Source organism: Cinclus cinclus, chromosome 6 (assembly GCF_963662255.1).
Source record: "Cinclus cinclus chromosome 6, bCinCin1.1, whole genome shotgun sequence".
NCBI classification, from domain to species: Eukaryota; Metazoa; Chordata; class Aves; order Passeriformes; family Cinclidae; genus Cinclus; species Cinclus cinclus.
This window is the reverse complement of record NC_085051.1, coordinates 10,144,309-10,215,184: the sequence shown is the minus strand read 5'-3', so window position 1 is coordinate 10,215,184 and position 70,876 is coordinate 10,144,309. Positions and strand designations below refer to the sequence as shown.

The following is a 70,876-nucleotide window of genomic DNA, read 5'->3' as shown; positions in this document are numbered from 1 at the left end:
CTGACTTTAAAGCAAGGAAGCAAGATAATCAGTGTTGATCCCCGAATCTGCAGGAGGGCGCTTACCCCTGACTCCTCATTGCTCCGTGACCAGATGTGAAGTGAGACTGCTCCGCCACCGGAATCCGCTGACACGTCAATAAACTTGGGAGAGAAAGACGGCAGGAGAAAGCGGGAGAAGAAAAAGGGGTGGAGGCAAGTCTGACATGTTTGTACAGTGCCTGATTCACCTAAGCTGCCGAGTTTGATTTCAGGGTGTGGTAGCAGATGGGACACAGGAGCGCTCAGCATGGAGAAGCTTCAGATTCCCGCTCCACGGAAAACGACAGATGCCAACAGCAGAGCCTCTTGGGACCATCTCTCCTTCTCATCATCTCCTCTCTTAGTCCCTAGAGGGGATGAGAGAGAAAGAGCTCAGAGTCACACCTGGGCACCCCAATGTGCCGGGTCTCAGGCAAGAACCTTGGGGAGATCGTCTCCCATTCCCCTCTGCCCTTTTTCACACCCCACTTCACTGTGACTTATTAAAGCTCCATTTGTCAGCTCTTCTCTCTCGGCTCCACAGCCTCGGGGCCGGGAGCTGCTGAAGCTTCTAACAAACCTGACATCTCCGCCTGTGTCCCTGTGTCGCCTGGCTGCAGATTTCAGGACCTGCCAGTCCCTTGTCATTCCAGGAAGGAAAGCTTTGATTGCTTACTTTATGGCTCGCTGTAGAAGAATTCACCCCATTTATTTGCATTGCAGATGAGCAGCACATGACCTGGCGCTTTTACTTTTCCCCTGTCCTCGCCATGAGTCAGTGCTGCCAGGTCTGGAGTCTGGGATCACCCTGTAATCCAGTTGCACTGCCTGTGCCTCAGGGTTTACCGACTCCTGGAAACAGACTTTCCACAAGCAGCAGGACACCAGCTCCAGCAGTGCCAGCTTAGTGACTGGGCCTTCATCAGAGGACACTTTGGGGATTACAGCCTGGAGCAGTCAAGAGTTCATGGCAGCAAACCCATCAGCTACCCTTGTTCCATTGCAAACAAAGAGGATTCTTGGCCTCTCCAAACCACTGACAATGCTGGCTTAACCCTCAGATATTTTTAGGTACAAAGAACATAGATATAAACCATAAAACCCACCCTCGTGACTTTTTAGGGACTTTTTTATAATATTTGTTTTGTTGAGCCATCCTTAAATAAATGAGTGACATGCTACAAATAATCATTAGGTGGTCATTATTATTGCTGAGAGTGGCTTGTCCCAAAGAGATAGGCCAGCCCAGTGACCTTTTAGCTACGTTCCCCCCATTCCCATTTTCCTCTCTACCTATTTATTCCAACTAAAAGAGCTGCAGTATCTTTGTACAACCAGCAGAGTATCAGCTGCAGTGGGAATTCATGAGCGCCACAGCACTAACATGGAGAAGGAACCAAAATTCATGGAAGAACCAAGGTTCATAGAGAGAACCATTTGGAGCTGATGGTCTGGGGTTCATTTCCCAACCTGCTAGCTAAGTTGCGGAAGCTTCCTGAACATGCAGTCACCACTTCTACATTACATTGCAGGTCTCTGCCTGCCACAGTCACCCAGGTTTCCTGCCTGTTCCCTCCCCAGGGTATAGGAAATAGAGCTAGCCAGGTTCCTTTCTGTCTGAGGCAGGCCCCATACACAGATGTAATCAAAAGAAGGAAAGTTCCCTTTAATAGTAAAAAATCATAGTAAACAACAAAGGGGGACAGCATTCTTTCTCAAAGCACTGGAACTCACAGGGCAGAGCAGTGTGGTGGAGGATCAGGGATGAGGAAGCAGAGTGTAAACCTGGTAGGTGTGGATGGCAAACCATCCCTGTCATCTGTGCACCTGGGCTTTGCTGCTGTGCCAGGCAGTAAGGAGTCATCTGCACAACCATGGCGTGGGGAGTGTCACACACAAATGGCTTCTACCGTCTGCAAGGCGTCATCCAGCCTTGGAGCTGGCTCCATATTTGCATGAGTATTGTATTTCCTGGGTTACATGCTAGCACAGTCTTCTAGAACAAGACTTGAGGTCATTATAAATGGCAGAGCCTGATTTTCATCATCAAGGCACAAGCTCAGATGAAATCAAGGCAGTTAGGAGCCAGAGTGAACTTCTGCTGCCTACAATCTTAATGAAAAATTAGGACGCTTTCCAGTCTTTATATTCACAAGTTTGGTCCCAGTAGTCCTGCACACTTTGAAGAAAAAAATTCCCAGTAAAAGCAACACATCTCTAATTTTCCCCTTCAGCAACTATCCCTTCATTACACATTTTACTGTTCCTTGCCTGCCCACTGCTCCCTTCTTACTTAGAGAATTGCACAAGACAATATAAATAATTATACTGGCACATTTATATAAACATGCATACATGCCCCACTCCTCCTACGGCTGCTGTGTGCTGCTCACTCAGGTCCTGTCGGTCTCTGGAACAGCCATTCTCAGCAGCAACAAGTGCTGCAGGGTACGTTGACTAAACGTCTGCATTGCAGCCTGCCTGATTTATCTTCCCAGAAAAGGTCATTCCATATTCCATGTCCCCTCCCCAGACACAAAGCAAAGCAAATTTCAGATCCAAAGTGCTGATCTCACTTCGTTCCTCACCCTGCCCAGCCACATTACTTGTACTAGGACAGCTCCAGGATCTCACATCCCGCACTGCTGCTGCAATAGGTTCCATTTAATCACTATTGGAGGATTTTGTGATAAAAACCCCACTATTAAATGTTTTCCTATTCCAATAGGCAAGACTGGCGACTTTAAACTTAAAAAATAAAAGGTCAGAGACACCCAGGCCAACAGTACCATATACAATATCTGTCTTCTACCTCAGCCAGGAGAAACATACCTGCCCACCCTGTCTGAAGCTTGTGGGAACAGGGCAAATTGCTAAGGGAAATGGATCTGTATTCAACAGTACTTCTAGGAAAAGCCTAATGCCAAGGCACAGGAAATCTGATACATTCTGGAAATCCCAGTAAGAACTACAGCAATTCCACCTATATAGCCAGGTTGTGACTCAGGACCAGACTTTCCATCAAAACTTCTCTGTGCTCAGAGATCAGATAGGAAGCAGAAATGCTCTTCCACACAGAATCCCTTCCTTCTCTTTCATGGTTCTGTACATCTACAGAAGCTGGCCAGGGAAGTGAAAGAATACACCTAAGGATTGGGCCAAAGGGGTCACTAGGAGAAAAGGTGTGTTGCAAATTCACACATCAGCACTAACCAGTGGGAGGAAGCACAAGATAGGAATCAAGTCTGGGAGTCTCATAATCAACACATGATATGAAGCCAGGACTGGAGATAAGGAGGGAGCAATCCAGAGGCAGTCTCACTTTAAATAAGTGCTTACAGTTTAGCCACCTTTTTTGAAGGGTATATCCCATTCAGAGGTGGGCAGAACATTCCAGGAGAGCATTACCTGGATAGCCAGCTCCAGTGATCAGGTTATCCTCCTGTTTGCTATGCATTGCTGTCATTATCCCGGGTACCATCCTGAGATACCAGCAGGACAAAGCCCTGCTTGCACTCCAGATGCATGAACTCACCCAGTGTTTTTATCCAAGGTTTACAGTCTAAACCGAGAGAGGGTGGGTTTTTTTTCCCTGATTCAAAACAAAACACAAGTGTGTGAGAGCTGAAGAACTGAAAGTTCATTGAGCAAGTCTATTACCTCTGCCAGAGTTCTGGGCACTGTTGAAGATCTGGACACATCCCCAAACTCCTATCTGGCAAGGCCATAGGGAGTTCAGAGTCCCTCTTTACCCTATGCAAAATAATGCAGACTGGGGCCCAGAGAAGAAGGGAATTTGTCCTGCTTCAGGCTCACATTGGATTTGGCCAGGTCCTCCTGGGCCAAGCAACTCCTGTGGTGGAGCAAAGCACAGCCAGCAAGGAAACAACACAAGGACTTGCAAATTTTGCCAAACTGAGAATGCCAGAGGCAAGAAGCATAGGATCATTAAGGTTGGAACAGACCTCTAAGATCATCAAGGCCAACCTTTGACCCATCACAACCTTGTTAACCGGACCAGAGCAGTGAGTGCCACATAGAGTCCTTCCTTCAACACCTCCAAGGATGGTGACTCCACCACTGCCCTGGTGCAGTGCCCCTCAATTGTTTCAGCAAAGAAAGCAGGCTAAGCTTAGAGAGAGTAAGAAAACATCAGACTCTTTGAAAATTTTAACTCCCACTCTGATGAGAAATTAAAGCTCAAGAAGGTCACGTGAGCACAGCACATGCTATTTTTCTACTGGTTAAATTCCTGTGGTTTGGTAGACGTTCGCTGCAGATAATATCAATACTGCTTGGAGCACAGCCACCTCACACTTCTTCCAGATCTTTTATTTGCAAAAATTCACAGACTTATTTGTTTATAACAGAAGTAATGTCATGGTCCACCACACAAGCCTGGGCCACTCTCTACAAAAGGTGCGTCTTCTGCTTCCCACAAAAGTCATGATGATCAGTCCTGCAATGGCAGCTTCACAGCAGAAAGCCAACATTGCCTACAGATTCCCAGGTCACCTTGGGGAAGGCATTCTGCACGCTGGTAAAATGACTGTGACAATACTCAACTCCCCCAGAACAGAGGCGGCTTAATCTGTTGTTTTTCCAAGCATGCTGCTATCCTTAAGGATGCTATAGAAATGCAGATTGAAATCCCTCGGTGGCACCAGAGGAATACAGACCGCAGCCTCTGTTCTGAATAACTAGGTCAGTCAGCTATCGCTGAAGTATTAGCCAGAATCCAGCGAATTCCTAGTGGCTAAAATAACGGCTGTAAGAAGTCTAACACCATTTGCTGTCATTAGTCACTCTACCTCTGGGTACATTCAAACCCAACTCTCAAGAGCTTAGAATAATTTGAGGGTTGGAGCCTATACTTGTCAAAATCCAGGCACGTGCCTCCGTGCAGCACAGGTTTCCCATCCCACTTGCAGCCTTGTGGAGGCAGGGAACAACTGTACTCGCAGCCTTACCCTGAAAGCACTCATCCCAGGAAAATCAGGAAGATGCACTGCTAATCCCGTGTCAGGGAACGGGCGCCGCCTCCCAGCAGCAGCTTCCTACGGCAAGTACAGGAAAGGGCTTTGACCTATGGTGGTGAGTGGGTGACGTTTTTGGGGAGGGAAGGCTGATAGAGGAAGAGCAGCTATTCCTCTTCGTGGAAGAGGGGAAGGGCTAACAATTGCAATGGGAACAAGTATCCAAAATTTATTTCAACCCTTCTAGCTGCTGAGGCTGGATCAAGCCTCTCCCTGGAAATAGGAGGCAGCTGAAGTGTTAAACCTGGTTTGGATTTTTTGTTGTTGTTGTTGGGTTGGTTTTGTTTGGGTTTTTTTACTATTATTTAATTTATTTTCAAGCTCTGGTTGTTTCAGGAGCCTGGCCTACAGCACAGCCACACAAAGTCATGCCACAGCACAGCAGCCACAACCTGCAATGCAGGAACTGGACCTTCTTGTTCTGCCACTCAGAGCAGCATGTCACAATACTATACCCTCAGTTTTCCTTATCTCCACAAGCAGTGAATGCTCTGGAGTCCACAGGAGAGGCTGCAAAGGATTAAATCATTATAATCCCCACTTAGAGATTTATTGATATTGCAGAGAAAAATGGTAGCTGGGACATCCTTATCTTGCATTCTAACTGCTATAACAGAGGAACAAGTTAATTCCTACCTCCCCTAAGAGTGAGTTTTGGTCTTTCCTGATAACAGTTACAGAAGTCTCTTACTTTCTTTGTCCTCAGCAATCTCCTCCAGCCTTCATTTAGGCTAGAATTTTAAATAGCCTGAATACTGCTCAAAACAGAAGGAGGTGCTGGTTGTTCTGAGGTACCAGTTTCAGCACAGCACAGACTAGTGGGCAAACAGTAAAGTTCCAACTACCACTTGTCTCCATTAAAAATGAGTTTCCAAACTACCCACAATATCTGTGCAACTACTAAGGCTGTCAGATTCCACAATAAGGAACTGAAGCATCCTCACAGGCAATGCACGTTAGAGAGGACTGGAACACGCTGGCTGTCTCTGGTACTGTAGCAACATTTTTCTACCACAGCTCTACCTTATGATTAAGGGAGGCCAGACTGAGCACAGCCTACCGGAGCACATGGACCTGCTGGTACTTGGCAGAGAGAATGCCTGTCCTTTGGAAGGAGTCTAGATCCTCCTGGCTGCTAAAAGACGGAAGCCATGGTGGAACAACTCAACCAGAATCCTCTTCAACATGACACCAGAAACTAGTCTCCACTGATATATACATATGTATGTGTATACATATATCAAGACTAAAGAAAATCTCCATCATCACCATCATCCTTAAAAAGAAAAGAATGAAACAAGACATAGCCATTTAATCTGCAAATAAGATGTAATGTTTCCTAATCTGCACATTTAGAGATTCTGATGCTAGCATTGTAAAAATAACTGAAAAAGTTCAATTAATCTTCTACTTAATCACCATTCCTCCATCTACTAATTCAAAAAACCCTTTTCTTGTTCATGTACTCGGTTGCCAAATAAATTATGTAAATAAATGAATTTTTAAAAATACATTCCAATACAAAAGATGTTAACTTTTCCACATTTGACCTTCAGGATTAAAAAAAAAAGTCTTCTTAACACTTAAAATGACCATTTTCTTATTTAGTTCTTCAGAATTTTAATGAAAACTGAAAACCTGGGTAACAGTTGTGCCCAAAGATGTCCTACAGAAATACTTGAGTGTTTATCTGGAAAATTCCTTCATTTTCTTCTTTCCACAGGTGGCAGGTCCCAGACCACTGAAGGTGAGCCCAGATCACAGGTTAGGAGTAGCCAGAAAATTCAGGTGAGTCCAAGTTCTAAGAGACTCTTTTAAAAACATGTCTTTAATAAAATAAAAGGTATTCCTTAAATAAATTATTGGCTTAGCTTTATGTCACCCAGGCTGCTGTTTTGAGATGCTTTGGGAGAACATATTTAGGACTTGGAAGAGAACACAAAAGCCCAAAGAGCTTTGCAAATTTCTGGTTTGGGAGCAAGCAGAATTAGTATTTTCTTCCCTTTAATACCAAGCAGTATTCTGTAAGGAAGAGGCAGAAATTGTGAAGTTTTCTCAGCAGCAGTCAGAGACAGGAGCATTCTGCCTGCTGACATCATCTCATCCACAAGATTCTAAACTATTTGTGCAATTAGTTAATACATTTAGGTTTCTAATGAAACAAGTTTTTCCTTTTAGGGCCCAGTTATTCCCTTCCAGCACTAGTTTTGCAGTCTGACTTTCCCCCTTTCTTGCACACGCAGGAGCTCTGATGGCTGCAGATTGTGAATGTCCCCAAAGTGGGCAGCTTGCTGCAGCATGACCAGCTCAGAAACAACTTGCCCAGAGAGACTTCTTCCCAAAGTCAGCTGTAACATCTGTTCTTCGGATGCAATCTAAAATCCCTTGAAACCAGAGCTTTTTTACTGACTTCCACAAGTGCTAGAAAGATCCTCATTCTAAGCTGGATGTTACAGGAAAGAAGTTAATTTCTAGCATTATTGTATGCAATGATGTACTCTCTTGGCCAGGACCCAAAGTACTCATTATGAAGTGTAACACCCTGCTTAATTCTTCCAGAAGCCAATCATAAGGCTACTATGAATTTTAATGAACACTGAATCAAGACCCAGATGGTTTTTTAAGCCAAATTGTCCTGTTCTTGGTTATTTTAAGATCTGTGTAGTGCCTTCTGGCTACTGCATGTTAACTCCTGTGTTCCTGGCCAGGATTAAGGACAGACTTACACCCTTCTTCTTCCCCTCTAAGCACAGCTCTCCCCAGCTGTGCTGTGAAGACCCTCAGCTCCTTCTGTGCCTTGAAAAGTCACAGATTTAGAAGACTCAAAGGTTGACACAGGCGAGGTAAAAAGGCTCCCACAACACTTGGCAGGGAAGAAAGTAAAAAATGTCAAAACCAGAAAATTGTCAAAATCAGAAGGCCATCAATAAGGTAACACTGACCCTGCAGACAGTCCTATTTGACTGATTCTCAGGGACAAACAACTGAACTCAGAGCCATCAAGTTGACATTATGGGTTTATGGAGTCACTAGTTCTGCTGAAGTTGCCAAGCACATTTGCTTTCTAGTTTGCAGTGCCATGTTTCATTTTAACAATTACACCATCTTGTCCATACACTCTCTCTATGCCACATCAGCAGGCCACCTGCCCCTGGCCAGGGGATGCTGCTGCAGTGCCTCAGCTGGGTCTACACCAAAAATGACACAGCTCAAAGCCAGTTTGGCTACACAGATTCTTCACAGCAAGTTACAAATTTCCTTCCAAATCTACCACAAGCCACTCTGTCCTTTGACTAAACTTGGGGGATCTGGAGGTGAGCTGTGGGTTGGTTGGTTGTTTTCAAAGATGGGATAAGATGGGGCGGAAAGAAAGAACACAAAAGGAACAAGATTCTACTACCTGCTTTCCCCGTCCCCAAGTATCCAGGATCTTCTCTCACTGCAAACACAGTTGCAGAGGCAGTCCAACATCCCAGTGCCTCTGTTCTTCATTAAATCCCCTTTATATACTCATAGAATCACAGAAATCACAGAATAGTTTGAGTTGGAAGAGACATTAAAGATCATCCAGTTCCAACCCCCTTCCACAGGCAGGAAACCTTCCAATAGACCAGGTTCCTCCAAGTCCCATCCAGCCTCACATGTATGGGTTTTTCTTTTTGTATTCTGGGATTATTTCCACCCCTCCAACCCCCACCCCCACCCCAACCTTGTCTGGTAAACAGATGGATGTCACAGAAATGAAAAGCATGAAATGGAAGGAGTAACCAAAACTGAAATGCAGCATTATGCAAGGCAGCTATGGAGGACAAACTACGTTATGTCACTGGCTGTTACTCAGTCAAGAGTGCTTAATGAGTTCACTTGTATTTAACCACCTCCCCAGAATGGGCATCACAGCTTAAGGAATGCAGATAGAAGTCTAAGATGATAGAAAATGAGGAGTGGGAGGGAAATGAGGAAGCCAAAGCTGGTTTAATGTCCTTTCTTGTCTTCAGATGCATGACACGTGGCACAGATGTCCTAAGCCTGGGTCAAAAATATTTATTTTTAATTCATTGAAAACACGCTGATTGAGTGGCAGGAGTGCAAATGACACAGAACTCGCCACCATTTGCTAAAGCAGAGAAGAAGCTCGGTCTCTGTGCTGGGATTGCCAGGTCCAGCAAGAACACTGAGCTCAGGAACTCAGCTCTGCCTTTGGAAGCGGCCCGAGGAGAATGTGCTTTAATCAGCACCGGTCCCTTTTCACTTGAACCCCATTTGAACTTCTTAGCAGTGAAAAATCATTCTGCCCTGTTCCTATTCCTCTGAGCAATTGCACACAGGCCCCTCTTATTACTACATTAGTGTAATTTTGTCTCTGACATTCCCCCCCAAGAGGAATTACTCATGTCCTGCTATTATTTATTTTACTGCTAAGAGCCTGGGTTTTAGGAGTAGTTTTAATTAAATACCAATCCTCCTCCTCCTCAATTAGGATCACCTTTATCTAGGTTGCTGTGCTTTGCATTCTCCAGCAGCAACACTTTTTTTCCTCTTATTTATCTCTCTTTCCATAGTTCTCTCTGGAACTCAAGAAAACCCCCCTCTACCACCAAATAGTGTCAGCCAAAATACAAGGTTTTACCAGATGTAAAGAACCATCCCTTGGAAGATAACCTGATGTTTAACTCTGGTTACGCAGAATTCCAGTTTAAAACGATGCCAAGTGGCACTGCCAAAAGCAGCAGCAGCTTCAACAGCTCCCCCCCCAAAGCCACAGGCTGCTGTGCTGGCCTGTCCACCAGTCCACTTGTCCACAGCATGTGGCTACTACCATTCCTTTCCAGTCTCCCCGCTCCTCTGGGGCTTTGCTTGCACTTCCCTTGCTCCCCCCTACCCTCTCTCATGTTGTGGTTTTCTTTGGGAGTTTGAAGTGCAGCATGACCATCCCCTGGGTAAACACCTCTCCAAAGTTCTTTGCTGTCCCTGGATAATGAATCAGATCACAATGTATTCCAGAGCTGGGTACACAGGATTCTTGGAAGCTGCCCTAGATTAATGATTTAAGAGTTATTCATTCATGCTCCCCAAGTGACAGAGGCAGAACTGATGACTCCTGACTGTGAAGTTGGCAGAAATATCCTCAACTGATTTCTACAGAGTGGAATCAAGCTGCAGCAACTACATCCAAGTGCATGAGCTTATCCAGTACCTGGCAGTGCCAGCTGCGGAGACAGCACAATGTTACACAACCACTGCTGGCACCAAGGCCCTCCTGGCCACCAGTCCCTGTCTCAACACTGGGCACAGGTGCCCTTCCCCAGCAAACTACCCCAGCCACTCTGCAGCCTGCCCAGAGCACAGTTTCCCTCCAGGCACTGCTCAGTTCCCACCTTCCCTATGGGAAAGAAGAGGCAACAAAGTATTTTGATTTCACTTTTCACACACTTGACAAGGTTTTTTTCCAAAAGTTTACCGACTACTAAAAGTGACTTCCCTAACTGACTACAGTTACTTCCCTAACCAGGAGATGGTTTTGTTTTATGAGCACATATTATTCCTTTTCCAAGAGTAAAATAGAGCTGTATTCAACTATTAGCACTACTAGTATGCAGTGAAAGTGCAGATGCTCTGCCCTGCACTTCCAGGCTCAGCAAGTGCCTTCCCTCTACAGCTCCAGCAGCTCTGCCAAATCCGTGCTCTGCTGTACTCCCATCAAGGACTGTAATTTATACCCCACAATCTAAGCACACATTTCTCAGGCTGGACGGTTCCCAGCTAGGAATAGTTTCAGTATAAGGAAGGCATGCTGATGTAACATTTTTTAGGTGCTACCAGGTTTTTTTCAGAGCCATCTCTGTACATTCAAGGTATTTTTCCTACCTTTAACAGGCTTTTCCTCCAGCTAGGAACAAGCTCTCTACTTTCTGGCCTCTCAACCAATAGTTTTCAACAGCAATCAACTGGTTGTTCAGGTGTCAATCAAATTAAAAGTAAAATTAAAAAAATCTTATCTCCTTGCTCTTGGTTTCAACAGCACTTCTTCAAGCCATACCAATTAAAAACCTTTAAGTGCAAGTTCCCAAGGCAGGAACCATCTTCATTTTGCCTCTTACAGAACACCAAATAATCTAGCAATGTTGAAAACCACTAAATTAATAAACCATAAACTGATGTCTATTTACTAAATTTTACTTTCATTCACCTACTGTTCTTTTAAACACCATTGTTCTACTACTTAAATATAGATTTTAGAGGCACAGTCCATGGGATTTATTCACCACTAGAACACAGGCAGTATTAAAAACACCACAGGTACAAGGCAGTGTTAAAAACATTCTCCCTTACCCATTTTTATGACTTCAAACCTCAGAAAATTCGCTCTTATTGGCTGATTTTTCAGCCTAAGAAGGGAGTACCAGAGACATAATACATTTATCTGAGTTCTACAGACTGGGAAGGTAACAAAAATGCAGATGTTGTTTCAGAATTCAGAATGCTCAACTCTGTTGCCCCATCTACCTCCCACAAAAGCAGGCTTACCTTGAAAAAAGATCCCAGAGAAATACTTTTGGAGTGAATTCAGTCCCTTCTTCCTTCTGACTGCAGGTTGCTGCTTGTCTTAAACACGGGAAACATCCCTTGCTTCAGGCAGAAATTCTCAGCAATTTAGTCTTAAGGCTTCTGCAGAAAAGTCCTCATGCACATACAAACACCCCCAGCTCCAGCTGCTTCCTCAGCAGCACTGCCCCGTGCCAGGTGCTGGGCAGCGATCCCAGTGCTCCCACCCCTGTTCCTGGCAGGCAGTACAGGTGGTAGCACAACTCAGGGAAGGTAAAATAGCCTCACAACCATCAATTCCATTGAAACCTCGCAGTTCCTGCTGAAGAGATCTCATCGCAGACACATAGCCCTGTCAGGATGCTGGGATGCAGTGAGTCAATGTTTTCTGGGACATTTTTTTATCGTGGGCTGATGCTGTGAGCTCAGCAAAGAGGATGGCACAGTGCCTCGAGTGGCATTTTGCACAAAAGGCAAGAGCAAGATACTAATCAAGATTCTGGTGTGTAGAGACTCCAGGCATTTTCCCCTCAACCAAGCCTAGAAATCACAGGTTTAGCATCACACTGGGGTGGGGAGAGAGCTACAGACATAACGGAGCCTTACACTTTGCGAATCTCTGATTAAAGTCTCTCATGCCCTGCAAACTGCAAGCCACAAGTGGCAAATCGAGTGTTATTCCACCACAGACTTCCTTCTCTGTGTGGGGAGCATTGCTACATCCTTTTGTGGATGTCAGGACTCTGGGCATTGTGCCGGTCTTGCATAACTTGCCTGGGTCCCATGTCATGCAATTTCAAAAAAAAAAGCCAAAACTAATGCCAAGTTGACACTTCTGCAGGCTAGGTTTCAGCAACAGTTCTCTTGGCACCCTGAGAAGGAAAGTAAACTGTTCTATGGCTTCAGACTTCATAGGGATGTAAATGAGGACAGATTTATTAAGCTGATTGAAACAGCTCATACTGGCTGAAACTCTGCAGCTGTAACCATTATATTCCTGATCCTTGAGTCCCAAATACAACCCAGCAGAATCCAATGCTGTAATCAAGATAGCAAGTGCCATGGCTTCTCCCCAGTGCAGTCAGTTTAGAAATCAACACCAGCAGGGCTCCCAGGGAGGCAATTAGGTATTTTCCATAGGTATCCTGATAAAGCAGCCAGTTATTTACAGCTTCCTGGCACGTCAGCTACTTTAGTATTTCCTACACAACACTCAGAAAAGAGAATCACCTTTTTTCTTTGTCCCAGATAAATGTGTTGTATTCAAGAGCTAATTCATTTTTCTTGCTCTTGGAGTTGGCTTCTATTTCCTCACCTGGATAACCACAAGCACATTTTTGTGAACATTAGGTAACAAGAAAGCCTGCTGCTAATTCTTCCTCATCAGAGCCTGGGGAAAAATCTGAGCTGTTGGGTGAAAGCTAAAAAACAAACAGAATAGATAGGAGGGGGAAGAGGAGTGAGAAATAATTCAGGAGTGAGTCAGTCATGCTGCTCCTGCTTAGTCACCTGTAGTTCTGCTCTCCAGACACACTGGAGCTCAAGAATAAGATGCCTGCCTGCCTTCCACCTACCTCCTCCTGATAAGGACTTGGAAAAAGAGATAGGGCAGAGTTTGGGGAACCAGCCACTAGAGATGCTTGTTTTCCAGAGTAACAGAGCTGCCAGTAGCTTTGTTTGTTTCCCACCGCCTTCTGTTGCCCCTGCAACTGTTTTGCAGTTAAATCATCTTGATTCAACCTGTTCATCTGCTGGTCTGAGTTCCTCTGATGTTGCCCTGCAGCTTTGACATCGTAGGGGGTTGCCATGGAGAAGAGGGTGATGTCATTGACACAAAAAGCATCGAACTTACAAATACAACAGGAACCACGCTATTTATAAGAGCTGCTTCTCTTCCCCCACTCTTTGCTGGGGTGGGTGGAAGCAAAGGCAGCAGCTTCATTCTTGATGTTTCTGTCAACAAATCTCAGAAATGAATTTTCTTGCCAGAAAATACCCCAAGCCTGTGAAATTACTGAATGTTGTCAGCTTTCAGACTTCATTCATTAGAGATATCTTTCCAGCTCTTCACTGGGTTTGAGGTTAAATAACACTCATGTTTGTAGAATAACTTCTACCCTGAAAATCTCCACAGCATTACTGAGATACAACCACTTCTGGAAGAAAAGACATGTCACAAAAAAAGAGGGGACAGAGACACTGGTTTATGTAAAGGCTTTATACTGTTTATAACCATGCAGTAATAACTCATGGAATCACAGAACAGTCTGAGCTGGAAGGGATCCCTGAGGATCCCATGATGTTGGTTTGGCCTTGGCTGTATGGGGTGCCACTGCACACCAACACAACTCTCACAGAATGAATGTTTAGTGCATGTAAAGATGGCAAAACACAGAGGAGACAAAAGGGAAGATTGAAAACTTAAGAGGAACAAAAATAAAAATTTTAGAATGCATTTGGAATAAGAGGGTGGTTTAAGAACAGGACAAGCAGTAGCCAATTCAGTTCACATACAGGTAAAGCACTAATCCAGGTTGGCCATTTAGGAGTAGATGCAGATGTGGAAGAACAGTCCAGTGCCTTTACTGGATATCAAGGAACATACCAATAAGTCATATCCACCACTGAATTCTGCAATATTCCAACATTTTTTCCCCCCTACAGAACTATTCCTGAGTGAATGATAATATAAAGTATTACACTACAAAGTACATTACTAGTTTAGCTTCAAGGAACTATGCAACTCAAGATACTGAAAATCCAAGAGAATCAAAAGCCCTGGGAAAACAAACATCAGCTCAGGCCTAGAAACTGAACACTAACATTTGTCTTTTGTCAGCATTGTGTCACCCAGCTGCTGCTTCTGGTTGGTAAATCACACTTCCATACCAGCTGAAACCACGAGGTCAATAATTAAATAGCTTTTGATTGTAGTTATTACAAAAGGAAAGTAGGGGATAAACATTTCTGGAATCAGCAAAAGGAACAACATTCTTCCTCAGTCTTTACTGAATGACTTTGATACTCACATGTTGTTTAATAATTTAAACTATTATGGAAATGAAACCTTGAAATGAAACAGCATTCAGCTTCTGCTGGATTAACTGAGCAGACGGGCAATGAGTGTGAAATAGAAAGAACCAAAAGAATGAAACTGTTAAAGGAGTTCCATGGTCCTTGTCAAGCTTTAAGGGTGATTTGTGTAAGCACAGGCACATCCATGTGACTGCAGCATCCATAGCCCAAGGCTAAAGGAAAGACTCCAACCAACAATTCCACACCCCATAGGCAAATAACTCACTTCCAATAAGAACTCAGCTTTCGAACATGGAGGCATCCTGGGGGAAATCACCCAGACACAGCAGGGAGCTCTGCACCTCAACCCAACGGCATTTTGGAATATTATTTGGGAAATCAGCAGCAGAACAGAAGATTGATTCAGAATTACTTGTTGATGCTCATACAGGAGGGGTGATCTGTCTTCTTTATATAATAGAATCCCTAAGGTTGGAAAAAATCTCCAAGAATCCACCACTAAACCAGGCCATCCCAAGTACCACCTCTATGTATTATTTAAATCCCACTAGGGACACTGACTCAACCACATCTTACTACAGAGTGCCACAAATTCCCATAAGGATGGAGATCCTTCTCAGCTCATTTGTTGCTCATTTATTTATAGAAGCATTTTGATACTGTCTTTCACAGCAGTACCCAGATTAACTTTTAGTTGGGCTTTGGCCCTTTTAATTTTGTCCCTGCATAACCTCACAACATCCTTATAGCTCTCCTGAATTGCCTGCCCCTTCTAGTTCACTCTGGAAAAACCAAAAAACTTAGTTTATTCTGTGAAATCATTTTATCTGCTAGCTCAAGCTTACACTTCTGATAACATAACAGTTATCAAGTGCATCTTTCTCTTCTGAGGTTTTCATAAGCTTTCTGTTGAACAGAGACCCCTAGGCTGGAAAAGTCTCAGATACATATATTCTGGGTGCACATATCTGATACATTTTAGGATATTTCTCAATTGTCTCAGAGTTAGGATTTTAAATCGACAAATCACATACCTTTGAATACAGCAGACGAGTGCTCCTCATCTTTTCTCAAGCTTCCTTAAAATGATCTCTTCACATAGTAAGTGAGCAAACAAAGTGAGTTTCAGAGCTTACAACAAACTTATAATTGCCTGCAGGTGTACTTTCAAAAGCAATTTTGAAAGGTTTTGTAACATCATTGGTCACTCCACACCACAGCCACTAAGGAGGTAACCTGGACCACCTGTATTTCACAGGTGTAGGCAATGATCTTCACCAGCCCTTAGAAACAGTGGAATCAACTCCAGCTGCAGCTTCCAGAGCTTAAGGAGAATGGCTCACACCTGTGGGGTTTGCTCCATCCACACAGCTCAAGTACATTTGATCAGCCTCCATTTTTTACCTTCAGCATTTTTGGGTGCTCAGTGATTGCCTGGAAATATTTCTAGACCCCTTTGCACTTAACAGAGTGGACATCAACAGTTTATTCTCTGTTTCTGAATCAAAGCAGCTGAAGCCCACTGATATATTCCAGACATCCCTCTTGTATCTCTGGTCAAGTTTTGTTCTCAAGCAACCTGGTACAGCCATGATCCATCCCATTCCTATTTTCCTTTGTGTGGTTTTATTTACATAATAGGCATTAAAATTTGCCATAGGCGAGATTCCATCACTCTGATTTTTTTAGTGATAACCTCACTAGGACTTTTACATCTGGCTGTCACACAATTTCATTCTAACCTCTACCTGATGTGGAACATTTTGTCATGTCAGGATTTATAGATCCCTCTTTTCCCTCAGAAAATGTTAAGACAGTTTTCATCTTCCAAATTTCCTTTGGGAAAGGCTCTGGTGTGTCTTCTGCTTCATGACAAGTCTATGGCAATCCCAGCCTGCAAGAGCATCCATGTGTCACACAATGATTCAAAAAGTGATGCTCAGGAAAAGCTTGTTTAAGGTTGGAGGCAGAGTCACTTGACAACAGGGATGTCCAAAGAGCTCTCTGAGCTCCTGTTACATGTTGGTGCAATCAGCTCATGGCATAGGGGAGGCAGAGACTGACCTGTGCAGCAGAGGCAGAGTTCCATTGAAGCAGAAATGGGAACAAACATCAGAAGAGATGACTGATCATTCTTCTTGTACCTGCTTGCTCCTCTTCATTATTTGTGTGTGTTTATTACGGAGAAATTTTATAATGCCATTGGCTGTTTCTTATTTTACAGTATTGAGGGGCAGTTTTCTGTTGTTTGGGACATACAAGAAAAGTAACTGACCATGGGCAGCCATATTAGATGGTGAAGGATTAACACCCTTTTTTTTTTTAGAAAGAAAACAAGAAAGTAATAGTGGAGTATTGCAGCTTTGATTTAGATCTCATTTAAGTAAAGACAAATAGGTTCACTTACATATTTTAAAGACCTGAAGAACAGATTTCCTTTACTGAACTTCTGCTGAGAGCTCTTATCTCTGTTCAGCCTGTTCTCAAAAGCTTTTTGTGTGAATTACACACAGTGAAGTTGCTCTGTACTGGCTACAAAGATGTCTTGTCTGAGAAGTCCTTGGGATGACTGATACTTTGTTAGGAGCCTTCTCTTCCTAATGTACCTGGTATTCAGCTCAGTGCTGCAGGATATAAACTGAAAAAGTTGCAAGTGAGAGGACAGTAAGTAAGATTCCTCAGATTTTGTCTAAAAGGCAGTTAGAGGATCAGCAAAAGCAAACAAATTTCAGCTAAATAAAACAGACACGCCAACTTTTTAGAGCTAGCAGAAGTTAGCTATGCATTGAACTCCTGCATGCTATACCAGTGATCTTGGCTCTAAACTCTGGTTAGAGATAGATCATTGTTTATCTGCTAGCTCAATAGACAACTAATCAATGTACTACAAGAATTGTTTAAGGCATTAATGGACCAAAATAAATTCCTCAGCAGCAGTTTACAGTCAATATTAAAGCTGGTTTACCAGGGCATTTGGTACTATTCCTGAATTAGAAGGATATATAACCCACTCAGAGAAAGTGTAAAAAAAGATATTAGGAATGCATCAGAGCAAAAAGAAGACAGGCCAAAGTAAGAGGAACAGTGATGGAATATGCAGAAAAAAAGGTGGCTTGAAGCAATGTGGAAAAGATAAAACTGAGTTCTGCCCCAAAATTTGGAGATAACACAAAAGGGGAAAACCAAACAGAACCATAGCTAGAGAATTCAACTAAACGAAAAAACACAGCCAATTTGGCTTTTTAGGGAGAAGAAATTGCTAATGATGTCTACTCTCACTTTCCTGTGTGGAAGAAGTTGCAAGGAAGTAAAACCCAAGTCTAAGAAGTTCCCCTACACTTCAACCACATAGTACCACCTTGGGTTTGGAAACAGTAACTTCTGTTGTTCTGAATAAAATGAAGCTTTTGCACTGGTTTCAGTAATGCAGTACATAAAAGGTTAACACATATAACCATCCACAAAATCTCCCACAAAAGCCTGCCAACACTTCACTTAGGGCAAATTGAGATTTCAGAGATGCTCAAATCCAGTCAGCAACTCCAGCCCTTGCAAAAGTAAACAAAACTCTTGCCTTAAGAAGCAAAAAGGTTTATGTGTGCAGCTTCTCCATTCGTGACTTCATCTGCTTCTACTTATGGGAACTTTCTATGGGAGCACATTCTGAGTAGAATCATTCAAGCTGGATTCAAGTGTTCAGGAAATCCCATGTGGTTATGAAAGCTGCCACCAAATGAGGGGCTTTTGCATCCAGCAGTCACAAAATATTCCCGGTAACGCAGCAGCCTTCCTGCATGGATTCTAAATGAAGTCTTTTGAAACCATTTGACAACAATGTTAAATATGACACTCACTACCAAAACACAACTTTATTGATCAAACACTAATTCAACGACCAACTGAATGCAGGACAAAAACATTTTGAAGAGTATGGTGCAAGTTAGGGGTTCAATTTTTAAGGAGCTGTACAAGAAGGGGAGGCAGCAGTTAAGACAAGCAATTTTCTCTCACAAACTCCTCCAACACAGAAAGGTTCACGTAGAGGCTCAGGAGGTTTTCCAAGCACTCATGCAATAGAAACATTCTTGAGCAAGTTTCGTGAAGTATTCCAGAAATGGCTCCAATCTTTATGTTTACATTTGAAAACATAAGAATACAACAAACAAATTCTTCTCTAGAATACAAAATGTGTTTGTCTTCTATGAAGTCACTGGGAGTTCACCAGGAGGAAAGTTTCTCCCACAGCAGCTAAGGTCAACAAAAGTCGTTCTCTGAAAGAGCTGTCAAACATTTCACTTATTTCCTCTCTCAACTCCCTCAGCAGAGGTACTGTGGACTTACCATCTGCATTCAGAATTCTCTCAAAAAGTTTACTCCAGAAATCACTGTCAGAGGTCCTAAAACAAACAGAGAAGTGCTCATTGGAACAGTACACACACAACATGTCTGTCAAGGTCTCCATTTATTGAGCACTAAACATCCTGGGAGAACCACACCTGAAATTATATTATCATTCATATGAGTAAATATAAAGGAAAATTATAAATGTATTGTTCATTTTATATGTATGGACCCTATTCTCTTTCTCCAATAAGTTTCTGGATAGTAACTACACAGGTCTAAACCAACAGTTTATACAGTTACCTCTTCTAGTATACCTGATCACTACCACCATTCACACTAAGGCATGGCAGTTTTGTTTTAGAAGAATTGTCAAGAACATTTTTGAACCAAACAACTTGGGAACCTTCATGAATAAAGGGCAGAGGTAAATCTTACTTATCCCCTTGCAAGCTAAGTTAACAGGGCAATATTAAAAGAAAACTGCAAGAAAAAATTTAAAAAAATAGAAAAAAGTCGCTTAGAGCCAGTTTTGCTTCCTTTTTTCCCTGCCATCTGCCAGAGTTCTGTACAGATAACATTTTGGAGACAATTAATAGTAATAAATCCCCCCTCTCCCAAATGTACCCACACAACATGAATAAAAAGGTTAAGTGACTCATTTAAGTCTCACAAAACTGATATTAGAGCAAACCCTTTGTTCTTCAGTCTTGCACTGCCACTGACTACTGAAGCACTTTTCTCCCTCCAGCTAGGAGTTACAGTGGCTTTGAAACAAATTATCTGCCTCTGCTTTATCTAAGTGACTCACAAAACAGCAGCAGCCAGTCTCAAAATGAATCCAGCCTGTATTATTTCACAGACAACTCTTTTATTTGCTAAAATAATTTAGTCAATGCAGAACCTAACCAAGAAAAAAAGTACACAAGATTTGAGTCCATTTTCTTTGTGGGATTAGATGAGCAAGAGGTGTGACAGAGGAGATGAAGTGCTGCTAAGGAGGTGTAAGGAGTTTTGAGTGACAAAAATAGGCTTAAAAATTCAAACACAGCTTCTACATCCTGCCTCACATAAACCTGCACAGATGACGTTTCCTAAAATAATACAGTGAAAACAGAAAAAAAAAAAAATCACCATATCCATTCTTTAATAATGGTAAAACCCCCTTCCCTGAAAAACAAGCTGTCAGCATGATATTCAGAGATGAAAAAAACAACTTGATCAGAATTTACATTCTACCTGCTCCTAAATCTCTACTACAATGTTTAATGTTTTCCATTCATTCACACTTTTTAAGTGGGTTCTCTTCTATTGAAAGCCACTGACCTTAGAAGAAAAATGTGCTCCACCCTGCAATTCCCCACTGCTTTGGTATTTTGCTGGACTAGTAGTAAAATCAGTAGCACTTGCAGTCACTCTGCTATATCTACATTTGTTTAATAAAAATAATTAAGTCCTGTTTAAAAAGCTTTCTCAAGATAAGAGAGTCATGGTTGTTGTATTTACAGCCAGCCTTCTAGTAAGAAGATTTCTTTCTTGTTTAGTTGCCAATACCTGAATTCTCAGAACCCTTTTTGAGGAAAGTTATTCTTTAAAAAGTCAATACCATCCTTGACATAAAAAACAAAAACCAAAACAAACCACCAAACAAACTCAAATGAACCTCAAAAAAAAAAATCACTTTCCAAATCACTTGGAGACCTTTGAACACAAAAGGTGCAATGACTTCTTTACAAAAGTATAATTACTAAAAGCAACAGGAAGAAGAATCCCATGTCTTCAAAGGTGTAAAAAAGTGTCACCAGTGTGTGTGGCTGTAGGCAAGGGATGAAGAGAAAAATTGATCTCCATCAGCTGACTCTTCAGGGTGAGGGAATACTTAATTGTGAAACCTCTTATGGTGGATAAAGGCTCCCTGCAGCAGTGAATTTGCTTGTCACAGATTACTTGAAAGCTTCAAACTGACTAGAGGAAGTGTCATCAATCAGTAAGAACCAGATAGACCAAAAGATCTATGTGTGAATGGAAAGGGATTCAGTGCAAATTCCTTATTCCCATATAATGAAATGCCTCATTTACACTGTTGATATTAGACTTCAGCGCAATGTGTAACTAAAGCTCCTATGAAGACATTTCTTGGAATAACTGATATTGAAAAGTAAGTATAGATGATGAATGATAAATCTGTAACACTTTCAGAAGCAAAGCAGAAGAGAAGGCGGAAAAGAAATTCCTTATTTGTACTCTGAACTCCAAATTATGAACCAATGCACGCAGGTGAGCAAGAAGCCATTACAGCCTGGTTCCAGCTCTGCAGAACTCGTGCCCAGGTTTTGCCTTCTTCCTGCCCTTCTCAGGTCTCACTCCTTGAGGCTCCCTTCAAGTTTTACCTTAGCCAAAAATCCTATTTTTTTCAATCCAGCACCCCCAGCTTTGACTACAATTCTTTTCCAATCAACCCCTCCCCCTCCAAACTCCACTGACAGACAGACAGCCCTATCCTTCCCAGCTCAGGCTTACTATTCCTCCTGCTCCAGTAATCCAGATATTTACTGCTCTTTTTCCCATACCCACATCCAAATTATGTTCCTGACACCATGTCCCAGCCTTCTCAACTCAGGCCTTATGTGCCTTCATGTGCAGTAGCTCAACTCAACCTCTTGCAGAATTTAAAAAAGGATATCATAGTAGAAAACCAGATACATACCTAGTAAAGAAAGAAGAAAAAAAAAAAAAAAGAAAAAGAAAGCATTTTTCCTCTGTACACAGCTTAAGAAAATTGGATTTTTTCCAAAGGCTGAATAGAACAAACTGGGAGATGGAAGCAGTGCAGGTTGCTAGGGAACTGGACAACTCCCATGCTGGTAGTAGGTTTTCTTAAAGCAATGGTCCTAGGAGTGATCCAGGATCCTGAATCAAATACCTGTCCAGTAACTGCTGTCATGACTGCAGAGTTTGGAGTTTTGACAAGGCAAAAAAACCTGCAGTATGTGCCTAACAAAATTAACAAGTGTTCAATCTAAGAACAAACAAAGGGCACAGGAAGGCAGAAGAGACTTATAGCCAAAACCCTCAGCTAAAAGAGAGCAGTAGAATACAATATCTGAGACAAACTGCAGCTTCCAAAAAGCAGCTGTTTGCACACTTGCATCTTAGAGAACAGTTTTAAATTCTTTTCTCTGCTGTAAAAGTGTACTGTTTCTACAACTGTTACACCCTGCCATCAGCGTCTTAGTAGAATGAAGAAAAAAAAAAGGCAGAAAGCCAAATGAATCCATTTCTGAGGCAGTATGTTCATGTGATCTTTGGCCCCCTCACCACCCACCCACTTACAAACTTCTCCTGGTTTGATGTGTAAAGTACAGAGAGTCTCATCTGGAAGGATGGAAAAAGCAAAATAATCTCAATTGGATTATTCATATTCAACTTAAAATTGTCTCCTACACAGCACTGAGAACACCAGTCAACAACTTCACAATTTCAGGCCCCACAAAATGAACTTTTTGGCAAAAATAGCCCCAAGTTGTTGTACATTCTAAGCTCTGAAGATAGTATCACTATAAAGAAAATTAAGTTAGGTGTTTCTTCTTTCCCAGCAACCCCCTCTGCAAAATGACTTACTTTGATAAGTTTTGGCTGATTTTCCAGATGGAATTCTCCTGACAGACCTGGATATGATCCCCAAACAACATCAAATGGATTATATCTGCAATGCCAACCAAGTCTACCTGCAATCACAACAAACATCACAAAGTTCAATGTCTATCACTTTCTGCTCTTACTGCTTTCACACATTTAAGTCAGAACCATCTTTGCACCAGAATCTTATAGAGACCTGTTAAGCAAGAAAACTTCAAAAGGTAAAATTCTGTTTCCATTGTAGGTTTCTAAACAAAGACAGTAGTTACAATCACTGAACAGCACAGCTAATCCTTTCACTTAATGCTAAAGATTTCATCAGATGCAAAATTCTCTTTATTCAGTATTTATTGATCAGAGCTTTCCACAGAACTTGTAAATTTTAACTTAGGAAAATGGGTTTTGTAAAGGAAACACATAAATTAAGATATCCTACAAAATAGAGATTCACCTGATAAGGAAGAGAACTTTCTGCCAGAAGCTGTTGTCCATGAGGGGTCTGAGCTGTGGGAAAGCTGTAGGGAAAGCTGACTTGGGGCAGTACCCTCAAATCCAGACTGTGAGAGAAATCCACCATCTTCAGGGCATTTGGCACCTCCTCATTAGAAAATGCATCGCAGATCCTGAGCAAAGGAAGCACATGAGGCAGAAGACAATCCAACAAACTTTTTCTTTCTTTTAGAATTAAATTTAAAAGCACAGTGAAGGTGAGTCTTAGCCATGTCAATGCTCCCCTCTGATGGCTGCTGTCAGAACTACTGCTGCAAGGGCTGCTCTGGATGGCAAGAGCTCACAGCAGAGAGCTTAGGGATCATACTGCTGTCTCCACAGTAAGCAATAGGAAACAATAAAGGGTTGAGGATGATGCTGTTTTTGTATTTGTCATAGTTACCTGAAGCAAAGTTTGTGGACTGTATGAACAGTGTGATGCCTTTACACTGGTCCTGAAATTATGAGGCAGACACAGGTGATAAAAAGGGGTTACCTTTGTAAGGATCCTTATGGTGCACAACACGCAGGATGAAAAGTGCCGAAGATGCACACATAACAAAGCAGAAATTTCTATGTTTAGCAAAGTAGCATAATTGACAAGAATCCCCAGTTAGAAACATTGGTGATGAGGTAATTCCCTCCTGGTTCTACCCTTTTCTGAACAACCTCCCTCAGATAGGAACTAAGCTCTGTTCATGAAAATGTGTCTTGAAGAGCTGGTTTTCAACCTTGGCTCTCAGAGAGCCTAACCATGGAGCCACTAGGGAATTCATTTTGTTTTTCTGTCTAACAGAGGAGGTAAAATGCTAGCTACAAATGCAATAACAGGCTACAGGGCTATATATAGTATCCATACGTAAAGAATATAGAGCATAGATAAAAGCAAAAAGGCAAGAATCAACTTGGCATCAGTGTCATGTTTTGCATTTCTCCCTCTCCTTCTAAATCTCAGAATACTTGATACAAAAGAACTAATTAGCCTTGATAATACTTCTACAAACTTTTCCTAGTCTACAGGTGAGAGAGGACAAATAGGAAGGGCAGGGAGGAGTATCTCTATCGATGACTGCCAAGCCAACAAAATCCACATATTACAGCTCTCACTACTACTCTTCTTACATCCTTGTATGCTGTGAGCTTCTTTTGTAATTTATACTATGCACTTGTCCTTTTGCTATCTGAAAAACCCCAGACCGTTATCCTAACTTTTTTGGCAGTCGTTTGCTTTGTATTTGCCATGAGAGAAACCCAGCAGGAGGTATCCAAATACATCAAGCCACTATTAATTCAGTGTCTTCTGAAATGGGATGCAGCACCCTAAGTAATGTGCAAGACAACCCCTTGCATGATGTGAAGAAAATATTAGAACTTGAATAGTACAGGTATGTAATTTATAAATAATTATGTAAATAAGTTATTCATAAAATAATCACAAAGAAAGTGTAAGTAGAATATATTGGGAGTATGCATGTTAGATGACTGCAGGCTCAAAGTAAATTTAAACTTAATAGCTATTTTTAACAGATCAGTGATAACTAAGAAAAGCCCCAGTGAATTTATGTAATGGAATTATATCTGATTCATTAGGCATTCTGGTTACTGGCTTCCCACTGATGCCTGAAGTTTTTAGCTTTCATGTATTCTGCATGTATTTGTAGTTCTGTAGACAGTTAAATGCCTCTGTGCAACTCCCAGTACTTTTCCAGCTTTCCTTCCCACAATGAACAGGCATTTATTGACACATTCCTAAAATTTTGCTACATCTTGCCTGTTACTTCTCCAAGGACATTTAATTTTCCACCACGTAATCACTGGCATAATAAAGGTAGGGGAGGAGGGCAGAAGCCAGGGGGAGATTACCAAACCAACTGCTCCTCTCATTGGACAATATTGGTCAGATATTCTAATTGCCCAATCCCATCAGTTGTAAGGATCTGGGCACTATTTTTGCCATATTGTGTACCTGAAGGCTTTCAAGGTAAAGGTTGGCTTTTATATTATAATTCTAAAATAGTCTGGAAAAGTTTGTGCTCTATTTCCAGGCATCACCACACTTAGTTCACAGATCACAGTCCAAGGGATACGTGACTTTGTTAAAATAACATGGGAAAGAGCTTAGAAGAAAAGAGAGAGAAGAAAATTAGGTCTATGCATTAAGGTACAAGCTGGACTGTAGAGGAAGCTGAACACTTTGTTTAGGGTATCTGGATATTCCAGTCCCACCTGTCTTATGACTTCTAATTTCCTGGGTTGCAGATATGTGAAGGCAAATTAAGAACCATATTGTAACTTGCATTGGCAGTCCAGAACCTTGGTAAAGCAGAAACTTAAAAATACTATTTCTACAGGAAGGTTTATTCCTAAATTAAGTGTTTTCACTCTTATCAGAATCCACTGGAACCTAAAAAGCCTGCTTTGCAAAATTAAGCCTGTTTTGCCAGTGGGCAGGTTCAGCACAAGAGCCACAGAAACCAACTTAAGGAATAGTGTAATTTTCTATAATGCAAAAACTGTGAAGAATTACACAAGGAGAAGTTCAGCAATGCACCTCATCATTGCTACCACAGATTACCTACAGGCATTAAGATACAGCACCAGTTCCCCTAACACTTCACCATCCTCCCCAGCCATACAGTAGCTGGGAGCCTCTGTCACTGCCAAGCACTGGAGAGCCCCTCCAGAACAGGGAATTCCTATGGGTGTGTCCCCTCACAGGCAAAGAGGCTCCTGACTGTGCTGGGACAGGGCCCAGCTTAGGCAGTGGGCAATAAAACAAGCTCACACCACTTCCAGAGTGGGAACATCTGGGGTCAGCCTCCTCCTGGGTTCCTCCCAAAGCCTGGCCAGGGCTCAAGGAGCAACTCAGGGAGTTGCCTTTGCTCCTACACCCCTAAACCCCAGGTGTGGCCCTATCTGGTTTCTAAATACCTGAAGGTAAATAAGTGTTTTGACAATGAGTGGAAACAGATCACATTGCTAACGATTCTTTGTTAATAAACAGATACAAATATAACATTTGGTTGGAAGGTTCATCTAGAAGTCAACTTTGGCTCAGGGCCTGTTGTTCAGGCACAGTACTTCAGTACACCAGCTCAAGGGGAGAAGTTACAGCAGCACATGAGCTGTAGCTGAAATGACTGTTCTGTACCCTCCCATATTCACAGGAAAAGACAAACCTGTCTCCCAGAAACAAGACCTCTGGCCTCAGATCTCCATGGACAATCTCTGCTTTGTGCAGCTTCTCTACTAGCAGCAGAAGATCATGAACAACCAAGAAGATGATTTCCTTAGTGATGAAGTTACGATCACAGAGAATATCCTGAAAAGAGAATAAACATCTATCTCTGTACCCTTCTACCTTAGATTAGGTGAAGTATTTATAGTTCACCTTCTGTTTCATTATTCATCTGTACAGAGGTAACAGTAAACTCATTATAATCAGATTTTGCCCATGATCAGCCCAGACAGAATTACAAGAACCGTAAGCTCTTAGGAGACATTATTATTCAAAATTGGACAGAATACCAGGAGGGAGAAATTGAAGGTTGAAATCACTACTGAATTCAAAATGCACTTATAAGACTTAAAGCACAAATCATTCAGCAAGACATTAATTGCCAGGACCTTGCTGTAGTTGACTGGAATGTATTGAAAGAGGTCAAGATAAACAACAGCTTTAGATGCAAATCTTGCTGTGGAATAACCTGTGGTTTTTGGCTCCAGTCCGTTATGACTCACAAAGACAGAAAATGTGAAAAATTGGTTCAAGATTCTGAGAAGCACATGATCTATGAATAAGACACCAGACCCAGCTGAGGCATTAACGGACAGCCCTGATTTGTACCCAGATAAAGACTAGAGCATCTGTATTGCAGGATTAAACAGGAGCAGCTCTGCAGCAAAGAGCATAACATCACTCCAAACTCACTACTGGCACCCAAGCAGGAGTTTGGCCCCTCCAGTTATCCTTGGTTTGTCTGTACTGACCCTGAGTGTGAAGCAATTTGTATCCTTGTGCACAATGGCAAAGCCATCCTGGTACAGGTAACAGCTGCAATTCTCACTGAAGCTCTGGTCAAAGTCAGAATTCAAACGCTTCTGTAACTCAAGGATGATATAAAAATCCCAAGGCACAGGCTGAGAATACACCTACAAGAAGGTATGTAAGGAGAACATTTATTTTTGGAATAAAGTGAAAATTGCTCATTTTCATATTCTTCTTATCCTCTTTATTTCCCCCCTCCCACTTGACCAAGTAAGACATTTCTCACAGTCAGAAACTTCTAATTTAGATCCACAATTAGGAGGAGGACTTGAAGTAGCAAACTTTGTGCATGGAATTCAGAAATTAACTTTATATGAATGGATGAGATTTTACCAGTTCACATTTCTTGTACAATAACCGTCATGTCTGTTACCTTTATTGCAAATCCTTTTTGATCCCACTGGAAAATGCATCCAGTTGGAATGGCAAAAAACATCTTGTATTCTTCATTGTTCCAATATTCCATTTTGATGCAGTAAGTCTCATTTCCTATGTTGAAAGTTTACATTCATAAGCTGCCACAGTAAATAGCTGTTCCCAAGTCATTCCCCACCTGCACCACATAAAACTAAGAGGGTGAATATGAACCATAATTCAAGCCCATTACAAAACAAAATCTGCACTGCAGAGGGTCTGGCACACCTACCCAGTTCAACATCTTTCTCAACCTCCATGTGAGGCAGAGCTTCAGTCTCCAAGTGAAAATCTGGAGAAGCAACCAGTGATGATAGCACAGAACCCAAAAGCTTTTTACGCTGTTCAGGGCTCCACAGGAACTGAGCTGCATCATCCTCTAAGAAAACAAACAACATAAAGAGATGAGCTGAGATTGTGTCAACTCTCTGCAGCTTGGTTATATCTGTCAGTAAAAGTAAACTGGACACTGGAAACTTTCAATCCACATCTTCATTTACTATTTATTCATCTCTTAGCAAATCAACTCATATCTTTCCAATAGCTCTGAGAAGTCAATGTGACTCTTGCCTTTAAAACTGCCTTTAAGGCTTTCATCATGAAGTCTACCAAGAGTTCTCCTGTAGCATCATGCAAAATGTATCTTTCACAAGAGACAAAGTTCTGAATTATTTCAGCCAAGCAGAATTCAAACTCATTCTGCAAATCAATACTCCTTTTTTAAATTAATGCCCAGAGCAAGTGATTAGTTTGAGGTTTTTACAGTATGGGGTTTAGAGAAATTTAGTCCTTTGATTACAGCAGATGTTGTATGCAAGAAAAGGAAAACAAAGATGGACTCCACCTCTGCTGCTCACTGCAATGTTAAGAATATAATGACTTTTATCTCCTGGAAGACACCTGTAGGACTGGACTTATTTTCCTTCGTAACAGAATGTAAGGTCATTCAATAGATGAGTTGATCTGTAAAAAACCAAGGCAGCCTCAAGTGTTTACTCTGCTTAATCATTTGAGATAAAACATGAGAACTGAATGGCCTCTATTGCCTTCTCCCAAATGCCATGGCTGTAATGAGGGAGAACATTTTAAACTTTCACAGTACACAGGTAAGAACCAGATTATTTACTGTAATGCCCACACTTATTTGAAAAGCATTGCACTAAGCACTGATCAGGAAGCAATTCTGTGAAAGATCCAGGAAACAATGTAGGCTGGAGGCTACAATGTGTTCCAAGCTTTTGCCATCACAAACCTAGGAAATCTACTGGTATATTTTGCAGGAATAAATTGATAAACACCTGAAGTAATTTTTATTCTTTACACAGTATTAAGAATTATTACAGCCAGGGTGAGAGCTGCAGTTCAAGAGAGATGTGAGAAATCAAGAAACAAAGCTACTGGAAAGATCCAGGGTTCAAGAAAGGACCATTAAAACGTCTGAATAAATGCCTTCTCTTTTTTTTCTGAAGAGATTTTTCATCTTGCTCTAAAGTTTTGTACATATGATAAAAACAAGACAAAGATCCAAAATATCCCAGCTATTTCAGTGACATCACTTCTAATTGTATTTTCATTCCAAGTCCCAAGCATGCTTCATTATAAAATAGTCTGCAGGCACATGAGAACATAACTCTCCAGAGTAGATACACTGAATTTTCAAACACACAATTCTAATTAAGCACCATAAACCAAAATCAAAGGACTTAAAGCAGGTTGAACACCTTGAACATCATCATCCAACACACATCTAATTCCACAGGCCAGATTTTGAAGACTTTTTGTGACCATTTCTGTTCTAACTGTAATCTAAATATTTACAAAAGAGAAAAACAAGGGCCTTTAACTAGAAGAAAAATAAGCAAAGAAATTTACTATTTAAGTACCAGTACTGTTTTCCCTCAGTAGGAATAAGAAGGATACTGTGAAGCAGCACAACAGTTTACAGCATAGTTAAAATACAGATTTAAACCAAAATTATGCAACATGCACTAGACTCCAAATTCATATTCATTTTTTTCAAAGTAGTAGCTTATCAGCACATCAGGAGACACACAGTATGATTACAGAGAAAAAACAAACATAAACCAAAACAAAGCTACCTTAGGAGTTATCACTGCTATCCAGTCCAAATTTTTAATTGTGGAATTTGACCTCATTACCCCTGCACACTGCCTGCTATACTACCCTAAGTAACTTCTCTGTCACTTTAACATTGACATGCTTTGGATGCTGACAAGCATCCCATACTGCCCCTCACTGCTGCTTCAGACAAGAGAGACAAGTTCAGTCGTAGCCATAGGAAACACAAAAAGTAAAGTGGAATACAGGAAGGACAAAAAAAAAAAAAAGACATATTTAGTGACAGCCGCAAGTTATTTGCCGTGAGTGAAATTCAGGTTAGTACTAACCAGTAACGTCTCCACCTCCAGAATCAGTAACCACTTCAGCAGGCAAGCTCTGAGCCAGCTCCAGTTTCTCACTGATCTGCAGGTATTTAATAGCAGACATTTGTGTAACAGAGGACAGAGAACCTCCTGAGACTGAAGAACCTGATGAGCGAGTATCTTCCAGGCTTGCTTCCATGATGGGGCTGTAAATAAAGCCATCAACTACTCAGATTTCCAAAGATACAAGTCGTAGATAATGTCAACCCAGGGCCTAGGATAGGATATTGTGCACAACCAAATTTAATTACCATGAAGAAATTCTTTCCCATCACTAGAAGAAAGCCAGAAGTCATGTCAGAGCTTCATTTCAATTTTGATGATGGATTATATTCAGAATCTTAGTCTACAGATGATTTTTTTAATCTTCTCTTCCACCAAATTTGACTGATACAACAGAAGACATCCTGAATATTTATCACTCCCTTTGCTACCAAATGTCAGTGCTTTCAAAGCAGTGAAGGGTTGGGTGGAAAGTATCTCCTCCTAACTATAATCAGCAGGGTTTTCAAAGAATCTCCCCAGTAAAAAACACCTTCAGCAGAGTGTACTTGTTTACATCCTAAGAGCCAGCAAATCCAACTCAGTTCTAGATTAAGAAACTCCCATACAACAGGTGTTTTCTGTACACAGTGACAAAAAGGTTTTTCTTCTCTCCAGCTTTTTTACTCTGTAGATGAACTAAACAAAAGAGTATAAAAGGAACTGGTGATTCTGCTTTCCATGTTTGATAATGAAGACAGAAAGCATTTATTAATTTCTCTTCAAGTTATTTGGTTAAAAAAACTTGTACTTAAGTCCCAGAGCAGTAATGCTGAAAAGCCAGGTGGGCTTGACTCACCTCTTCAATCTGCTCAAGGCAAAGTGCACCCTGAGCTAAAGAAATGGCTCTCTCCAGGGTATTCTGGTCTTTTCAGAAAACTCCTTCCTTAGCAACACTAAAACCAAAACTGTGAAAGACATGCAGGAAAAGGGGCTTAAGGTCCTTTACTGTTAATTACCTCAGTTTTTTTACACTGAGAGCTTCAGTGTATGCTCCTTCACACACCAGTGTCTCCTGATTCAGAGGTGCACCCTTGGATTCTGGACTATCTCCCTTCAGTTCACTCTGAGAGAAAGCAGGAGCTAGGACTCTCTGAGCTACCACCCCGTGAAAGGGCGTCGAGGCCAGGTGGGCAGCCCTGTTAAAGTCACACGTGTCCTCTGGGTTGGCACAAAGGGTCTTGTTCTTGTAGGAGCCTGTCACAATTGCATCCTCAGTCAAACGTTCAATTCCATTCAGCTCATCCTGAAAAAAGAAAAAAAGACAGTGAAAGCCTGCAGATTTTATGATAAATTTTTCTTTATTTAAAAAAATGAACATTTCTCTTCCCTTTCTTCTGCTCTACCACCTTCCAACATGAATAGGACATTCAGTCTTTGTGAATTCTACTTAGTATAAAATCCCAGAATGGTGTGGGTTGGAAGGGACCTTAAAGACCATTGACTTCTGTCCCCACCCCACCACGGGCAGGGACACATTCCACTAGTCCAGGCTGCTCCAAGCTCCATCCAACCTGACCTGGAACACTTCCTGGGACGAGGCAGCCACAGCCACAACATGATATTCCCAGTATCTCATCACCACCCCATTCAATAACTGCCATGCCAAGCAGATGTTTAGAATCCCTGTTTTTTGCATGTGATGCCAGTCCAGCCAAGCTGACTCTGTCTGATAGCAGCACAGGCTGTGTTGGTATCTCCTGGGTAAGAAATCTGCCATGGGCTGAACTCCTGCTACCATGGCTGTTTCCTTACACAGGCTGCTGCTGCTGCTGCTGTGCTCTCCTTGGCACTCAGAGAATCCACAGGCTTAAGAACAGCGAGGGGGTGACGGGCACTTTTCCGCCGACGATCTGCTGAACAACTAAGAAGAAGTTACAGTCAGTTACATATTTATTAGAGCAGCTTCCAATCTCCATCAAGTTCCTCTCGAGAGTTTAAGTCTATTGATCATTTCAATCAACCAATTTCTACTATAGAACTAGCAGTAAGAAAAAAATACAGCTCTCCAGAATGAAGGAAGTTTATACAGCAGCTTAAATAGTTCTAGGTTGAAAATGAAGAACAGGAGAGTATTTCCTCATCATGGACTCTGAATAATTAAATAAAAAATACCAATATAAACAAAACACACTCCCCTACACACCCCGGCCAGAAACAGTTATTTCAGCTGCTACAGCAAGGGCTTTGATGCTTCCATTTTCCTTCCCTCTGAAATCTAGGTTTTGAATAATTCTACCTTATATTCTGATTTGTCAAGGTAGAGGATTCATCAAATATAGAGAAAAATGGAGCAGCTGGTGGAGGAAGCAGACCTACATCTGTAAAGAAAAACCAAGAGGTTCAATCATATCCACAGTTCTTCCAAAACAGCATATCCAACACTACTTAAAATAACTCATACATAGTCCTAAAAGTACTGCTCCTAACAGGAAGTTACAGAGCTGGCATATAAAGAAACCTATTTTAAAAGGCTTGGTTTTTTCACGTTAATGAACCCCCCCTTTACCACCATATGATGTGAGCTAACTTGCTGGGTTTACACTATGCTTCAGAATTTGTACATTTTTTTGCAAGACTGCCCTCATTACTCTGTTCCTCCTTAGAGTTTAAAAATGTATTTCCACTGTGGCAATCTGTGGATATATCAGGAGTCTGGATGACCTCTGTCAATAGCAATAGGAGTCAACTCCAATCAGAAGTAAAGTTCTTCTGGATGTAAACTTCCCAAGATAACTTACTAAAATCAACAATGTACAATTTCTGGCCACATTCCCCTAGCAAAACCTCTGAGGAAAAAGGAATTAAAGTAGTTATCAATCTAATGATAGCATTAAACTCTTCTGAGATGATAGTAAGACTGCAAACATGAAAGACGGAAGAAAACTTTCCAGCTACTGAAAGAAAAATGCTCTTCTGCTTGAAAGTCCTCTCAAATAGTGACAGTTCTCAGATGCTCCATGTTTTGCTCAATATGGAAAAACGCACTACTAGCGCACACACTCTCATTCTTCTAATCCACCTAAGCTTTGGGTTTTACTTTGCTGCCTTCTTGGTATTCATGGAAGGCTTCCCTTTTACCAAACTTCCTCGTTCATGGTAAAAAACTTTACTACTTACCCTCAGAACAAGACGGTTTATGTGGCTGAGTGTCTTCATAGATCTGGAATTCACTGTGAAAAAAATAAAATAAATAAGTTTGCATTCTACAGATCTTCAAAAACATAAGTAAACCCTGTAAAAAAGGCAAGCCAAGCTGACAAATGCTACTTGCAAGAAGTTAAGATCCCTCAAACAAATAATCCAACATATGGAGAAAGCACACAGATCCTGGTTACAGGCAGATGCCAAGGCTAAATTCCATTCTAACTGAGAAAACAGTGATCCATGTTACTACTTGAACCTACGTAACCTCCCAGGTGCTCTCCCTGCTGGCTAAAAAAAAAAAATCTCTCTATTACCTTTGTGACTGAGGCTGTTTCTCCCCATACTCTGTTGTGCTGGCAAAAGTAAATCCTTGCATTCCCAAAGGTGTGGAAGCTCCCAGTAGCTCTGCTGCCTGTGGAAACAAAGCAGCACTTCACTTCTACAGTGGCAGAATTGCAAGCCAGGCAAAAAGGTTCCAAAAACATGAAGACAATCCCACGTAGTCATTAAAACCCTGATAGATAATGGTTGCCTTTAGCCACTTTTATTTGTACTTACCTGCATGAAGAAAGTCCACTTTTATTGCACTGTATAATTAAAAGGCGTAATTTACTCTTTGCAACCAAATTTATACTTTCATAGGAGATTTTAGTTACCCTGCAACTGTTAAGGACATATGTAAGCAGTTATGTAGCTTACAACAAAGTCACAGCTCTGTTTCATTATTTAAAATACTAACTAGGAAGGCACTGAAGGATATAAAATAAAATAAATTACTTAAAGTACTTTTAAAATACCAGGAAAGAAGAAAAAGAGAGAATATACTTTACTAGTGATGAATCCTTTCAAAAGAAGTTTAAAATGTGTTAGAAGAATATCAGAAATGCTTCCTTTTGCTTTTCTTGGGTACTTTTATTTAAAATTCCAGCTACTTGGAAAAGAACAGTTAAATAAGGACAATACCTGTTCATGTGGTTGTTGCTGCTTGTCATCTTCTTTCTTCTTTAATTTCTTTTCCAGTTCCTCAATTTTCCTTTGTATTTCTTCCTTCTTCCGTTCTATGGCTTCTATTTCATCTAAGGAAGAAAGCACCTCTAAGGCCCAACACCTATTTCACATACAATCGGTGGCTGCAGCCTAAACTGTCAAGGACCCAAAACTTCTGGTGGTTTTTCCTTTGTCCCACAGCTTCCATGTAAAGCTGTTGAATGTGCTACTGTCTCTGTACCTCACAGCAGTTAAAACAACTATTCCACTAGAAAAAGAGAAGCAGCTGCAATCACAGATGGAAGCAAATACAGTTTTATGATTCCATCTGTAAAACCTTGCTTGCTCCAGTCCACTTTGGAACATACCTTCGTCTTTCTTCCTCGCTTTCTTCCTGTAGATTTCAGCTCGGATCTCTTCAAAAGAGAATTCATCAACTCCAGCATAAACTTTCTCTTTGCAGTACATCACCATCTCCTTCTTTGCCTGAGCATCCTGCTGCTGGTGCTGCACTCGCTGCAGTGGGTCCTCCCGCTCCTGAGGTTTGCGAGTACTTAACACACAGTTTATACTGGGCTCAATTTTGCAGGGAGTCCTGAAAAAACAGGAATTTTTCACTTGAGCTTTGTGAACTTCACTGTTGCACAGAAAAGCAGGCATGGGAGAAACTAGCCCTGCTAATTTCAGAACTTGGTTTTGGAGTAAAGACATTCTGTTCTGTGCTTAGAAAAAATACACAAGAAAATTGGAATGAGTAACACCAAAAGCCACCACACCACTCAGAATTGTGTGATGACTAAAACAAAACAAACAACAACAAACAACAAAACACAAATCCAATCAAAACTGTTTATAAGGTCCAGTCAAAAGCAAATAAAATTCTGATGGTGTCTGAACTGCCATGCATCCTGAATCAGGTTCAATTTAGTTCCATTGAGCTTTGTGTCCACAGGCATGACAGGTCCCTAAACTCTGGATTGTAGGATGGTTATCTGGGAGAAAAGGGACTTAAAAATGGAAACTCTTGGGCCAGATGAAACCTACACACTAATTTCAGGAGAGAAGCAGCAGTGCTGGTACAACTTTACCAACACCAGCAATCCAGCTGACTTCACCTGGATAAACTCACATCTGGGAGTGATCATGAGGCAAACAGGTGCTCCTAATGTTTGGGGGTTTAAGCTTTATTGGGTGAGTGTGGAGATCAATACCAGGATCACAACAGGGTCCTTCTGCCCTGGATGACAGCTGATGGCCTGATTTGCATCTACATTTTTTTGCATTTACACAGTTTCAGCAAAACACTTCCACATTTGGCAGGTGACACGGGTACCATTAGGAAATGGATTCAAAGACAGAAAAAAACTATCCAAAACCGACTTTTAAGATTTCAGCTGCATAATCTAAACCTACATACCAAATCTCTGCCTAAGTTGCTTAGAGCTAACTTAGCCTGATGCTCAATTCTACCCACTCTTTCCCTCTCCCCAGTATGGAAAGCTGCTGCCTTCGGTAAGTAACAAATCTTCATCCGAGAGATCGGCATGCCAAGAGATTTACCAGTGTGGCATCGCTGACTTTCAGGAGAAAGGAACACCTTACAATTTAAACAGGAATGCAGTTTTTACATATTCATTGACTAAACTACAGCATCGCCATGGTCAGAGCCATTCTGCAAGTCCACGTGCAACCTGTGCTGCTCACCACCTCTCAGCATTCCTTGATTCCATGCAATTCAGACCTGTGGGAACTGTCTGTAGTACCAAACATTTTCCACTCTTTTTTTTTTTGGTAATTCCATCTTTTCCACTCCTCTCTCAGAAGGAGCCTGTCTATTCCCTGGCCATCATTAACCACAGAAAGGTAGAGCAACCTTGCAAAATAATGTGTTTTCCTCTGCTCTAACTAAACCACCCCATCTCCTGGGATTTATCAGCATTTCAGGGAGCGCTGTACAAGCAGCACACTCACTCCTCCACGACCTAAGCAACACTGTTGGCATGGCAACTCTGAGAGCTTATTTCAGAATAAAACTCCAGATATGCTGAGCACAGAGCTCCCAAGACAGAAGAAAAAAACAGCCACAAGTCTGCCTCAATTTGGGGCTGCTTCACAGCAAACAGCACCCTAAGACAGGTAGCTTGTGGTTTTGTGTAAACACACCGAGTTAAGCTATTAAACTAATTAGCATATATAAATATGATATAAGCTCCCACATCACGAGCAGCACTGAACATTTCCCATGTCCTTATGCAACCTCTGCTGAAGCCCCTGTCATCAAGCTGCAACACTAATTGCTTCCAGGCTGACAGATTTTTAAATTCGTGTAGCTCGAGAGGCTTAAGTACTTGGCAAAACAAGCCTCAATTCTAGGAAGCAGCTTTGAGAATCCCAAATGCAATCCCCCATCTCAAACTCAAGACTCACATCATTTGTGGTGGAGCTGACTCGTCCACATAGGGGGTGAAACTGGGCAGTGGGTGGGGCACTTCCATGGCAGAGCTCACAGTGCTTCGAGGACGCTGCAGAAGGAAAGGCAACATCAACAACTTAGGGATTCATTTCAGTCTCCACATCCTTCTGCACCTCCCTTTCCCTTATTCTCTGCTCATTTGGAGGTTTTTTTAATATGGAAAATTAAAGTTGATGGAGACTTTTCCAAGGTGAATTCCCTTCTGACACAGTCACCTAAGGCAAGGCATGCTCCTCCTGCATGTCCTCAGCAGGCCCAGTTCCTGTTATTCTGAGGGAATGTTTTATACATATTGACAGATATATATACACATTATCCTGGTCAGGCTACGTATTCCAGCTGCTCCTCATTTTCCACAGATGCCACAGTCCTCATTTTACAGCCAATATTGTGCTAATTCTATGATAATATTCATTCTCCTGTCCACCAACAGCCTCCAAACTTGGAGTTTTTGTTTGTTTTTTTTTTCAGTTTTCCCATCAGAAGCCATTTCAGCACCACAGAAATCCCTTAACAGCTTCTGAGGACCATTAGTAAAGAGAAAATGTGGAATTTAGTCTGACAACACACTACTCTCATCTGCCTGTTTCAATTCCCTGGGACTCTTCAGCACAAAAAAAAAAAAGTTACATGGTAGTAATACTTCACAAACTCACTCCTCTTCTCCACCCTTTCCCAAACTGCTTCCTGAGGCATTTTGAAACCAACAGTAAGAGAAACCTCTTCTTCTCCGTGCAGGTTTTAATATGTCAGAGCATTCACTAAAGGTTATTCTTGCACTGCCCTTCAGTCAATTGGAACTAAACATCCTCAACTCTTCTGCCAGAAACAGGATATTTTATTTAACTAAATCCAAGAAATTTCATTAAGAGGGGAGCAGGGACTACACTTAGGGCAGACATTAAAAGAAATATGGAAGCATTCAGAGACCAGAATGAATGTGTTAAGCAGCAGAAAGAGACTGGTAAAAGAAATTTTATATTAATACTTCTCCCTCACTCTTCTCAGCTATATTAAACCTGTGATTTACTTAACTTTTCCATTCATTTAACTGCTTTCTCTCTGAAAAGAACGTTCCTGGAGTTTCCTAAATTTTAGCCTGATTGCATCTCTCCCTCATTCAAATTTTTTTACCAAACTTCACTTATAACCACGCCCATACTGAGATGAAAATATTTTGATGCCTGAAATTTTTATCTTTCATGTATTCTGCATGAATTTGTAGTTCTGTAGACAGTTAAATGCCTCTGTGTAACTCCCAGTACTTTCCCACCTTTCTTTCCCACAATGAACAGGTGCATATTGACACATTCCTAAAATTTTGCTATGTCTTGCCTGTTACTTCTCCAAGGACATTTAATTTTCCACCATGTAATCACTGGCATAATAAAGGTAGGAGAGGAGGGCAGAAGCCAGGGGGAGATTACCAAACCAACTGCTCCTCTCATTGGACAATATTGGTCAGATATTCTAATTGCCCAAGTTGTAAGGATTGAATTCTGAGCACTGTTTTTTGCCATATTGTATACCTGAAGGCTTTCAAGTAAAGGTTTGCTTTTACATTATCATTCTAACACGGTCTGGAAAAATTTGTGTTCTATTTCCAGGCATCAATCTCATGACTTTCTATTCTTAGTTGCTCAGCTACAAAGAACATGGCAACACTGGGGGGGATCTGAGCACCTATGCTCAGATAAAAAACAAACCTGATCTCACAGGATTGATTTCCTTCAGACAATGTTTTGCATCACTTCTCTAGAACAGCCTAAACACCTGTAGCGCAGCTGTTTCTTTTGATGTTTAGTTTAAGCCATTGGAAGCTACTTTCTGTCATCCTATTGCCAGGATAAATATTCCATTGATACAGCAGTTGGATTCTTTTGATCTCTGCTCTTCTGTTTTCCTCACAAGCACTTCAAAACAAGACTTGCAGAATGCTGTACAAGCCTTCTTTGCACAAGACAAGCCAACAAGTTCTTCCTTCAGGTTGTGTTTTCCAACATAATTCAACTCTTTAGCTTTTTTTCTTACAGATTTAACTACTGCCTGGCTTCTCTCCCCTTCCATGGCTAACATTTTCCTCTTACATTCCTTTTCTGCCTTCCAAACACTTCAGCAGGCCACCTCTGCCCATTCTTCAGCTTAGCAAGAATTTTCTTTTCCTGATTTTAAAACTCCAGAGTTTTTAAACCTTATTCTAGCAATATCTGCCTGTGAAACCTGAACAGAGTACATACACATGGCCAAGGACTCTTTAGAAGGAGAGTGACTGTTCACAAGGGCATGGAGTAACAAGACAAGGGGGAATGGCCTTAAGTCAAAGGAGGGTGGCTTTGGATGAGGTAGCGGGAAGAAATTCTTCCCTGGGAGGGAGCTGAGGCCCTGGTACAGACAGAAGCTGTGGTTGATCCATCCTTGGCAGTGTCCAAGGCCAGGTTGGATAGGGTTTGGAGCAACCTGGGCTAGTGGAAGGTGAAACCAGATGATCTATAAGGTTCCTCCCAACCCAAACAATTTCACAATTTTATCGTTAAATCTGTATTTACAATACACACAAACCACAGGCAAGGGAGAAAGACACGACCTCTGTTTCAGCAATTAGAAGTCATCAACTTACACACACCTTCCTCTCTTTTCCCTGTCCATTTTGAGCCTCCTTACCCTGCCAGAGTTCCACGGTCCTGCGCTGAGCTCATTCTCCTTGGCCCTGGGAACTGGAGGTGCTGGCCATGACTGTGCTGTAAGTGTGGCAATCTCAGGTCCAGACACAGAATTTTCATCAAACACAGCAAAACTGGGAGTATTTGGAAGCTGCAGAGAAGCCTGAGGCTGGGAGCTTCTGTTTGGATTCACGACTATAAGCAAGAAGAATCATGTAAATTAACCTTCAACTGTCACATTCAATTGTAAATCTCATGTTAAAGAGATGAAACTCCTCCAATAACAGGTTGTTTTAGCTCTCTAATGTACCTTTAACTGCATCTCCCACACGACTGATGGGGGCTCTCACTTTCTTTTTCCCTCTGCCTTTGAGATCTGCCAGCGAACTTCTCTGAGGCTCTGCAATTTCCAGCAACCCCATATTGCCTCCTCCATCAGGACTTTCCTCAAGTGCCCGTAATGTCTGCCGAGAAACACGGGCCTGAAACTGCCTAGAAAAAAAATATTGGAAAAGTCAGCAGCTTCCCTAGCCCAGGAACCCAGGGAAGCACTTAAGTTCTTCCCTTACTTGTGATGAGCCTGGAGTTTGTCCAAAGGCTCAGCCTTGCGCTGGAGCCCCTCCTGGAATATCAGATCTGCTTTCCTGAAGCTGGCCCTGGCCTCGAGCGCCTCAGCCCAGGTGATGTAGAGCAGGGCCAGCGTGGTGCCGATCTCCTGGCTGTGCAGGTAACTGTACAGATCCAAGGGCTCATTGCAGCAATCGCCCTGGAACGACCCAAGTGTGTCAGTAACCACACTGCAGAGGGGTCCCAGTCAAAAAAATGCATTTCAACATCTCCAGCACGACCCTAATGACTTCAATACAAGTTTGACAGGAGCAGCTGTGAGGCCACTAGACAGAATTTTATCATTTCTTATCTGAGTGTGAGGCAATTAGATGATTGAATTACACTATATTAGTATTCCTGAGAACAAACAGTAATTTTAGCTTCAGATGAAGTAGAGCACATTCCAGTTTTGGAATCAGTAAATTAGCTCAGCAAGCTAAAGCTGGAGAAAAGCTGTTCTGAAAAGAAGTGGACAACAAAAATTACAGCAATGGAGAGACAGGGCAGGACCAGAACACACTGAGTTTGGTTTAGAGTTTAAAAGGATGGGAATAGAAGACAGCTAGAAGCTAAAACATCTGGTAGGACAGATGTATTTTAGATGTTGTTGCTTTAAATCACTTCTCTTTCTCCTTAAATAAATATTTTAACTCTATTTATTCAAGGCAGCTTTTCCAAAACAAAAACTTCTAGAGTCTGTAGCTGTCCAAAGTGAACAACCCTAAAAAATAGTCTGGAAATGAGAAGTAGAATTCAAGAATAACATGTTTGCAGAAAAATACATCTAATATCGTACTCGTTGTACAACACTGTTTGACTCTTGTCACCAGAATCAGCTTAGCTGTGTGCAGACAACATGACAAGGTCCCAAGGAAAAGCAGCACCCAAGAGATGCTCCCAAAACACTCACAAACTTGAGCCAGAGATTAAGATAGCGAGGATCTTTGTAGTACTGCTGCTGCCCATGGAGGGCTCTCACTGCCCTTTCCAGAACTGCTGCAAGGTTGCCATCCTTGCCACCCCCAGGGAAGGCCTGCTCTGTCCACTTGATATACCTAGAGACACAATGTGTTCACAGCAAGTCAGTTCTTAATAAGCGTCTGTAAAATACGAAGAGATTAAGAAAAAAATAGGCGTAACATTGAAACACAACCTAATATTTAAAAACAATTATAGAATTTAGCTTTCAGTGAGTTTTTTATTAAATTAGAATGTGTTTCTTCTCTTTTACAAGGATATCTGACTGTTCAACTCTTTTTTCTGATATAAAGGGAAACTTACCGCTCCCACACATCCAGAGGATCATCTCCAGAGTAAAATCGTATTTCTGCTTCAAACTCCCTAAAACATAACATTATTAATCCAATAAATACATTTATATCACTGTAATTTTATCTCGTATATTGCAAACAAAGAGTTAATAATTTATTAAAAAGCACAGCCAAATCTCCATGGTGTTTGCTGTTAAAATGCTCCATTGCAAACCTACAGTGCTGAAGTCTGTACTACACAACACCAGAAGTAAGTAGTTCTAAAATCCTAGAGCATTGTAATAATACAGACATCAGCTACTAAACTTTTTTTATGCTTTTTTAATGCCTGTGATATTACTACAGTTAAAGAAGACATAGATAAAACGAGGAGGGAGGAAGGTAAGGGGAAAGGAGCTGTTACAATATCACTTACTGTTTTTTAAGCTGCAAAGCAGTGTGGCTGGAAGAGTCCTGCTGAGCCAGTGCCTCTTGCAAGCTGGACATCACCCGTCCCTGCCTGAGGGGCTGCACATTCTCCTTGCTCAGCTCCCACTCGTGGCTGCCCTCCTGGGACATGACCACCTTTCCTCCAATCCTGAACTCTTCTCCTTTCGTCCTGCGTTTAACAAGAAACGGACACCTGTAAATATGCAGGGTACTGATCTGAAACCTGACACAGCCAGCTTTTCTCAGCCCATACACCCCGAATTTTTTGTGCAGCTAAAATATACCGCTTAGATGCCCAACTTTCAGAGGGACTTGGAGGTTTAACTCCCCCCTACGGGAAACAGATGAAGAAAGAGCCAATCTTGACAATGAAGAACCGCAGCCCTCACGGATCGCACACACTCACAGCCCCTCCGCCCTCCACACCTCACGGCCCACATCCCCTCATAGACACCCACGGCCCCTCAGCCGCACACACCTCACACCTTACAGCCCTCACAGAGCCCACACAGCACCTCAAAGACCCCCAGAGACACCCACAGCCCCACACACTTCACAAACGACAGCCCCTCACGGATGTCCGAGCGCCCCTCAGCCCCGCGCCCCTCAGGAATCCCGCAGCCTTCAGTCCCGCGGACCTCACAACTTAGAGCCCCTCAGCCCCACAGGAATGCCACAGCCTCCCAAAACCCTATACACACCTCACGGCTCCTCAGCCCCACAGGGATCCCACAGCCCCCCTCAGCTCCTCAGGGATCCCCGAGCGCCTCTCAAGGACCGTCAGCACCGCGCACTTCACAGCACCTAAGGCCGCCTCAGCCCCTCACAGACCCCACAGCCCCCTCAGATCCTCGAGGGCCTGTCACGACACACAGCCCCTCATAGACTCTACAGCCCCTCCGTCCCCCTCCATCCCCTCACGAACCACACAACCCTCGGCCCCCGCGCACTTCTCACCCCACAGTGCCTCAGCCCCCACCCCCGGACAGACACCACAGAACCCCTCCGAGCCGGACGCACCGCGCACAGCTCCCAGCGGCGCGAGCCGCCCGGACGGACCCCAGCAAGGCAAAACCCGTAACGGTAGCGCCGCCTCAGAATTCAAACCTCTCCCACCTCCCCATTGGCCGCGCCCCGCCGCACCTGATTGGTGCCGTCCTGCGTCGCCCCGGGGCATCACGGGAAATGCAGTTTTCACCTCAGCCGCGGCGGCGGGAAAAGGTAAAAAAAAATTATAAATAACGTGCTCGCAGTTAATCTTGTCTGAAGGGCATATTCCTGATCCTGCTGGCGTGTGTTCCCGTTCTTTCCCTTTGCTAACTGCTGATTCTCCACGTTATTTCTCTTTCTTAAATTCATCCTCTTATTTTTCCTGAGATGCTCACTTCATGTAAGCGGTGATGAGCTCTGCTTTGGTGTCACAGAAAACTTCACTTTCTGGGTATCCCTGAAAAGTGCATAGTTTGACACTCCCAGAAGCGTATGGCTGTGTTAATGGGATGCTCAGCCCCATCAATTACCTTCTCTCCTGCAGCGTTCCAAGAAAAAACTAATTAGTTTGACAGGCTTCAGTAATTTATAAGAACCCGGAGCGACTGGAAGTGTACAAGGCTAGATTGGAGCAACCTGGGATAAGGGAAGGTGTCGCTGTTCATGACAGAGGGTGGAATGGGATGACCTTTAAGGTCCCTTCCCACCCAGAACATTCCAGGATTTTATTGATGTCTCGTCACTGCTTCTAGTGCCAGAACTCGATGGAAGTGAGCCCAGATTTTTTTTTTCCTGCGCCGATTGACAGGGCAGAGGGAGCCTGTCTTGCAGCACCCCCTCGTGTTCCTGCGGGGAACTTCAATGAACAGGGACTGGCGGCTGGCCGCTCTGATAGTTGAGATCTTACTAAAATCCAACATCTGCAGGGTCTCAGGAGTACAGATGTCTTGTTCCCTTCCGCATTCAGGATCTGCAGGCACTGACGTATGAGGCAGCTGCAAAAAATATATATTGCTATGGACTTGGACAGGAATATCCTGCCAGGAGCATAGATTAGCAGTCTGCTGTTATTGGAAATGCGATCAGTAACAGAGATATTTGTTGTAAAGAAAACTAAAGGAGTAAAAAGGTTTTTTTTTTTTTTCTTTTCCCCACAACTGCCCTTAACTCGCACACTCTGAAGGTTTTTGTGACGCCTGTGAGTAATGAAGTTTCGTATGCATGGAAGAGAACTGTGACCATGGTGTTGATGGGGGTTTCTTTCTGCGCAAGAAACTATGACAGACCCCGGACCGGGGACAGCGGGCGGGGCGGTGCCGGACGGGGCTCGGTCGAGCTGCACGGATTGTGAGGCGAGTGCATGTATGTATGTGCGTGTTTGGGTGTGTGTGATGGACAGCAGTAAATACCGCTCCCAAAGGGGCGGAGGTGGCCGCAAATCAAAGTCGGCAACGCCCGAGAGGCCGGCCCGGGCCGGAGGTGGTGGAACCGCTGGAACCCGGCTGCTGCCAGCACACAAGATGGCGGCTCTGGGCTTAATCACGTGATACCACATCAAAGATGGCGGATTGACCGGAAGTTACTTCTGCCAGAACGCAAGATGGCGGAGTTTGGGCGAAACTCACATGACCACACCTAAGATGGCGGCTTAAACTTATAGTGCCCTTTCCAATATGGCGACATTTCGCGCATGCGCTTTGGATAGGGAGGAAAATTGCGCCGTGAAGGGCTCCTATCCCCGGAATGATGTCCCCTTGGCTGTCTGAATCCGGCCACGATCACCACCGCGATCCCCCCCCCCGCACCTCCAGCGCGATCTGCCGCGGCGCTTCCTGGTGGGGATGTCTCTGTGGGGACGCGGGCGTTAAGTCAGAGGCGCCGAGCGGGAGGCGGCGGCAGGCAGTGGCGGGACAGCTTCTGTCGCGGTCCCTGAGGCGAGAGGCCCCGTGAGCGGGCGCTGCTTTGAGGGGGCTCCTCGCGCCCCCGCCGAACCCAAACCCAAAACCCCGAACCTTGAACCCCGAAGCCCGGTCTGGCTGCGCGGGTGATGGCGCTGGGGCTGCGCCGCCGAGTTCGCCCCGGTAAGCGGTGGGAGCGGCTGCTGCGTCAGGCCCTCGGGGAGACCTTTCATCGCCCCAGCTCGGGGAAGACACGAAAACAGAAAATGGTCGAGAAAATGACACAAACAGCTTCTTTCTGGTCATGCTGGTGTCAGTCAAGGGCGGTGTGTCACCGCAGTGGAGAGCAGTCTGTAGAGGCCCTTTGGGGCAGACACCCCCTGAGGGCACTGCTCTGGGCAGACATGGAGATTTTCCCCTGGGTGTTGTTCTGGGTCAGTAACAGTTTGTGCTGGCAATTGGTGTTGCTGCCTCGAATGTCATTGCTGCAATATTTCTTCAAACAGGGTGCCCTGCACCAACACTTACAGCTCCTATGCTGAGGAGTGATTAATTAAGGTATCTTAGTCCTTGTTAGTAATTCAAGTAAATAATTTCTGTAATTTTTATCAGTGTACCTGGTCTGCTGCCCTTAATCCTGACAGGCTTGTGCAGAGGTTTGATCTCACCTTTAAAGCAAATTTTTCCCCCCAAACCTCAGTTAAACGGACTGAGATCACACACAGATGATGCCCTGGAACTCCTGGGTTAATGTTAAGTCTTGCCAAATGATTTTTATGAGGTTAAATTCCAGCAAATCTGTTCAAAAACCAGAAACCCTGAAGCTCAAGAAGCTGTGCTGCAGGACCTAGTGGCCATGCTGTGCCCCTGCCAGGACCAATTCAGGTGTTCCTGTGGACCATCGTGTCTTAACTGCTGCCCCAGCACTGCCAGGGCCACCCCTGTCCCGTGTCCCCAGGTGCCACATCAGGAGCCACCCACCAAGTGACAGGAATTGGAGTGGGGGCTGCAGGCACTGACAGGGTCACTGCTCGCTGCCAGTGGGGCTGGGAGTTCCCAGAGGGGCTCCAATGCCCCTTCTCCCTGGCCTTCCCATCTCACATCTCAGTCCTTTATTAGTCAGTCACCTTTCACAATGTCAATTCAGCCTTTGGTGGCAGAGTAATATCTAGGGAACCCGTTGTGTCACCTAGCAGTTGTTGTCACCTCCTTCTATAGGCCTCCCAAGCTTCTCCAGCATCCTCTAAACAGCTTTGGCACTACCTTGTAAGGAGTTACATTTCACTGTCACCTGCTGTTGCTCTAGGGCCTCCTTTCCTTCAGCATCATCAGTCTCTGGCTCATCTCGTGCTAAGAATCTTGGGTCTGTAAGGTAAAACTGCTGGGCAGTTTCAACTTGTGTCTATGTTATGTTTGTATCAATTGTCTTCATTGTCACAGGGCTTTGTTTTTTATTGATGCTTTATCAGCATAATTCCTGGTCTTATTGGCAGTGGGGCTCTCTACTTGAGTACTTTGCCAGATCAGGCTTATTCTGGCATCTTTACATTTTTACTTTTTGAGACCAGAAGTACAAAAGATGGTCTCATCCATCTTCCTTCTCAGTTTTGGTAGTACCTTTTTTTCACATGCCATTCCCTTTGACTTCTATATGGAGTGTATTAGACCCTCCTTGCTCTGGTAGTTCTGTAGGTTCTGTCACCACAGACCACACTGGTCTCAAGAATTTAACTTCTGAAGAGTTACTTCAAGTCTTTGTGTCATCTTTGCTTATATTTGGTGCACTGTGTGTCTTTGTGCCACTTATGCTTGGAGCTGCCCTGCCCTGGCATGTGACTCAAATGGTGTAAATACGTTAGTTTCATACCCCAAAAAATGGCCACCATCACAGTTAGGTTGAACACTTATAAAACTTTATGGTTGATCTCTTGTCTGTGGGGTTTTGGGTAGAAAATTTACAGGCACGGTCTGGGGATAACTCCTAGCTGTCAGCTACTTGTAAGCCACCTCATGTTGTCTTGCAGGTCCCTGAAGCAGATTCTGATCCCTGTGGTCATCGAGGTTACCAGTTTTCCCAGAATCTATTCATCCCCATCAAGGAGCAGCAGTTGGAAGATGTGTTTTAGCAACTTCAGGGGAGTGTTTTGATTAAGGGCTGCAGCCGGTGTGTAAGATGAAGAAGGGATGTCTGTGGCTGGCTGTGAGAGTGTGTGTGTTGACTGGTTCTAACATTGTGTGTGTGGGTCTCTTGCCTTTCAGGTTCTTCAACTAATTTTAAAATTTAGAATTAAAAAAAAACCCAACTGGTCCTGCCTGTGCTGTGGGGTCAGTCAGAGGGACACGGGGTTCCTCTTTTCCTCTCTGCTGGGATTAACTGCCTAGGGAATTACACTTCTGACAGCCTGGTCCTACCTGTGTCTGCTGGAAAAGGGCAAAGGTGAAGCGGTAAATCCCAGAGTTCCCTGGGGGATGATGGAGTTGTGGTGTTTGGCTGTGCCCAGAGAGGCAAGCTGGGCAGTATTTGTGCATCTAAGGACTGGTTTGGGCATTTGGGAGCCAGGAGAACCGAGCTCTCAGTGTATTCCCATCTTTCCCTTGTGATGGCTTCTGGTTGGGCTTGGGGCAGGCACTGGCCCCCAGCACAGATGGAGACAGGGGAGGATTTGGGAGCAATGGGAATGAAATGAGGGATGGTGCTGGGCAGAGTGATGAGCCTGTGTCAGCACAGCCGTGCAGGGTGCAGGGATCTGGGTAAAACTCCAGCTTTCCTGTTCAGGGATGCAAGGTCTGAGGGACTGGATTTACCTGTGGCTTAACAGGACAGCAGAATAAGAGGAAATGTGGTGCCAGAGCTGTGTCCCATCAGGTTTTGTTTACCGCTGGGGACCGGGAGTCTCTGGGCTGAGGTGAGATTGCTGCGAATGCTTGGATGAGCAATCCAAGGAATCCTAATGGAGCAGGGAACTTAGATTTGCAATGGAACCATTGCCTTAGGCCTGTTTGGTTTATTTCTGTGAGAACTGGGATTTGGGCTGGAGAGGTGAAGTTGGGAGCAAAGGATGGGAGTATATTTGCTCCATGGATGTGTAAGGAAGGACAGGGAAGGGATTATAAACCGTATCAATATTTTATGCGAATTTAGGTTCGGAGGCGGCCGGGGCGGGGCAGGGGCTGAGAGAACGATTCTGATTGGCTGGCGCGTGGCGCTGGGGGTCGGGGCGGGTGGTCGCCTTGGCGACCCTGACGCCGCCATTGTTCCCAGCAAAGCGCGGCCGGGAGTGTCTCGGCCCCGGGATCTCCCGGCTCCGGGATCTCCGGTGTCCAGCACCACCCGGGGATGTGTCTGTCCCTCGGCCGGCACGGCCCCCGAGCCACCCGTCCCTCAGGGACGCGCTGGCCCGGGCGCCGCCGGTGCCGCAAGATGGCGGCGGGCAGACCCTGAGGGGAGGCGGCCGTGAGGGAAGGCTCGGAGCCGCGCCGCTGCCGCAGGAGCTCAGCGCTCTGTGCTCCCTGCCCTGCCGTCCTGCAAAGGTTCGAAATGCCTTGTGCGGTACAGCTCCAGCCGCTGAGAGAGCCCCCGACCCAGCAGAGCCGGTGGTTTGGGCTCTTGGTCTGCCTAAACTTTATTTGGGCTGTAGAGGAGGTGTTGTTAGGTCTTGTTAGTGTGGGCCCGCTTGGAAATTGAATTCCTCTAAACATCTACAAAAGACATTACCAGTTATTTCAACTGATCAACTTAATTATTAGGGAAAAGAGAAAACAAACTTTTGCCTCCTGAAACTGAGGATGACTCTTGGCTGGAATTGTTGGAGAATCTGTGTAACAGGCTTTGAGTCTGGGATTTATACTGCTCCCTTTTTCTGTATTGTTCCACTTAGGACGGCTGCCCAAGTCATTCCCCTTCCAGATAGGCACAAATGTGCTTTTGTACAGCCTTTTCCTGCTTTGCCCCTGTTCTTAAGCACAGCTATCCGGGCCATACCACCCTTCCTGTTGAATGTCAGTCCCCAAACCCAAAAGGAAATGTGTGGTTTCAGACATTTTGCTGAGTTTCTGAGAATCTCAGTGATAAGCCGTTATGAAAAGCCAGTGAAAGAGACGGACATGGATTTATAACTTAACTATTTTAATAACTCTTGTACAGTGCATGGTTATATTGTCTCCTTCGCTCAGGTACATCAAGGTACAGTACTTTATAGCAATGTCTGCAGGCAGTACAAACAGAACAGATGCACAGCTCAGTCATGTGGAAATTTGTAAAACTGACCTCTGCAATAAGGTCTGCTGAGATATTTGTTTTAGGAAGTGTTCCTGTGGCTCCCAGCTTAACAGAGCTGTCGTGCACATTCCTGTTAAAATCCCAGATAACTGTAATTCCCTGTGATTTGCTTTCCTCTACACCCCAGGACTAGAAAGTAATATGTTTCCTAGCTCAACATTTGTTTTTATTTTCGTTTTAGAAACTTTTTCGCCTCCTGCAATTGCCATCCTGTTTCCCTTCTCCACCCTAATCCAGAGCCAGGGCTCCTCAGGAGGATTGTCCTCTTCATCCCTCCCTGACAAGGTGAGTGCCCTTCTCAGATCCCAGCAGGGCTGTGACTAAACCCAGGATCCTCCCCTGCCTGCACCCTAATTCTGCTGGTGCCAGCAGTGTCTACTTCCAAATGAAGAAAAGAGATTATCCATTGGAGACACTTATGAATAAAGTCAAAACTGAGGTGCACTGGGTGTGCTCAGATTTAGACACGAGTTCCCCAGATGCTGTTTTAAAGCTTTTTCCATTAAATGTACAAGGACAGGCACAAAATTGGGCAAAGACGCAGCACATGCTGAGAGAGAAAACCCAACTGTCCCTGGGCTGTGGGCAGCTCTGGAGCTGTGTTTGCTTCACTGCTTTGCAATCATGTTGGTCTGTCACATAAATAGAAATAGAAATGCAATGTGCCAGCCTTGCTGTGGACAGGAACTACGCTGCTTGCTCGAGTTTTGAGATTGTGAGTAAATTTTGGAAGCATAACCACAAATTCTGCCTCTAGGGAAAGAGATTTTCCTCACCCCTATTTACAGATTGTTATATACAAATGCACATAACTTTATGAAAGAAAACAGGAAGTCAAGAGCAACATCCTGTGCTAAATTAGATTTTTTTTTTTTCCCTTATGCCCATTTATGTGGAGTTAAACCTGCCTTTCCCAGTGTGCTTTGGGGTTTCAGCTATTTGGGAATCATTTCAGCTGACTTTTTGCAGTGAAAACGTGAAGGTGGGGATGAGTGACCAACACCCTGGGAAGGGCTGTGGGTGTGCCTGGGTCAGGAGCAAATGGTCAGGGCTTATCTTCTGGTTTGAGGCCAGGTTTGGCAACACCACAACATTCCAGTGCAGGATCAGTGGCCCAGGGAAGGGCTGCACAGCTGCCCTGAGCCCAGGCCTCTGCAGGTGGAACTCGGCTATTTCCACATTCAGATCCCTTTGCCACTCCTGCTAGTTTCTAGGTACTAAGAGCTCATTTCAGCTGCTCAGAGACAGCATTAACTGGTCTGTGGATTTAAGGAAACGGCCAGACTTTGGGAATGTGTGTTGCCATTCTAGCCTTGTCCAATGAGGGGCACAGGGAGACAGGAGGAGGACAGGGAGTTGTCACCAGGCCTGTGCTTGTGGGCTGCAGGGGACACCTGCACTGAGGAGGAAATGGAAATGGGGCTGCCTTAGGTTGCCCGGAGAGGTTGTGACTCCCCATCCCGGGAAGCATCCAAGGCCAGGCTGGACAGGATTTGGAACAACTTGGGCTTGTGGGAGGCGTCTGTGCCCAGGATGGGGGGTGGAATGGGATGAGCTTAATGTCCTTTCCTTAAACCCAAACCAGTGCAGGGTTCCAAAGCCTTATTCCCGTGGTGCAGGCTCCAGGCCTTGGGGCTGCCTCCCCTGAGCTGTGTGCCACGCCTGCTCCGCCAGTGAGGGGGGAGCAGGGACAGCCCTCGGAGAAAAGCTCTGGGGGTCTTTGTCTGCTTGAGCCCAGCCCTTGTGGTACATCCAGCCCCGTGTGAATCCTGCTCCGATAGCATGCATGGAAAATTCCAGTATAAAATATATAGATATAAAAAAAATACTTCATGCAAAATTAAAACGCCTTTCCCAGTGGGACATGGTCTTATTGTCAACCCTTCCCAAGAGTGTTCAAGGAATTGTCACTCTGATGGCAGCTGGACCCCAAGGGGAGCTCTGCTGCCTCCGGCCTGGGCCGGGAATCATTGCTTTCATTCCCTTTTTTTCTGCACTACTTAGGGCTAAGAGCTGAAATAAAGCAGAGAGACTTTAATTAGCAGAATCAATCCTTTCCTGGCGGCGCTTCATGATTTCCTGGAGCTCTGACTCTCCTCTGCTTTTCTGGAATGGAAACAAAACAGGGAGTTTGGATTTGAACTTCAAGCCGTAGTTAAATTACAGTATTTAATGAATGCTGTAGGAGTAGAGCTAGTTTCAAAGAGTTAGGTGATTATCAGTAAAAAGCAGATTAATTAGTGGAAACAGAGAGATCTCCCTTATAGATTTGGGACCTTTTTGCTTAAAAGACTCTTCAGAATTTTTATGTTTGCTTTATTGCTGGTGTGGGTTTTGGTTGCATTGGGTTTGTTTATTTTTTTTCAGTCGTACTTCTAAAAATATGTTTCTGTTTAATGAACTATCTGACAGTGCTGGTACAGCCCCCATTCCAGCAGGAATTATCCAGAAAAATACTTACCTCCAGCTGGTTTTTCTCCACTGTGATCTTGCTGTAGACTCTGTTTCCCTCATCACCACACACCTTCTTCAGCTCCTCTCTGTTAAGGGAGAAGAGCTGAGCTCCAGTGAGGATGCCCAGGTGTTCCACAGTCCTGGGGAGACACAAAGTGGGGAGATGATGGTTGTGCTGCACGTGGCCTTGTGTCAGAAGTGAGGAATGGGAGATGGGGGCTGGGAGCTGCACTGGGACCAGATCACAGGGCCCTGGGCCTTTGCTGGAGTGGCAGCTCTGATTCCAGTGGCATTTCAGGCTGTGGGTTTAGTTCCTTAATTATTTTTCTCCAATAAAATGTTTATAAGAGAGAAAGGGAGTGAGCTTGGGCTCTGAACGACCTGGTTATGGAGCCTGCATTTAATAGGGTTGAAATCTAATTTGCAGCACAGGCTCTGTAAGTAAATCCCAGTGACTTGTCCCAGGTGAGATGGTGCCAGCGGCCTCCCCTGCTCCTTCTCCCGGGAAGGACAGGAATTCCAGGTGGCAACAAAGCAAATCTTACTCTTTGCTGAATGACTTGGCCTCCAGCCAGGCTTTGACTTCTTCAGTGCTGGATTCAAAGGTGAGGGGCACAAGAACTTGCTGAGGCTTTTCCACTTTGAAATTCCTGTGGGGAGGCTGAATTTTATTGTTTGTGATCTTCTTTAGCAGCTCATCATTCAGCTCATCCATTTGGTGAATAAGTTCTATAGAAACAGGTAGGGAATGAAATCAAGTCTTCAGTCAAAAATCCCATTAAATGTGTTTGTGGGGAAATTGTAAGGAAAATGGGCATGTGGCTCAGCATTTTTATTTTCATTCAGCCCTGAAAAGTGGTTCCAATTTTCCTCTGCCCCTTTGTTGCTATTTATTTTCCTCCCATCACCCCTTGGCTGTTGCCTGATGAAAGGACAGATCTGTGAGAGTCTACAGTTGGAGACAGGGATTGAGACCTTTTCAGTCCTCTCTGCTACTTCCAGTCAGTAATTTGCTGATCCCAGAGCTCCAGGTTTTGCTTCACAGCAGAACAGGAGGGGCAGGAAGCACAAACTGGGAATGAGCAACACATTAATGATGAGATGAGCTTGAAGGTGCCTTCCAGCCCAGGCCATCCTGTGATTCTATGAAAATTCCAGTGACACTTCATCCAGTGTCACTTTCCCCACAGAACTCCTGAGGACTGTGGAAAATAACTTGGTGTTATGAACAGATTTGTGCCCTTTTATTGTGGGACTTTCCATTGTCTCAAAAGGTTTCCTGCTTCCAGGAGTGGACAGAGTGGGATAAGGGGTGAGGTGAGTAGGGCCCCTGTTCTCTCTCCTGCTCTGCGACCCCCGCAACACGTGCAGGGTGAGGGAGGGATGTGGATCTCCCTTTTGGCTGGGAATTCTGTGGAACCACATGAAGGAACCAGCCAGGCAGGTGCCACATGTGTGGCAGGATATGAGGAAAAGGAAGGGAGAGAAAGGGATTGACCTGAGCTGTTTCTTAGACACACTTAAATGTTTTGGAAGAGAAAGAAAACTCCTTGGGAGAAGGAGGAGGAGGAAGGTCAAGCTGGAGAAAGGAGGAATGGGGTGATCACTTATTGCCCTGCTCATCCCGGGGTGCCCGAGAGCCCAGGAGGTGCCACAAGCTCCAGGGCGGCTCTCTTGGCTCTTGTCCTACCTGGAATGGCCTCCAGACTTGGTGCTGTTCTATTTCTGAACACTGAAAAGTGCAGGGGAGCCCTTTGGGTAGGTCTGGTCCCCAGAGCACCCAAACCCAGGGGATCCCAGCGTGGGACTCAGAGTGGGACACAGAGTGGGACACACACATACGTTCTTTGGCGTCCTGTGGAGAGTTGCGTGATAACATCTCACTGCCCCACTTATCCCCAGCGTAGCTGGCAGGCATCTTGTGAGTTGGACTGGATGGGCCATACCCCCTGGGGCTCAGGTCTCCTTTGTACCTCTGGTTAGACTGGTTAGAAGGGGTAAAAAAAAAAATTAAGAATTTTTTTCCACCGTTTTTCATTTTCTTAAACTTTTCACCTCACACCCATGGAGGGACAAACTGCCATGTTGTCTTTGTGCTGATCTGGGGCTGGTGAGATCTCATGTGGAGCTGCATGGAAGAAATTAATTTCTGGGAATGAAGAACCCAAAGTCTGAAGTTTTCATGAGGGAATTCCTAGAGATGCCAAACATGTTCAATCCCATTGGAAGGCAAAGCCTCACTGCTCCATAGCTGGGATGTGAAGCGTGACCACTGCCAAGGGCCTGGAGCAGACTGGAAAATTTTTTAACATTTCAATTAAGCTAGCAAGGATTTATCCAAAAGCCTGCTGGGCCCCCTTAGGCTTCATCCAAATGGCATTACCAAAATAGGGAAGCAATTCCATGCTTCCCCTAGGGTGTTGAGAACACTCCAGCTCCACATTTCTGTAGTGCAAGCTACAGTATTCACTTAATTCTCTCTTAATGGCGTTTCCATCTGCCTCCACTTGAGTGACGTGCTCCTGCTGCTGAACTGAACTGGGTGAGGGAAGTGTCCGTGTTTAATTTAACCCCCAAGAAAAAATCTTGACTTGGAAAAATATGGAAAACAGAAGGCTACTGTACAAATGGGAAGGATAGGCATTATTTGGGAAGGTGATTGTGGCAAAATGGGAGTTTTATCATAGGAAACTCGGGGAATCTCCTGACTTTGTCTGCTTCTGAGGGTTCATCCTGACTTGTGCATAGTATCCTAAGAAATCCAGGGAGGTGTAATGATAAGATTTTTCCCAGAGGCAGGTTGTGCCCTGCAGCTGGTACCAGACAGGTACCACCTGACTACAGACCTGTTCAAGCTCTTCCAGATTCACCACATCCAGGATATTGTATGGAACGTAACCAGCCTGCCCACTCCGGTTGAGCAACTTCCACCATTGCTTATTATCTTCCAACACCTGAGAGAGGGACAAAAATAAATCTGTGAGTGGGAACATGGGATTTCAAACAGACACAACCAGGATATAGTGGGGATGGACCACCCAGAAGGACATCACTGAGGCCCAGGAGCTCTGATTAGCTCTGCTGCTCTCAGATGCAATCCAGGATCGAAACTTTTACTGGAAGGCATCAGAATTTATCATAAGGATGAACAGGAGACCATGTCTGGGTGCTGAAGAACTCATAGTTGCTCCATGAAGTCCCTGTTTCTCCAAATATTTTTTTTTTTCCAGTGACCGAGTTTCTGTTGTCTTTTTGTGTTAAAATAAATAAATAAATAAATAAATAAATAAATAAATAGCTATATTTTGGACAGAAACCTTTTCCCCAGGTCATGGATCGGTGTTAGCCCATGTCATGTCCCACATTCTTCAGCTGCAGGAAGAAAAAGGTTTTGAAAAAGGTGTTTTTCAGATAAAACACTTCCTCGTGGAGGGGGGCAGTGGTAATAAAGAACGCAGACCCAGTAGGGGATGAGCAGGGCAGGACAGGGAGTTGTTGTTCTCCCTCTTCACTGTGGTTAAGATGGGACTGAAGTGTTTGAACTGAGGAAGTGACACAGCACAGCACAGTTCCAGCTTTGGATTTGAGCAAAGCTCCGTGTCCCTGCTCAGACACCACCAGGGAAAATGAAGTTGGTGCTAGCTGGTATCCTGAGCTCTCTTCTGCCCCTTGGAAGGGGAGAGGACCCACCTTTTCCCAGGAGTGGTCACGTACCTCCAGGATTTCATCCTTCAGCACTGAGAGCTCGTTGGCGTTTCGCGCTGTGAAATCGTAGCGGATTTTGGCAAATCTCCTGGGCACTCCCTGGGCCTCAAAATTCCTGCAGGAGGAAAAACTGGAGTTTTAGTGGAGGCCCATCCAATTACAAGACCAAGAAAATCAGAATTGGAGAAGAGAAATGATCCAGGACTGGAATATACTGTTTTATTCAGCCTCTCATCAGTGCTTTGCCTTTGGTTGTGTCTAAAGCCAAGGGGGAGCTGCTGTCTCCAGTGAAACAAAGCTCTTTTCTCAGCTGAAATTTTCCAGCAGTGCTGGGAGCTCATGCTGCTCTTCCCTGGCTCTGTGATTCCAGCAGAGCAAGGTTTGTGTGTGCCCTTCCCTTAGGGCAGATTCCTCCTGTAGGCAGCTTCTGTCTGTGCAACCTGTGATGGCTTTGGCATGAATGGAGAGACCCTCCAGGGTGTCCAGAGGAGGCCAGGAGGTGCTCCAAGGGCTGGAGCATTACACAGACAGGCTGGGAGAGCTGGGAATGTTCATCCTGGAGAAGAGAAGGCTCCAGGGAACCCTTAGAGCCCTTTCCAGGGCCTAAAGGTGCTCCAAGAGAGCTGGAGAGGGACTTTGGGGAAGGGCCTGGAGTGACAGGACAAGGGGAAATGGCTTCCCACTGCCAGAGGGTAGGTTTAGATGAGATATTGGGAATAAATTCTTCCCTGTGAGGGTGGGGAGGCCCTGGCACAGGTTGCCCGGAGAAGCTGTGGCTGCCCCATCCCAGGAAGTGTTCATGGCCAGGGTGGACAGAACCTGGAGCAATCTGGGATAGCAGAAGGTGTCCCTGGCCACGGCAGGGGGGTGGAACTGGGTCATCTTTAAGGTCTCATCCCACCCAATCCATTCTGTAATTCCAATGGCTCTGTACATATGGAGAGCCAAAGCGCCGTGCAGCGTCTTTGGCACCTGATCCTTAAGGGTCACTTTGGTGGGCTGATGTTGAGAAACAAGACCTATGGATGGACTGATGAAGCCAGCCTATATTTTTGCCACTTGTGGTGGAAAACTCCTGGGATTCCTTTCCTTGCAGAGCTGCTGGGGGTTAAACAGCAAACAGTGCTCACGGGAATAATCCCTCATCTGATCTTTATCTTCTCTTGATGGTTATTTATAGTGGCAGGGAGTTGTCTCCAGGCTGCCCAGGCTTCCCGGTGTCACTGTGCGTGTCTGTGTGTGTTCATGAGGTTCCAAGGTAGGAGCTGAGGCTCCGGGGGTGCAGATCCATTACCTGTTTCCATGTGGAGTGACATTCTGTTTGAAGGCATCCCCAGCCTGTGTCTGCTCAGCCGTCTGGCCACGCTTGAGTGAGGTGTTCCGGTAAGGATATCCATTGGCTGAGGAGAGCTGGAAAGGCAGACGTGGGGTCAGTGTTACCAGGAAAGGGGAAAGCTGACTGGAGAAAAGTAGAGGGATATTTGGAGATGAGTCATGACTCGGCATCTTTTGGTCAAGATGTTCTTCAGGGAAGCCTGTGTTCCTGGAGCTCTGTGACATTGTAGGGTCCTGTCGCCTTGCATCAGGAGAGGCTGATTATTGCTGCCCTTTCCCAGCCTCGTTTGCTTTCCATATCGACCAGATGGAACTGAGTTTTTGAGCCAACTACTTGTTGCACAGCACCACACCCCCCGCAGCTCCATCTCTCTGGAAAAGGGGGAGGGAGAGGGAAAAGAGGATTCCCAGGAACACACGACTAACCTCCTCTTGCAAGTGTCCAATGTCGATTTCCCAGGGAGCTCCACGGAAGATTTCTGTAGGTGGTTCCCAGCCATTGCGGAATTTGGGGATGTAGGTGGGGATGTTTGCATCTCGGGGCCACTCAGCTCTAAGACAAAGTGGGAATATGAGGTGACATTCACAAGGAATGTGTCCTTATAGGAGAAGCAGGAGCATCAGGGCATCCAAGCATGCCCTCTGCCTGGGGAGCCTGGGGAGATGGCAGCTCTGTCCTCACCTGGATCTGGTCCATGTCTCCCCCAGGGAGTCCCAGAGGTTTATCTCTTTGGGTGTCAGGTGTCCTCTCAGGAAATCAGTGGCATCTTTAGAAAGCAGTGGGCTGAGGACAGATCGGGCCAGCTCAGGGCCACCACAGCTATTGATGATCTGAGTCACACACAAACCACATAAAGAGGAGAGAACTTGAAAGAAACTGTCAAAATGTCAAACCAGGGACACACAGAGAAGCAGGAATCAAAGACAAAGCTGATCCTTGGATAAGCTCAATCACCTCAAGATACATGAACCTAAGTCTTGGAAGGAGACTGGACAGTTAGGGGAATGTGAGATTTTTTGGATTGGAGTCAAAGCAAGATCTGATCTACAAATGAGCTGTTGCTACAGACAAGTGAAGTGTCACAAGCTGACAGTTCAGAAATTGGAAAGTATCTTGCTATTCCTGTGTCCTTTCTGGCTCCTTTTCCAAGTTGGGATTTCTGCTTTCAAGCATTTTCAGTGCTAATACTGAGCCATGTTTGATTGCAAGCTGCAAACTGGATCAGAGACCAGGAACAATTAGCATCACTTTTAGAAGTTCCTGAGAAAGCTGTAGCCAGATGTGAGCAGTTTTCCAGCCCTTCTGCACAATCTGTTTGCTTGTAAGTGTGAAGTAGAAATAAAAGGGGAGTTCCTAGTGAGACCTGGGAATAAGATTTACCAGTTCCAGTGGCCCAAATAGGAAATGCACCAGCTCCGAAGCGCTGGGGTTCTGAATGTGCTTCCTCAGTTTGGCCTGGAAAGAGAAACACAGTTTAACCCCAGCCTGAGTATGCCTTCTCTTTTCTGTCACATGGAGGGAGTGTTTCTGGCTGATGAGAAGTGTAAGGGATGGGGGAGTAGGAATAATTCATTTTTATTTTATGTCCATTTCTAATTCCTGGTGAATTTTCAGAGAGGTGGAATACCCTCTCTGACAAATCAATGCCTTGGAAAGTAATTTGAACAGACACACAAAACGTTGGCTTATTTTGAAAGAACTAGTGAGGAAGGGCCAGGGTTATGGCTGCTTCTGCCTCTCACAGGGTTGAGAATGCCACTAGTTCCATGAATGAAAACAACAGGATTGGTGTTTGGAGGGTCCCTTGGCAATTGCTGACAAGGGAAAGCCTCCACCAAGGTCCTGCCTGTGGCACCTGGAGCTGCCCTGGCCACTGAAAGGCTCCAAATCCAGTGGTATTTGATGTGAACTGTGGCAGAATGGAGGAGCAAAAACTTGGGATTAATTTACTGTAAGAACTGGGTTTCAGTAGCAGCAATCAGCAGAGCTGTGGTGAGAAACCTCTCCAGTTTGTGCTTCCATTCAAGTTCCTTCTCCTGTCCTGGGCTCCTGGCACTGCTGCCATGGGAGATGGGGTCCCCACTCCTACTGAAATGCAAAGCATTTGAAATGCTGGAGATTAAACATTAATGTGGAGTGGGAAGTGGGAAACAACTGCTGGCAGCAGGGTGACCCAGTGAATGGGCACTCCCCAGGGACTCAGCAGTCATGTGGTGAGGATTGTGGCAGGCCTCTACCACAGAGTCCCAGCTCTGCTCCATGCTCAACCTTGGGCTCTTGCCAGGAGATGAGCTGCTCCTTCTGATTCTGAGCAGGCACAAATTATCCATATTTACTTCTCAAAGAAAAGGCTGGAGCTTGGTGTCCTACACTAAGGTTGTTTACCATTTCTGGGGTTTCCTTATTAATGACTGCACAGGAAGGAGCTTGGAGGATGTGTTTGCTGGACAAGTTTGGTCACAACTCACAGAATTCCTGCTGCCCTGTTAGCCTACTAGTCTCTTGTGTTTCACTGAGCAGAGCTGCTAGCACTGGGAACATCTTCATGCTCTTGCTTTTCATCCCCTCCACAGTACAGAGGGTCTGGCAAGGGAAAAAAAGAGGGGCCAGAAATATCGGGGCAATGGGGGACTTCAGTTACTGTCAAGCAGAGACTTCCCAAGCCTGGATCTGAAAAGACCCAGGCACTGCAACCCTCTGGCTGCTCTGTCACATCCTGGACTTGATGCTTCTCATTTTGGTTTTAACAACTTGTCCCAGGAAACTGCTTGTGCCTGATACAGTTTGTCCTGAGTTCTGAAGAACCTGGCCGTTGTCCTTTGTCAGTGTTTTCCATTCAAGTTTCACCCTAAACACTCACTGCTGGGATACATGGGGAAAAGCCCTGTCCCTGCATGGGATGGAAATTCCTCCATGTCTTACCAAGAGGTTAAAAGCCAGCTTGGTTTTCTGGAAGCAGTCGATGAACTCGGCCTCGCTCGGGGGTCTTGCTCGGAGGGTCAGCATTCCCTCTGCCAAGAGAAGGGGCAGAGAAGGACACATTAGTCCCTTTGGGAAGGTTTCATCTGCCTGCCATGCAGAAGGCACAGCAGAAATGGGTGTTGAGACCAGAGCTACTGAAAATCAGGGGTTCGGGGAATGGCAAATTCCCTCTGTGTGCCAGAGGCTCTGTGAGCTCTGCCAGAGGTGCCCATGGACAGTGGCACCTCCTGAACTGGTGTGCCTGGATCTGTGGCTGTGCCACGGCATCGATCCGGGCCTGCTGGGCTGGGAGCTGAGGTATCCCCCCTGCCTTCATCCATGATCCCCCATGCTCCCCATTTGTTGCAGCTGCTGCACTGCACCTGCTGGCCCTTTCTTCTTGTTCTTCTTCCCTTTCTTCCTTTGGTTGAGCTGTCGGAATGCCTCTGCAGCCTTCTGGAGCCGAGCAACGAACACTTCAATGTCATCCAGGGTGCAGTTCAGGATTTGCTGTGAGGACAGAAACCCAAGGGACCAACATGAAAGCGAGCCTGAGCTGTGCACGGCTGGGAGCCTGAATCCCAGGGTCTGCTGCATTACCCACGAGAATGCACATGAGTGAGCAATCCAGGCATGAAATGCAGCCCAATGCATCCCTTTGCATTGCAAGCACACAGCAAGCTGGGCCTAGCTGTGTGCTGTCCTTACCAATATGACAAGTGACCCCTGCTAATGGATGGCTGGAAAATAACCCAAATGGGATGGGGAGGAGCAGAGCTGGAATCAGCAGAGCTGCCTCAGGTCAGAGGACATTGTCACGGACACAGTGATGGAGACTTGCTTTTGGCCACCTTATCTTTATGCACAGCAGGTATCAATTGGAAAAATGCCCCAATGATGCATTAAATGTCTGCTCATGGAGGAGCCCCTTGCTCCCTGCTTCTGCTCCTGCCTATGGACTATGCAGTGTCCCTGACACCCACCGTTTCCTTTTCAATCTTCTGTGCTAACATGGCGCGGGATTCCTCATGGTCATGAGAGCCAGAGCTTCGTCGATCATAGTCTGCAAACAAGGGAGAGAAAAACATATTTACTATCAGAGGTTGGAAATAGGCTTCACGAACGGCAGGGATCCATAGGATGATACTCCCAGCTTGGGTGTTTGTTCTGGGTTGTGAGGGTACCTCAGGAGTAATGTTTGTAATAGGTGCTAATCCAAATCGTCCTGCAAAAAACCCAACCCTGAGGCACCTCTCAGCTTCCAGAAGCCACACCTCCAGTGTGGGGGGAATATTCCAGTGGGAACAATCACTGGGGTGGCTCCTCAAAGCAAAGAAAATGGTGTCAGCTCAGGGCAGGGGCTTGGAAAGGGCCGGCACAGCAGGATTTGCCAAGTGGGAGAACTGGGGAAGCAGTTTTGGCAAAGGACCAGAGCATCTGTAAGTGTGGGGATGAGGTGCTCCATCGGGACAGGTTTTGTAGGAAAAGCAGGAAGGTGTTTTGTGGAGAAGGGATCTTGGCAACAGGCATCACTCAAGGCTTTCTCCTGTCATCTGCTCTCCTGCCAGGCTCTGTGCACTCAGAGCCAGAAATCCTGCCTGGAGGAATTCCCAGCTCTGCTGATGTGAGTGAGCACCTTTGGAAGGGCAGAGGTAAGAGGGGCTGCTTTTCATCAGACTAGAGATGTTTATTCATGGTTTAGCTCAGAAATAGAGATATGCCTTTTATGATGCTGAATTGGGCCTGAAATAAGTTCTTCATTCAGCAGCCAGAGCAGTTGCTTGGCTTCAGAAGCCATCCCAGCAAAGGAGCGTTTTGGACGTGTTATAGTGTTTTCCTTGAAACTAGAAATGAAGGTGGTATGATAGGCAGGGGTAAAAAATGCTTACAGTTTGTTCATCACTTTGATCTTTTGTCAGAGAAAGAGCTTGTTTCTGTTCCTAGGAATTTAATTCTGTTACTTCTTTCTCCAAAGGAAAATACCAATTTTTTTTCAACTCAAATGGGCTGAAGTCAGGATGGTTTTGGAATCAGTGTTTAAATGAGTACATAAGAGGGGTGAGTTCAGATCTGCATTTCCAGTCTTGACTTTACAAGAATTCATGAAAACCAGTTGATTTTCAAGGGTGAAATCTTGACTCCTGGAATTTGAACCAGGAATTTGTCTTTCTTACAAAATGTCTTATCAGTACATTTTAAGATACCAATGCCTGGTTGAAATTTCATGTGATGGCTTATGAGGGGCTTTTGCTTTTTTGGCATTTCTCTATCCCCCAAATAAGGGTGTTGTTACAAGGAGTTTCTGGGAGCTTTTATTTGTTGAGCAGAAGGTGCCCAGTGGATACACGACTTATTTTCACCATAGACCACTTCAGGGAGGTTGACTGTCTGGGTTAATTAGTCTCCCATCCCCAGGAGATACTTCCTGAGTGCTCCCAGTACCTGGATCATGGTGAGAAGGAGGTGCCACCCTGTTCCTGTTCATTGCTGAGCCTCGCATGTCATGCTGGATCGGGATGGGAGCTGGTCCTTGAGGTGGTGGGAGGATAGATTGTCTCTGCTTGATCTTTTCCTGGTTTGCCCTGCAAGGAAAATGACACAGAACAACCCCCTCAGTGTCTGCAGATCCCTTTTCCAAGAGACTGGAGTGTGACTAAACCACTGGAAACAGGGGTTTATTGTTGTTGCTCCCAGCTGTATCCTGCAGCACTTACTTGAGTGTCTGTGGCCGAATCTTCTTCCCGTGCTTGTGGTCTGCCAGGGCACTTTCTATGTCCTCATGAACCATCTCCGCCTCAAGGACAAAACAGAGATGTTTTTAAGGGCTTGGCTTTAGGAAGGATTGGAGGAATGGGGAAAGGGCAGACAGCAGGAAGTGTGTTTTGTCCTGTTTCACAGCAAGCAGGAGGGCTCTACTCACCTCCACCTCGTCACAGTTGAAGAAGTGGATGTCAGGTTTGTGCTGCTCAGAATCCTGACACACGAGCAGGAGGATGGAGGAGTAGCGCATCTGATTGAGCACTGTCTGGCAGTGCTGCACTGTTGGCAGGGGGAAATCCTCCAGCTCCTCCTGCAAGAGAAGGGGTAAGGGGTCAGGCAATGAGGAACTATTAAACTGAGAGGGGATGGTCGTGGGCAGGAACTCCTGGAATCGCTGGGCTGATCTTCCTTAGTTTGTCATTGCTAAAACCATCCTGTTCCCATGCTGCAGGGCTGACTACAATCCAGGAGAGGATTTTGGTAGTGATTAACTCTCGTTTGTGTTTCTTAGAATTTGCCCTCCCCCAAGCAGAATGTAAAGGTCATTCACTGCACCCCACACTTCAGTCTGGGGTCAGTCCACAGGGCTCCAGTACCTGTGTCTCACAGTCCAGCAGCCGGATAGACTTGTCATTCACTTGGAGCAGCATCTCCTGTGTCCAGATCTTCTCTTTGGAGTTGAGCAGGATGAGTTTCCGGATCGCGTCATCCACTGTTGTGATGGACTCACTCTTGTCCATGATGAAGGTGGCCAAGTGCTGAAGTTGGGGAGAGAAAGGAGATAAAAACAAATGGAAAGTGGAAAATGTTTGTTGGGGTGTGTGAATTGGTGATGAAAACATTTCTAGAAGCTTCAGTTATTGTTTGTAGTTTCCCAGAGCTCAGGCATGAAGGCATTGATGCACAAAACAATTTTGGTTGTTGGTACCAGCCTGGTTGTGGCAGTGAAAGAGTTGGGTTTCATAAATGGGTTTCCATAGCCAGTTTCACCACTTGCAGACTGCTCTCATCAATTCCAGCAGTTCTGATCCCTGTCCAGCAGGGCAAATGCTTCTCTCACACAAGTTACTCCCCAGGTCCCTCTGAACCTGGCTTGGAAGCAGAACTATGGCAGTCAAACTAATGCTTTGTTTGCCAAGCTACAAAAGCATTTATGTTTTGCTTGTTTTGTGTAGCAAACCTGCTTGTGTGGGATTTGTGCCAGGCAAAGAGCTCACACAAGCCATGGACAGATACCGGTCCTCTGTGCCAAGTGGCATCCATGCAAGTTGTGGGGTCCCATGCTCTGGGAACAGCTACTCTGAAGAGCTTCTATGCTGCAAAGCCTTCAGGAGCTCCAAACCTGGCAGCTTGCTCTACACCAGCCCTTTAGGCCCCCTTAGGGTTTGGGTTACCTTTCCCCAAAAAATACCTAAGTCAGCCCTCACAGTAATGAAAATGGGTGTTGCTTACTGTAGGAAAGGATTTTTTGCTGTTCGCTTCTGTCGTGCTCTGTGGCTTTGCTTGGTTATCATTGTTTTCCTACCTCCCTTCACCTGTCCTGTAAACCCAGTGCATTCTCTTCTCCCATCAGCCAGGATTTGGTGCTGTCCTCCCCTCCTTCGCTGCCCCCTGTGTGCACTTGGGCCAGGAGCAGCTCAGCTACAGTGTAACCATCCAAGCTGCTATCCTATCCCTGCTCCAACTGCACCCTGAAGTGTGTGGTGATCAAGTCTTGCACTTGGCCCCTGTATGTACATAGTTGGTGTAATGGGGCAGCACTTGCAGCTTTGGTCTGCTTGTGTGGTTCCATGGGAAGGGAATGGTGGGCAGGGAGGCAGCTGTGGAAAGGAGAGGTGTGTCACATCCAAATGTTATGTGCCCACCAGCAGAGTGGGTGAAGGCCACTCCAGAAGTCCAGGTGAGTAAGTGCTGCTCCCTGTGGATGGAAGAACTGGTTGTGTCTGCCAGCAGAGGGGACTGCAAGGCAGGAGAAGCTGAGACTCCGAGCAGCAAAGCTGTTTGCCCAGTGGTTGTCCCTGGGGCAGTGACAGTACAACCAGGCCAAGTGTTCAAGCAATAGCAGGGAAGGAAAGAAACTCAGGAAAAAAAAATGAAATGTTTGTGTTTCACCTTGTTCTTTTGTTGCCCAGCTGTGTTCTTGGGAAAGGGAAGGGGAACATGCCTGACTGTCAGAAAGCAGCTGAAGCTTTTCCCTGTCTTTACCAACTTTCTCCAGCAGAGAACAGCAGGAGGTTTTTGGATAGATAGGTTACAGGCCTGACCAAGACATCTGTGCAGTCCAAGGGCCTGCAGTTCTTGAAGGCTTATTGGGCCAGATCCCAGCTTTTTCTCTTGTCCCTGGAATACTGAAGGCCCATCCATCAGCATGACACTATCATCCTGGTCCTTGCTCAGTAGGGTACAGAACAGGTACTTCAACAGCATTGGCTAAGCTGGAGAGCCAGGAGCAGATTAACCCCTGAAGCAGGGACACCCAGGTGCCGCAGGTAGAGCTGCCTTGGGGGGCCAGGGACAGCAGTGTGTCCACCCCAAAAATGGTCCTGCTGGGCATTCAGAGTCTGTGGGGAGGCAGCAGTGAAATGCCTGCTTCTCTTTGATGCACACATCCTGTAGTCTGGTTTCAAGGCAAGAGCTAGAAAAACAGGGTGTTTTAAAGCAAGTCCTAAATTGATGGGAAATTTGTAGTAATGGCATGAGTTTTGCCTGGCTTTTCTCCCTTTGATCCCATATCTTCCTGCCTTCTCCCAGAGATCAGACATAACCTTTTTAGGGATCAAGTAGCTTCTTTCTGGTGCTGATGCACTCCTGAGCTGATTCAGTAACCCAGAGGGTTGTGACCACAGTTGGCATGTGCATCAGTGGGCCATGGAGGAGGATGAGAGAGTTGTTGGGAAAGAATTCCTTTCTCCCTGTAAATGCCCAGGTAAATGGAAAGTGGAAAGCAGATTAAGAGGCAGCAAAAGCTGATGCTGCTCCAGCATGTCCTGCTGTGGGACTGGAACCTTGGAGAAGCTGTGGATGTTGGGGTCTGACACAGATCAGAGATGCACACACAAGAGGGATGTGTGCACTCCGAGCACAGAGCCTTGGATGGTTGTGAAGATGCACAGGCAAGAACTGTTGTTGCAGTTGGCTCCACACAAGGTGGATGCAGGGAAAGGCTTGGATTTAAAGCACTGGGAGAGCTGACTAGCAGAAAGTCTCTAAACATGCTTTTGGGCACTATGAGTATATAGGGTTTGTGGTGACCCATTAGATGATTCCCAAAGACTGGTGGAAGGAGCAGAGAAGAGGACAATGCAAGGCCCATTCCTGTGTTCCTCAAGCAAAGGTATGGGGTGAGGCACTGTCTAAATAGAACTCCTGGCAGGTGTATGAGCCGAAAGCTGAGATTAGCAATGCAATCACAAATGAAAAACATGCTGGGTGTATGTTACTGTAATTGTAAAATGGTGCATGGGAAAGTATTTGCCAAGTCAGGTTTGTCTGCGCAGAAGTGACAAGCCCTCTTCTTTCAGAGCAGTGAGGAGAATGTGTTTACTCAGAATGTCAGGCATTTTTATCTCTTCTGTTATTTTATCCACCACCTTTACAAGCTTCATAAATTCCTTTGCTGTTTACTGTTCAGTTAGTTTTCATGGAAAGGGAGCTATTTGTCTGACTCAATCATTAGAATATTTTTCTGCTTTTCATTATATATAGGTATGCGTGGATTGAGAAGGAGAGGCTTGCAGCTGTCTTTGTTTTATCCCTTAAAACCCTTTTTCATCCAGATGGACATTCAAATGCAGCAGCTTTTACTAGAATGGGCAGTGACTCCATCCCCCATTAACCTTTGATCAGATTACTTCAAAGGGTGTAAAATGCCTCCCGTGAGGGAACTTCATTCTATCTCATTGCCTGCCACCATAATCCTGTTTGCCTTGGTCAAAGTTCAGGGGAGAGACTCACAAATAGGTGGCTTATGGCATAATTAATAAAGAATTCATTTACATGTCACCATTTAAAGTCCCTTCTCTGCATCCATGAGTGACTTCTGAGCCACTGAGTTGGTTTCTCTAATGGAAACCAGGACCTGTTTCCAAACTGGCACTTTACAGGTCTAAATGTAGGCTTTTAAAGGGCCCCATCTCCTAAATATGAACCTCAGAAAGCATTCTGCTGTCTCGCCTTGCTCAGTTTTCAGTGATGAATGGCCCCACCTCCTCCACAGAGTCCTGCACCACCAAGCTGCGTTACAGGAATCGCCAAGCTCAGGATGGCCAGGCTGGCTTCTCTTTTTGGGGTGGGTGTCTGTGGCACTGGGAGATGGAATTGGCTTATTGCCTGACTTGTGTGAAGGGGTTTGTGTTTATATGAAAGGACACAGAGGCTGAGGAGAGCTGAAAGCTGATAGTCCATGTGGTCTCTGCTTTTGGAAAGCTGAATTCTGGTAACAGCCATGGGAATTCTGCTTTTAACCTGTCTGTGCTGATCAGAAGGGTTTGAAGCACAGGGTGACAGGAGGGACAACATTTCCTGCTCTTCTTCAGACACAGAGGAGGGAGAAGACGATGCTTTCTCCATTTCCTTGTTCCTTGTACAGAATTCCACTTGTTTATTTAAATAATTTCCCCCCCCCCCATTCTCCTATACTCAGTGACTTGAGACTTTAGTGGTAAGGAGGTTCCCAACTCCCCCTTGGCCTCCTAAAGGTCCAGGACACCGGGAACACACTGCACTGGGGCACCTACCACTGACCTTGGCCTCTCAGCCCCTTAGCACTACATTGCATGGAGGTGTGCTCACCTGGACGTGGTACTGGGAAGTCTCGTGCATAATGACGTTGGAATTTGAGTATTTTTTCCTTTGCTCTGTAAGAAACAAGAAAAGAAGCATTGGTTGTTTTTCACTGGATCTGAGAATTACAACTCTTGAGTCTTTCTCACAGTCCCTGAGCTTCCAGCTTGGGCTCCGTGCGTGTTGCCAGCAGGTGTCTCTCCAGAGCAAGCATTGCCTTTCCTTGTGCTTTGCCTTGGGGATTTCACCTTTCTCCTTGGCCAGCTAAGAGCTTTTAAATCGAGCTCCTCTTGGTGCACTGGGTTGAGTACAGTCCTGCCCACGGCTTGGGGAGCGTACTGAGCACCCGGAGATATCCCAGCGATAAGGATCATGAAAAGATGCCGCTGCTCTTCCTTGGAGCTTGGCAAGGGTGGGTAGAAGCTAATTCAAGCTAATTTCTAAAGCTTTTTAACACTTATCCTAACACTTTAGGCTGTGCCATCATCTTGGCAGTACACACGAGTACTTCACACCTTGTAGGTCTGCACCTGTGGATGAAAACATAACTGTGTTTTGCCTCTGTGCCTGATTGCTGACAGCTCTGGAGTGGCTGTTCCCCAGTAGAAGTGATTTATTGATTTATTGCTGGGACTATTGGCAGAGGCTTTAATGGGGACTGCAGGGCTCTGAGCCCATATCTCATACACCACCAGAACCAGGTTGGAGGTGGAATGAGGATGGTTCAGGGGAAAGACTTCAGACACCCAGCCCAGCTCCCTGCTCAGCCATTCCAGAGTGACCTTGAATAAACAAATTAACATTTCCCCTTCCCACCTCAGGCTGACAGGAAAGGCTCAGTGGCACTTTCTGGTTGCTGGGGGCTTTAATTGCAGTCTGTCCTACTTGAAATGTGGAGCAAGGTCTAGGGTAGGGCACAGGCAGCACATCCTGCAGGGATTTGGGGCTGGTGTGAGGCACTTTTTTCCTCTCAGTAACCTCAATTTCCTCCCCGAGCATTTCTCATGTAAATAGATGACACTGATGGAAATGAGAACACTGCATTCGTGTGGGATGGAGACAGATTTGGGTTTTAAGACATCCCATCCCCTCCTTTTCCAATGGGAGTGGAAAAGGCTGAAGTGGGTGGTCTGGAAACAAAGGGAGTTTACATTCGGACAGGCAAATGCCTCCAGCCCTGAGAGGAAGGGTGAGGAGCTGTGTTGGGAACTGGTAGTCCCTAAGGGAGGGAAGGAATACCAGGGGGATGAGGTTTCCAGTGGGAGGCTAGCACAGGTCTGTGTTCCTGGTAGGAAAACAGCCCATGGAGCTGTAGCAGTGGTCAGAGCAGCAGCTGGATCACCTGCATTCAGTGAGTGCAAGAAAGCAAAGGCCCCTTTAGCCCTCTGCAGCCTTGTTCAGACAGCAGCAGACCCTGGCACAGGGAGAAATGCAGATGTTTCCCCTCCCTCTGTTGATTTTTCCCTGGGGGAATTTCTGCATTGCCTCCAGGAGTCACAGAACTAGAACAAAGTGCCTCTGTTTTGTCTCCCGATGTCATTCAAGTGATGTCCCAGAAGCTGCCCAGGGCAAGAAATGGGATGTTTCTGCATGTTCTCCTGAAATCCCTTCTGTCTCTTTGGCTTCTACCTGGCCCCCACATCCATGGAAACTTTTATTTTTGTGTTTCTTGCTGACATCTGCAAAAATGACCATGAAATCTGGAACCAGCCAGATTTTCTGGGGACAGCAGGGTGCCAAAACACTGGAATCTCCTTTTCCTAGTGCTTAGTTTTGATTTAAACATAGGAAGAATTAAAGATCCAGGCTACAGATCATGAAAGATTCAGACTTGGGCCACATCTATCCAAGGAGCATGGGTGCTTTAAAGGAAACGAGTGTTTTTTGGTTTATTTACTCAAAACATTGTGGTGAAACACTGCAGGGCTTTCCAAGACGCATCATTATTTGTCTTTGATTAAATCTGGCTCTGGTCAGGCTGATCAAGCTCAAGGATCAAAGCTGATCCCAAAACACTTTTAGGAAGAACTTCTTCCCTGTGAGGGTGCTGAGGCCCTGCAACAATTTGCCCAGGGAAGCTGTGGCTGTTCCATCCCTAGAAATGTCCAAGGCCAGGTTGGACCAAACTTGGAGTGACCTGGGACAGTGGAAGGCATCCCTGCCCATGGCAAGGGGATGGAATGAGAGGGTCTTTAAGGTCCCTTCCAGCCCAAACCATTCTGGCATCCTGTGAATGATGCCTATAGCAAAATCTGTGATTGTTTGACTCCTCGAGCAAGAGGGATCCTTTCTCTTGCCCAGGTGAACTCCCTTGCCAGCCATACCTCAGAAGGCAGGTCAGCTGTCCTGCATGGCTCCACCCTGCCCTTCTGCACAGCCTTGTCCCTGACCTCCTGAATTTTGTATGAGTGCATGCTGGCCTGTTAGCAGCAGCAGCAGCTCATTTCCTTCATTTCCTCCTGCTTCATCTGACACCTCACACCGGGACACTTGGCATTTCTACAGCATCCTGCAACAGGACCTCAGCACCTTCAGGTGTCATCCAACCCCTAACCTGGCCCCAGAATGTGGAGAATTTGCATAATCCCCATGTGATAGATGAGCACTGCAGGAATATAGTGGTGATTTCCCTAAATTAGCTCAGACACCTATCTGCACCTGTGTTTATCTCCTGCTATGACCTTCAGTCTGTGACAGTGGAGGACTGGATATAACACAGGGAAGGGCAGGCAGAACTCCAGGGCTGTGGCACTGGTATAGCAAACATCCACAGGTGAAAGCTGGCATGAGCCCATAGTGACCACCACTGTCCTTTTACCCTTTTGTCTGCCAAGAGAGCCAAAGATATGGGCAATCAATACAGCTTTGTCCTGTCCTTTTGGTGTCTGGCAAGGAAAAAATCCAACTCGTAGCAAGGGTATCCTGGCAGGTGCTGGTGGGATCCCCTGTGTAGCCTGAGGTGCACTTGTGCTGATCCCAGACACTTGCTGTACATATGGGATGGGTAATCCAGAAATTTTTGAATGCCTTAAGCATGGATAACACGTGGGACATGCACACACTCTGGTAAGTTGTCTCATCTCTTGCCTCTCAGGGTTTGGCCCAGTGATCCCTAAGACAATTGTTTGAGGGGAAAAAATCCTATAAATGGTTCTTTAACAGAATTCACTTCAGTTCTCTCTTAACCAGGTAACTTTAATCTTGCCTCACACCCAGAGGAGTGGAGAAAATGGCAACGAATGTTATCTACCATTGGTATCTCACAGATAAACAGTGCTGTGGGAATGGTGTTTCCCACTAGCACCAGTAAGGATATGGAAGAGCTGAGACCACTGCAGAGGTACAAGGTGGTATCTGAGGACTCAAAACAGTGCTGGGCTGAAATCTCAGTAATAATACTAAAATCTTGGCTGGCAGGGAAAGAGTCCTGCTTTATGTTAAGGAATGGAAAGGATGAAAGAATGTAATAAATGAGGAAAAAAAGCAGGATCGATTCACATCCTGGAGGGCTGGGGTTATCAGCTTGGTCCAGGAAGCCAAAGCACATCTTTAGTGCCAAGTTCCCTCCCCATTTCCATGCAAAACCTTATTTATCAGGGAGCTGGGATGTGGCTGCGAACTGTCCATTCAGTGAGCATAGGAGATCAGCTAGTGGGATAAACTAACCGTGTTACCAGCTTACAGCTGGGATAATTGGTTAAAGACTATGGGAATGTTGAGCAGTGCCAGGGAGGGCAGGAGCAGGCTTGTCTTTCTCCATGCACAGCCTCTGTCAAGCCAGAGGGGCACAGCATCTCCAGTACAACCTGCCAGTGGCCCCTGCCTCCCCTCCAGGCACATCCTTCTCTGATTAATTAGTTTTACCACACAGGATCCTACCTCATCCTCCCTGTCCCTCCCCACACTTGTTTACAGCTGTTGCTGGGCAGAAGGCCTAGCAGAAGGGAGATGTATGGACAAGTATGGAGTAGTCTGTGAGGAATGAGAGGTATTGGATTTGTTTTCCTTGACAGTGCCATACTGAGGACCTCTCCTCCATTCCCTGAATCACACTGCCAACCTCCCCGGCCTCCACATCCA

The 70,876-nt window shown here is 44.9% G+C and overlaps 2 protein-coding genes across 2 annotated transcripts; both read right to left on the bottom strand.

Moving 5' to 3' along the window:
• Positions 1-18,514: 18,514 nt before the first annotated feature.
• BUB1B (BUB1 mitotic checkpoint serine/threonine kinase B) lies at positions 18,515-42,692 on the bottom strand. Its single transcript, XM_062495159.1, has 24 exons — positions 42,652-42,692; positions 41,618-41,800; positions 41,213-41,272; positions 40,842-40,986; positions 39,892-40,088; positions 39,633-39,814; positions 39,324-39,517; positions 36,617-36,711; positions 34,558-34,784; positions 34,166-34,278; positions 33,517-33,614; positions 33,176-33,228; positions 32,620-32,691; positions 32,295-32,376; positions 31,811-31,919; positions 31,015-31,301; positions 29,993-30,159; positions 27,802-27,948; positions 27,529-27,644; positions 27,098-27,259; positions 26,287-26,429; positions 23,070-23,241; positions 22,601-22,707; positions 18,515-19,035 (listed from the first exon to the last, which is right to left on the bottom strand). Exons 2-24 carry the CDS (start codon positions 41,758-41,760, stop codon positions 18,846-18,848), a joined length of 3,261 nt encoding a protein of 1,086 aa, XP_062351143.1. The 5' UTR covers positions 41,761-41,800; positions 42,652-42,692; the 3' UTR covers positions 18,515-18,845.
• Positions 42,693-50,549: 7,857 nt separating this feature from the next.
• Positions 50,550-67,795, bottom strand: EPS8L2 (EPS8 signaling adaptor L2). Its single transcript, XM_062494629.1, has 19 exons — positions 67,724-67,795; positions 66,806-66,868; positions 62,611-62,772; positions 62,175-62,324; positions 61,969-62,048; positions 61,697-61,836; positions 60,238-60,317; positions 59,638-59,764; positions 59,216-59,304; positions 57,674-57,748; positions 56,975-57,123; positions 56,719-56,845; positions 56,252-56,367; positions 54,967-55,072; positions 54,099-54,206; positions 53,095-53,236; positions 51,798-51,981; positions 51,260-51,392; positions 50,550-50,904 (listed from the first exon to the last, which is right to left on the bottom strand). The coding sequence occupies exons 1-19, from the start codon at positions 67,793-67,795 to the stop codon at positions 50,833-50,835; spliced, it is 2,175 nt and encodes a 724-aa protein (XP_062350613.1). The 3' UTR covers positions 50,550-50,832.
• Between the last annotated feature and the right edge of the window lie 3,081 nt (positions 67,796-70,876).

Excerpts from the sequence above, each read along its gene's own strand:
- EPS8L2 (XM_062494629.1), bottom strand. The coding sequence starts at position 67,795 with ATGCTCGGGGAGGAAATTGAGGTTACTGAGAGGAAAAAAGTGCCTCAC. Across the intron at positions 62,325-62,610 it reads TGCTGGACTGTGAGACACAG|GAGGAGCTGGAGGATTTCCC; the intron begins GTACTGGAGCCC and ends CTTCTCTTGCAG. Across the intron at positions 56,368-56,718 it reads TTGGACACTTGCAAGAGGAG|CTCTCCTCAGCCAATGGATA; the intron begins GTTAGTCGTGTG and ends CTGCCTTTCCAG.
- BUB1B (XM_062495159.1), bottom strand. The coding sequence starts at position 41,760 with ATGTCCCAGGAGGGCAGCCACGAGTGGGAGCTGAGCAAGGAGAATGTG. Across the intron at positions 27,260-27,528 it reads AAAAAGGATTTGCAATAAAG|GTGTATTCTCAGCCTGTGCC; the intron begins GTAACAGACATG and ends ACCTTCTTGTAG. Across the intron at positions 23,242-26,286 it reads GTCTTGTTTCTGGGAGACAG|GATCTGCGATGCATTTTCTA; the intron begins GTTTGTCTTTTC and ends TCCTTTGCTCAG.